This window comes from Apteryx mantelli, chromosome 7 (genome assembly GCF_036417845.1).
Source record: "Apteryx mantelli isolate bAptMan1 chromosome 7, bAptMan1.hap1, whole genome shotgun sequence".
Classification (NCBI taxonomy): domain Eukaryota; kingdom Metazoa; phylum Chordata; class Aves; order Apterygiformes; family Apterygidae; genus Apteryx; species Apteryx mantelli.
This window is the reverse complement of record NC_089984.1, coordinates 39,326,050-39,398,138: the sequence shown is the minus strand read 5'-3', so window position 1 is coordinate 39,398,138 and position 72,089 is coordinate 39,326,050. Positions and strand designations below refer to the sequence as shown.

General features: G+C 34.9%; 1 protein-coding gene across 2 annotated transcripts; it reads right to left on the bottom strand.

The window, feature by feature from the left end:
• Positions 1-15,355: 15,355 nt before the first annotated feature.
• WDR11 (WD repeat domain 11) lies at positions 15,356-70,386 on the bottom strand. 2 transcript variants are annotated; one of them, XM_067300324.1, is made up of 29 exons: positions 70,257-70,386; positions 68,851-68,962; positions 64,462-64,615; positions 59,329-59,502; positions 57,793-57,979; positions 53,808-53,973; positions 52,564-52,678; positions 51,294-51,489; positions 49,370-49,473; positions 48,018-48,197; positions 46,075-46,159; positions 39,956-40,062; positions 37,492-37,567; positions 35,952-36,060; positions 35,490-35,614; positions 34,899-35,046; positions 32,920-33,026; positions 32,255-32,369; positions 30,326-30,497; positions 26,692-26,800; positions 25,792-25,854; positions 24,490-24,555; positions 23,516-23,687; positions 23,139-23,234; positions 22,040-22,205; positions 20,978-21,075; positions 19,804-19,949; positions 18,806-18,885; positions 15,356-17,648 (listed from the first exon to the last, which is right to left on the bottom strand). In XM_067300324.1, exons 1-29 carry the CDS (start codon positions 70,340-70,342, stop codon positions 17,491-17,493), a joined length of 3,672 nt encoding a protein of 1,223 aa, XP_067156425.1. In that variant the 5' UTR covers positions 70,343-70,386; the 3' UTR covers positions 15,356-17,490. The 2 variants fall into 2 exon arrangements, with proteins under 2 accessions (XP_067156425.1, XP_067156426.1); XM_067300325.1 differs by having other exon boundaries at positions 48,018-48,194.
• Between the last annotated feature and the right edge of the window lie 1,703 nt (positions 70,387-72,089).

The window sequence follows — 72,089 nt, the reverse complement described above, 5'->3', positions numbered from 1 at the left end:
AGTCCAGAGATGTCAGAGATCAATTTAATTGCATAGCCTGTCAAGACTCCCTGGGAATTATGTGTATTTTCTTTCTCTCTCATACAAAATCCATCTTTGCTCTGAATAATTACTGCCAGAGCTGAATTAGAACCTGCCAAAAGTTGCAGAAAAGAATCTAATCCTTTCCTACAAACATTTGAAGCAAATATGAATTTGCTTTCCTGTTTTTTTTTTTTTTTTTTTTTTACATGTCCTTTCATTTCATTCTCTTTGAATAATTTAGCATGAATGAATTTAGTGAGGGAGTTGTACATAAATCTTTGGTCAGATCCTTGGTTGGTATGCAATTGGCTTCAGTAGAGCTACACTCACTTACACTCTGTAGATGTATCACAGTGAATTTGAAAAGCTCTCCTGCTGATTATGCACCTCATGTGAATGCAACTATTCCCATCAGCAATCTAATTTTAAAGATTTTATTCATTGAGTTAGAGGATGGAACAATACTATGTGACTGAGCTGAAGCAACTAACTCTTCCCTCCTTTTTATTGCTGAATCCTGAACTGGACTCCCATAGAAAACCTGTAACCTAATGTTATTCAGAGAAAACATAGAGCAAACAATTTTAAACAACAAAATTTTGGAAAAAAAAATTGAAGAAAACAGCAGCCCATGATTTGCACATACATATTTCATTTAAAAATACTGCAAATCCAAAAGGACATTAATTGAAGCAATTAATTGTGACAAAGCATCCATTCCAAGATAATTACTGTCATAACATCATCTATCCCAGAGACAGTGATGAGCAAATCATTTTCAAAAGTTACATATCTAAAAAGCATGAAACATAAGAAAAGAGTTGGCTGGGACAGAACCCTACAGATACTTCAAGAGAAGGAAAGTTTTTGGAGGGAATTAAGTTTTTCAGCATAAGTCATTCCTCTGTGAATGAAACATTTTATTATTTAGAAGACTCCACAACAGCACTAGGAAAGGAAGATTTGCTAGCAGGAAAGCCATTTCCTCTCATAAGTAAGAAGCCAGTACAACTGTATGGTTAGCGGGTACAAAAATGAGTAGCAATAGACTGTATCTTGAAAAGTAGCTGAGTAAACAATCAGCAATAAGAGTGATTCAAATTCAAATTATGTCATTTCTAAGTCATGATGCATGAAGTACTATAATCTGTAAAAGGAAAGCCTTATGCTATTGGGATTCCTCCAGTCTTTCCAGCTACAATAGTTTCTGAGATACACAACATTAAAACTGTCACTGTCCTTTGCTCCAGCAGTGCTTTCTTTGGCACTTAACCAAGGATGATAGCAAGTCTTGGAGCAATGTAATGTTCAGTCCCTGCCATAGCCATGTTTCAAAAATGTTGGTTTTGCTTTGTATTAGTGGGGAAATTACGTGCTTTTTAATACAAACAAAACTGGCCAAGATCTTAAGTCACTTGCTCACTCTATATATACTGACTAAGAAGCTTTAGAATGACAAATAAATACACTTACAAAGTTCTCTAAAGTGCTGTTTCTGAAAGTGGCAATACTGCTAGAAGCCCCTGAAGAAGAGTGTCTACCAGTACTGTATGTTATGCAAACTCAGGAAAACACCCCAGTCTGTGCACTATGGTTCTTTACTCCTATATACATATAAACAAAGATAGTAGTGATTTGGACATAAATTTTAACTGAAAATTCAATATGACAAAGAAAGGGCTATGCTCAACATGTAAAAAAATTTAAAATATAACGATGAAAATTATAAACAGTTGTATAGTTAGTCAAATGTCTCTACAAACAAACGTAATTCTTCACTGAAATTCTGAAATAAAAACAGTTTCTGCTTTTTTCATTTTTTTCTGATCAAGCCTAATTTTATGTCTTGGAAGACAGATGCATACTTAGTATACAAAGAGGTACCCCTGTAAAAAGTTACATTTGGCTACTATGAAAATATTCTTACTAGATCCCCCAAATACAGGAACAACATATAAAATGGTAGCATGTCTTTTGTTTTTTTGTCTTTTTCCATTTTGCAGATTAATATTATGCCAAGTTATATGGGTGGATCCCATATAACATGAATTTGGCACTCATTCACATGAACCTGATGCAAAGCATCACATTACTGCATTTGTACATTGCAAACAAAAAAAATATATGCACCTTACATGCACAGATCCCTTCAAAATCTCAGCCTAAAGAGAGAAAATGTCCAGCTGCCAGGGTTGCTCTGAATATCCATCCTGATCAGAGGCGGAGAACAGACAAAGGACAAAAGTTAACTTAAGCCATAGGGAAAATTCGTTCCGCTTCCTCTGCCACAGGCTCAGCAGGGCAGAGGCTTAGCAGGCAAAATCAGTAGTATAGCTAGAAGAGTATTAAGAAAGTAAAACTATTTCCTAACTTTCATGTCCTGTTATTGCTGGCACTGGGAAACTACACTGATTCCCTGCTTCTGGGCAGTCCTGCTTCTGCTAGCCATAGCTCTCCAGTAGCTTTAATTGTCTGATCTATTCTTCAGAGCAACAAGTTACAGTCCCATTCCAAGCGTGCATGTATTACATGCAGTCTGCAAGTGGTCGTGCATCAAGTAGATACAGCGTTCAAACTTGGTTTAACTATTTTTGTGGAATTCCCAATAAGATGTGAACCTTTTTTAATCACAGCCTGTTTGTCTTCATAAGTATTCTGGCCTTCCCAGCAGACAAGGTGGACTTGAAAGATTTATACTTACCTGTGAGCAAATCTATTGAAAAGCTTCTTTGGAAGTTCATATTTACAGAGCAAGAAGAGATCAGAAATACACATTTTAAAGAGCAAGTAAAAGGGACTCTTTCAGAGCGGGTGTTCCTGAATCATACAAGGATAAATGACCAGAAATAAAAAAGAAAAAAATCCAGATTTATACCTTATAAGCACAGACCAGGTGAAATGATGTAGCCCTGTCAACAATGCCCCAACTTTATTGCTGGGATCACCTCAAATGTTTAAGAAATGAACTTTAATCTCTTAATCTCTCATAACAGAAAAGCCAAGAAAACAATGTATTGTTGGTGAATCCAGAATTCCTTTTGAAAAGGAGCTCCCCTTCGTATCACTAGTAGTTACATCATGTTTATTTATCATTCTCCTGGGCTGCAATTGCTGTCAGTCTGAGCTAGCTTCAAACTAGATCTGCAAATGACAGATTCAGTAATATCCATTGCTCAGAGTTTCTTACTATCTCCTCAGACTCATGGGTTAACAAGTTCAAAATGAGCATAGCTCCAAAGAGCCGAGACAAAACAACATCCCCCATTTGGGATATGGACGCTTTCAAAACTGTGCAGCATGGGGGCACCTTTCCTTTTCTCTCCTCTTTGCACCGCAGCGTGCCAACCTCCAACTCCTGCAAACACAAGCAAAATTTAATTTTCCCTCAGACAGAAATAATGCTCTAAGACACTGCCATCCCGTGGTCATTCAGACAGAAACAAAACAGGATCCCAGAATGAATTAAAAGTTGGGATATGGCCAATAAACATTCAATAAGGACTAGAAGCACCTTTTATATAATCATTTCTTAAATCTCTACACTCAGGGTGTGAGTATTAGCAGATCTGTGCTTTAAAATAGAATTACTTGCTTCATAAAATAAACTATGTGTATTCAAAGAAAACATTACAAAATACTTACCTTCATGTTTGTCACAAACCCTTCTTGTGTGAAGACTTTACACAGTACTTCTGTTTTTTTCTGGTGCATTCTCTTGCTGGTAAATTGTGCTCTTTTTCTCAGAAATTTAGAGTTGGGTCTTGTATGACTGTTATGAAAGATAGAAATATGCCTTCCTTGGTCCCCAACCCATATAATTCATGAGCCTGCAATATTAAAAGGGCAAGGAAATGAGGGATTCTGGAGAGCTCAGAAGGTGGCACAAGCAAATTGAAGATGCTGTCATGGTAAAGGTGAAAATCCTTTCAATAACAGCTATTTAAGGACAGTTTCATCACTGTCTTTTTTTTTTCTCAGCACTTTTGCTCATGTTAGCTGAAAAACCGTATCTAGCAAATGAGAAGCTTTGCTTTAAGCACAAGAACAAACCTCCCTGTAACTGCCATTCACTTAAACCTCCATTGGAATACTCACACAGCTAAAATGAAACCCTACTTACGGCCTGGGCTGAACCAGGCCTCAAGAACCAATACCAGTGTAGACTCTAATCTCTAGCCATAAATATTAGATACTTCTGGGGAAAAAAAAAGAAAAAAAAATCTGTTTCTCTGTTGGTTTTCCAGTTGAAAATGCAGGGCACTAATGCTAAACTAAACCTGCTCTGGGTTCAGAATCATCTCATACAGGGCTTTAAGTACTGCAACATGCCTGTACATTGAAAGAGAAGTAGCTTCAGTTTGGTTTCTCTTCAAAGGGGATGCTGTGAAGCCAATGCAGAGTGTTCAGTGAGTGATGCAAGAGTTAGCAAGCCAAGTCCATTGTCCAGAACTCACTGGTGCCTCTCATCAGCTGTGCTCCCAAGTTTCCTAGTTTACTCACTGCTCACCAGAAACACCCATAACAGCAAGTACTGAGGTATGCATATTTGAAAACTGACAGAAAAAACTTTTCCTGTCATAAATTTTCTGTGCTCTTTTCTTCTTCCTACACACACAAAATAAGCTATTGTGATCTATGCTCCTACACAGGAATTGTGCCAACAACTTCCTGTGGATTACTGGCATCAGCATTCTCTGATCCTTTAGGTAAACGAAGAAACAGACTACTTTTGTAACCTGAACATAGGATATATTTGCTGTAATTTCTTTGTGCATTGGATCTGCTCTTAGTATTTTACAGGAAGCAAATCTCACTTTTATTGTAAATAATTAATAATTGAAAGAGACTTCTTCAACACAGAGATAAATTGAACTAGACTTGACTATGACCAGCCACCAAGTTTTAAAACAAACCTTACTCTGTTGGCATTAGATGCAGAGTAGTTTAAAATCACGCTCATTAATGCATTTTCAAGCATTATTGACTTGCCATTCTAAACACATTTCAGCTGAGGTGTGGCCTAGTGTTTACAAACAATCCCAGCTCCTACGTATCACCTTATAAGAAAACTGGATACTCTTGATGTTCTTCTTTCCAAACAGCCTGCAGCTAGTTATAAATTACACTAAAATCCATAATTGAGATTGCTCCTGCTTGGCTGGTATCTTGGAGCTGTCTCACTTTTTAAGGATTGAATGTGTGTGAATGTTTTCTAGGGCGAAGGAAAAAAAACCCAGTTCACATTATTTCACTGTGCAAGTGAATTTCCTTTTCAGCCTCTCCATTTCCTTATCTCTGCTGCCCTCTCCTGTATGAATTATAATGTCTCCTTTTTGATTTTAATGAAACAATACATTCTTATAACTTTTACTGGTAACTTGTTTAAATCCCCTCATGGGGCAGGAGTTCCAGGATTAGGGGAAACTGAAGATGGAAAGCAAAAGTGATCATGAGAGAGCTTACAGAAGTGAGTAAGGGGGAGAGGGAAGAAATTAGGGTAATTAAAAAAATAATGCAGAGATTGATCTGTATTAGAAGGTTCTGAAAGGGAGATGTCCAGCAAGAGAACAGAAAATTTAAAAGTGAATAAACTTATCTATTTTGTGTATATAAAAGGGGGGTAAGCTATATTTGCTCACATTAGAAGTTAGCTAGCTGTTCTCCTGCTTTGACTTTCTATTGTAGCCAAAGAGTCATGATGAAATACAGAACATTACTATTTCCTGGCCTATCAAGTGAGTCTTGTGCTTATGGAAGTATACGAAATAGGAAGCTCTATGTTTCTCCCTATCCACTCCAGCTGGCAGGCACCTCCAGCATTTCCTGGCTGGACATTGCAGTACGTGTTGTATTTCAGGGCTGGCATCAAGAATGATGTGGAATACAACAGCAACATACAATTCCAGTGTGGCTGTAACACCTGAAGCTGGCTGAGTAACAATCTCCCTTGCCTTCCAACCTCCTTAGTCAGGAGATGGTGCAACTTCCACAGCAATAAAAGAGCAGGAAACATGCTTTTACCTTAAGACACACTTTCAGTTCCAGTGGCCTGTATTCTCTAGTGACCTCCTCAGAATTAAAGTGGCACAGCATTCACTCTGCCTTCAGAAGGTAAGAGACAAGTTCTCTGACTTCTTCAGATTATAGAAAAGATACCCATCTTATTTTGCAGATTCTCCAGTTTATCACAGACATCTCATTCATCTGTTGTGGATTCTGAGCTTCTCTTTTGTCTCCCCTCTTGTATCTGTATTTCAACTGTTTTTTTCATCCTGGCCTAGGTTTTGGGATTTTTTTAAGCTGTTTTAGTGTGTCTTTAAATAAAAACTGAAGAATACTGAGAACTAGATTACCTATGGGGTGTGCCTGGGATGCTAAACTTGTAAGATAGTGATTTCAAAGTATCTCTTGGGTTTAAAAGTAGGTGTCACATAAGAGATTATTACAAAGCACTGGAATTTCACAGAAATACAAATATTTTAAAATGTATAGCAAAAATGGAAGCATGGTGGAATAGGAAAAGGAAGAATGCTCTTTGCAAACAATTTTGTGGCTGAGGAATGTGCCTGCAAAGCAATCAGAAAGATGATTTCAGTTTTATTCAAAGAAATTGTCTTGGCTTTTTTATGAGATGGCTGTGACATAAAATAATAATAAAAGCCTCCCTACATATTGGCTTAGTCCCACCAGGAGGAAAAGCTGCTACCAAAAAACATTGCATTCAGGACCAGGCGATCACTGATGAATTACCTTCCTGCTCTCTTTTCATACTAGTAAGACTACTTTTTCTTGCAGTGCAAGAATCTGCCTTTCAGTTTGTTTTTAATTAAAAGCAGGCTTAACTTTGGAGAGTGGAGAAAGAAAACAGATGCTGAGATAAACCACAAAACAGAACTGGGAGAAACAGTCATAAGGAAAAGTCTTTTCATTTTGACAAGTATTTAAGCATTATTTTTCTAAAGGGAAGGGAGAATGAATATATTTCATATTGTTCCAGTTTAGAAGAATGGCTATGTCTGCCTTTCTCTCCCAAATGTTGGAGGAATGAGCTGTTTTGTACAGTATTTTGCATGCTGCAAGTTCTGTGTAACACTGTAACATACAAAAATTAAAACCCAACCAAACCCCCCCCACACAAAAGAAAGTACTGAAAGTGAAATCAATCAGTTGTTCTATGTCCTACTAGACAGATAGGGATTGTAGGCAAACAACTGGAAGTCAAGGTATGATACTTCAATCACTGAAGATATTAGTTAAAATTTCAGATGCAAGAAACTACTGAAATGAGGACACAGCAATGTATAAAAAGATTCAGATATTTGTAACTTCACACCTTGTCATTTTTACTGTTTTGAAAAAATTATCTTCTCTCAAACATATGGAAGCAGGATCAGAGAATTCAAAAAAAAAAAACAAAAACAAAAAAACCCAGGAGCTCAGAGGTGGAATCCTGAGCGCTAGATGCAAAAGTCAGCTCTCAACACCAAGCAGGTATAAGAATGGTCAGGATCAGCCCTAAGGAGTTTTTGAAAAACAAAACCAAGTTTCTGACAAAGGTGAATGAAGAATACATAAGCATGGGTGATGAGATCAAAGCTACGATTCTGGAAAATGATACTTGCAGCTGCAATCTTGCAAGTTATCAATGAGGCAAGACAATGCTTAGGTTCAAGCCAGAGGAAAAAAAATACACACTAAATCCAGAGGAGAGAGAGAGCCTGGAGAAAATACATTATATGGAAATCATTAGCAAAACTTTCTGACATAGCTTGGATGTAAGGACTAGATACTGCTAGCTACTAAGCAAGGAGCTTAATATGGTATCTACTTACACATGTATATTTAGCAATAATTATAATCTTGAACACTGGAACTGATGAAGAGATGAAGTACTGGGCAAGACATAAACAGTGCTCTGAAAAGTGTCTTGGGATCTTTGTCTTAGAGAGACTGAGACTATACTTAAATGGGACAGCTTCTATTTCAGATTTTTCCTTTAAGGTTCACAGTAAATAAAAAAGCAAAGGGTGCTAAAGAAATGAAAATCAGAATTAACTAGCACAGAGCATGGCTAGTAGCCATATTAAATGGGTCATGTGTGGCTCTGCATACCCACATAATTTTTTACTGTATTCCTAAGAGCTGTATCAACAATTGAACAAATTCACTTACATCATAGTAATGAAAAAGCAAAACAAAACAAAAAACAAAGAGATTTTCAGAAACTGATTCAGTCTTGCCTTTCTGCATGTTGCCAATTTTGGCAATGTTAAAGATAAGAAATCCTTCTACTGGTATCACCCTCTTTTCAATCATTTGCGTGCCTGTAGAGAAAATTATCATTTGCATTTTCATAGATATCACCGGGTGGAGTTTTGTACAGAAAGTATAAACCTACCAGGCATGATTTTAGAATATGAAACATGAGATGAAGAAACAACCTTCATACATACCTAGTAACAAATTTCCTGTCATCCCTGAAAGATATGCATTTCCTTTTCTATTATAATAAAAATGGCCTTAAGGCTTCAGACTTGAAGAGAAGCTTACATTTACCACTGAATTAAATCATAAAGGATAACAATGCAGTATTTTGGGTCAGGTTCTTCTATTTCCTATCTACTATATATAGGCTGTAAATATATATGGCTCTAACTGAAGTCAAATTAAAATACTAATGATCCATATTATTTTTTACTGCTTATCATTTTAGTGAATGATACAGGCAAAGAGTGACGGGGTAGGGAGGAGAAGGATGAATCCTGAACACCTTTCTTAAAATAAACTTGTTGACAGCAATGCACGTATAAAATATAATTAGCTACTAAATTAATATGACCATGCCATTAACCTTATTCTACTTTAGCCAAGAGGTCATCACATCACATTTCCTAAAAATATACATTTTAGAGATTTTCTCCAAGATTTCCTGTTGACCCAAGTGCCAATTATTAGAATGAATGAATGCCTGGAACAATATGTGATGTGTACACCACCCCACCTTACCTGTTGAAGGGCAAGACAGAGACTTTCACCAATCCAGCTAATACTGCCTCAAGAAACAGAAACATCTGGGCTCCAAAGCCCTTCTGCAGGTCACAACAGGACTTACCTACTTTATTAAAAAACACCCTACGTAAATCAGGTATCCATGCTGGCAAAAATGAAACCCTGCGTTCTACACACTTGAACAGTGAGTAGACCATAAACAAAATAAAAAGAAGGGCATTCCAGCAGGAATATGGGACTAAAATGCAAACTGTCTATTAATAGTTAAGCAAACATTTTTCAGTGTGCATGTACAGTTTCCTCTGACCAATTAAGATCAAATTAAATCCAGGATTCTTACTGGTAAATCTATTCCTTTTGTGTACTCGTTTTAAGAAGTTAGTTAAACCACAGTAACAGTAGCATGGTCTTCTAAAAGAAGTAGTAGTAGTAGTAAATAAAAGAATAAAGTTGCTGTCAGCTTTCTATACAATCAACGTATTATTAACACTATTAAAGTTAATATTAATAATTTAAACAGTATTACATATTAAGATAAAATATTTTTAGAGGTTTTCTTCTCCTCTTATGATACGTAAGTATGAATGAACCAAGACCTATCAGAAATATTGGCTAGGCTGAGGGAGGCAAGAATTGGAGGAAACCATTATTCAAAGACAACTATTTTATGAATTCCAGGGAGAATTTCAGCACTCTCCATCAGTACCTACAAATAAGATATTATGCAACAAAATTGTGTAAGTAGGAATATATTAACCAATAAAGCCAATAAAATCACTCTGGAGAGTATTTTGAATGTCCTTGTGTTTACCATCTTCTGAGCCTGGAGTCTCTAACAGACAGCACTCACTTTATCTGTAGCATCTGCTGCCCTACTCATGTGCCATTCCAAGAATCTGATCATTATAATCCCCTCATATCCTCCACATTATTAAGTAAGGAGCAAAAAAAATGGGAAGGCAGAGAAGGGAGTTTAACCTATGAAAGAGGACCAACTATTTCAATGAATACTATGGAAATAAACCTACTATCTTGTTATCACTGGTCCCAGGTTTTAGACCCTGACATTGATCTTTAACTTCCCCTTCTCTAGGCAGGGAAAACAGGTACCACTTACCTTCTATAATTGCATTTTGAATATGTTAGTTACTTCCCTGCTCTGGATAATCATGTTTTTTCTTTCCTTCCACTATTGCCATGTCTAAGTTGGAAAGCCATGTAAGCCTTAAAAAACAAAAAAAAAAAACAAAAAACCCTGCAATACCAAGTTAAACACAAGGAAATTCTAAATATTCTAACTATGATATATTTACATGTTTTCTATCGCTATTGTCAGAGCAGGTGGAATAAGATAAATGAGGTACCAGTTGTAACCCCTCATAAGGTGTACCTATGACCTACACTAATACATCACATTTTGCCCTTTTCAATATTTTACATTTTAATTCTCTGGTCATTCCATTCCCCCAAGTCATTACAACTTAATTTACTCATATGGACTGAGGAGACAGTAAAATAATAGAGAACGCTGAAAAGGTCAGTGTTCTCTCTTACAGAATGTTGGAAGCATTCTGATATTTGATTCTTTAAAACACACTGTATCTACACATCTCCAGTGTCTCTTCATTGTTTGCTTTTGTTAAAGTTTGCTAAGAAACTAGTGTCTTCTGTTTAAATTGTCAGGATGTACTTTGTAGGATGCCTTAATATTCTATACATACTAAATACTTGTCAAAAGCAAAATTTTTTTTTAAAAAAGTAGACTGTGTCTTTTGATCACCCTTTAAAGAAACACAGACAAATTCAACTTATTCTGGTAAATTTTGCATGGTCCCTCCAACACGCAAAAGAAAAAAATCGCAATAGGGAAGGAAGATGAACTTGAAGAACAAAGTTTAACAGTATGTATTGGCAACATCTGCCCATACATTAGGGAACTTGGGTTTCAGAATTGCAAAGCTAGCTTAGGCATGAATTTCATGGAAAATAACTACATTGAAAGATATGCGTCCAAATCCTCCAATCATCTTTGAAAAATCTTAGTTTCAGATCTTATCCTTCTTGCAAGTCAAGAATTTTCCACTATAATAATTAACTAGACATTGCATTAAAAACTATATGCCTTTTTGTCCTGTGTTAAGATGGCAGAGAGTAAACAAAAGCAAAAATTCTCTCTTCATTCTTTTAAATAGTGCTATCTTCATATAAAATGGTCAAAAAGTTATTAAAAAAGTAAAAAGGATTAAAGAGAACACCACCACAACTCAATTTTCTTCTATTATGACTTTATCCAAAACAGGTTTTTAAACAAAATGTTATTGCTTAAAATGTATTTCAAGATTTCCTTAAGACAAGTTTCTTGTTAGTGAATAATAAGTCCAGTCTTTAAAATAAGTCAATATCCCCTGCTCTAGTTCTCATTCCATGCCAAGTTAAGTAATCAATGCCTCTCCTCTCTCTTTGAATCGATGGGTGCGGACAAAATATTTTGCCTGTGGGGCAACTTACTATGAGATCCTACCTACACAAAGCAACATACAACAGACCATCAACTTGTAGAAATAGATATGTGTTGGTAAGCAATCTGAATCACGTTTGTAGCTTCTTTTTGGAAAATGAACACAGAGTTTTGATATTTAAGTGCAATTTTTAGTACTACAACCTTCAAAGAGTGGAGAACACTGTTCCATTGAATCTCCTCATGAATAAACTTCTAATAAAACTGTTACTTTTTAAATAGAAAGTGAAGTTGGTGCCTTGAGTATCTGCAAATATATCTTCAGCATCCTTTTTTTTTTTTTGCCATTCTCTTATTCCTATGCTTTAACACAAAGCTTTTAAAAAACTTGTCTTTTTTCCCCCAGACACTCAGAAAGAGGACTTTTCAAGACCTCTCCTCTCCAGTTCAATTTAAGAAGTGTTAAATTCTCCTCCTTTCCTGATTTCCTTTAGTATTTCTCACTCTTCTTGGAAATTTATGCTGGGCTTTGATATCTGTCCGCACCACCTTTACTGAACAAGAAGGCAGAAGCTATTCTTTCCCCAGCATTGTCTCTGCTCAGTTATTTGTCTCTGAGATATTCACTCACTAAATCACCCTTGCCACCTTTTATAGCCTTATAGAATCTAACTTTCTTTTCTTACAAGAGTCGCTTTTGCAATAAAGTACATTGGCACTATTTTTCTTTTTAACCACTGCACAGTTAACTAAACACATTATTCAATTGCTATTATTAACTCAAGTTATTAATTCACTTATATAATAAACTGAACAGCAAATGAATACAGCTATATGTGCAAAAACTTTTGCAGGATAAGGCCTGAGTGTAACCAATGTAGGCCTACTTGTTTTCTCAACTCTTTCTGATCCATCTGTATCAGCTTTTAAAAATATTACACTTTGCAATACTTAGACTACATTAACTTACCTGATTAGTAAGTCACTAAAATCATTAGTCAATAAAATCAACGTAGCATACTCAATGAAAATAAAAATATAATAACCTGGATAAAAGTTTGATGACCAGTAGGATGCTAAATGGTTTCCCATATGAAGTTAAATACATCATTTAGACATTGTGGGGCATATTCTTTTTTTCTGTTCTGCTTGTATTAAATATAAAAACTTTAGCTTAGCTTTCATTAAAAAAAGGAATTTTACAGGTAAAATTCGACAGGAATTTTAGGTACCAATTTTCACTAACCCTCATAGAGTGAAATCATGGAACCTAATTATAAAACATGCTGCGTTAAGAAAACTATGTTACATGCCAACTCTTTTTAATCTTAGCTCTTTCCTTTTTAATTCTGCTTGAAATTTCTGCTCTCCAGCAATACCAGCTGAGCTACTTAGAAAATAGCACAGCTATGGCTTGTATCTTCAGTGTTTAAGTATAAACTGTGAACAACTTACTCTCAAGCAGTCACAATTCAAGATACTAATGAGTCAGTATGACTAAAGAATTTTATGCCAATCTTTAGATCGATACAGAATTTTTACCCTGAACTCATTAATGAATGCTCTCACAGTGCTCATGTTAATATCAAGTTGTGTTGAATTCTACTGCCAAATTTTTACTATTACCCGTCATCAACTAAAATTTTAGTTGAGCTTTTAGAACACAATTTTGCTGCAGATAGCAATTGCCAAACCAAATCCACTTTCTGTTCAAGAATCTATGATTGTTCTTGTTTTTCTGTCTCCAGGGTCAACTCCTGCAAAACAACATCTCTTAGACTGTTTACTCAGATATTGATCACAATATTCTGGACTAGGTTTCCTTGATATATAATATATGCCTCTATCTAGTTGCAAAGTCTTTACATTGGCAGACTGTCAAAAATGTTTTGAATTTTAATGAAAGTGAATTATAAATATTTTATTTGCAATATAGTACTAATCATTTTTACACTGCAATAAAATAGTACAGTTCTTCCTTTTCCATAGATTACTCCCCATGAATCAAATATATATAATGATATATATTTTAATTTTTTGAAAAGGTACTTCAGAAGTTCATCCAAGTTAGGCAGTTTTAGACACTGTTAATTGATAGACTAATTTACATAGATTGCGCCTGTATCGTGTCACATACCATGTTCCAAATAAACTCTAATCAGGTCTTGCTATACTGAAATGCTGCTACTAAACTATTTTCTAGACTTTTTGTTTGCTATTAGAAAAAAAAATCAATTATCATAAAAGGAGGAATCAAAGAAAGTAAGTCCAAATTATTTAAGAATTACATCAAGAATAAAAAAACCAAAAATTAAATTAAGTAATATCCTCAAAATCCCATGATAATATTTACACAGACCTCTCAGATTGTAAAGGGCACTAGTTGAATGTGAGCAGAGATCTAGAAAGAAAAAGAAAATGCCTGCAGGACTGAATGAGCTTCACAGAAAAGACGTGCAAATTTCAAAACACTTCACTGAGATGAAGTCAGCTTATACATCCCTGCAGAATCATATGCACATTACTTATTTATGAAGCAATCTTGGTCATACAAGTCTAAAATGATTCATGTAATATAATAAAAGGGGTAACCACAATTAGTTATGCCATAAAATCTATTTTACAAGTTCTCCATCCAGACAACAACATTCAGTCAAAAACAAACAAAACCCCCTTATTTACAAACAAAGGTCCTGGCCTTTTATAAATAAATCTTAAAATAGCTACCAAATAATCTGCTCAGATCATCAGACAACAAGCTTATTTAACATGAGACCCATGTTCAAAAAGAGATGAATGAAGACTCTCTACACATTGGATTGCAAACCCTCTACTGTTTCTTCATTACCAAGAATGGACAAACACAGATTCCATAGTTGTAGCTGCATTACAGACTTCAGTTTTGACAGAAGCTTCAAAACACAAAAGCTGGAAAATACAGATCATAAACTTTAACTGCCACTTGTATTATTCATAGTGGTTAGGGAAAGGAATTCTTACAGGGGTTTAAAGAGGTTAAAATCGTATTTACTGGAAGCTTTTTTCTATTATTGCTTTAGTTCACTTTCTTTACACATACCAAACTCTCAGGCTTGTCCTTTAAACATATTATATGAGAAGCTTCTCATATTCCATTCTGTAAAACTCCAATTATACATCAGACATTCATCTGTAGTTTTTCTTTTTTTTCTCTCTTTTCTCTCTCTCTTTTTTCTCTCTCTCTCTTTTTTTTTTTAACAACTTTTAAGCCAATGTGACAGAAGTACCATAAGAACCAAGAGGAAAGTTACCTGAACTAGGAAAGAGAAAAAAAGAGTTCACTGACATGGATCTCAGCACTGTTGTCAAATGCATTTCATATTTTGAAAAGTTGATTATCTACACTGATTTAAGTGATGTGGAAGTACTTGCTATCTCAACAAAAATCAAGAAGGGCAAAGCTTGCTTATATCAGCTGAAAAGGGTGAAAAAGTCTTGTATTAGCAGTCTGTAGGGTAGCATGAAAATAAAAAGGAAGTATTTTTTTTTTTCATCGCTTATATCCATGCTTTTAAAGATTGGAAAGGGCGGACAATGCCCTGCTCTAATTTAACTGCCATTAATTTTAGGTTTGTTAATTAAGGTTGGTAATTACAACTTAACGAACATTAGACCTTAGACCTTAACCAACATTACAACCAATATTTCATTAGTAATAATATGGAAAATGTAACCAACATTAACAAAGGATAACCACTTCGTCTACTAAAACTAGCCATGAGCATAGTTCTAGTCTGGAAGGCAAAACAAGAACAACAATAACACAATCACCATTTGGACCAAGTAAAACTGATGGCATTTTTGTATTAAATCAAGACATGCAGGAAATTTTCAAAGTCTGGTTTATTATTGTAGTGTAACTGCACTATTATCTAAATGAATTTTTCAAACACTTTTACACTATATTTTCTTCATATAGGTTTCAACATGGAGTATCACATAGTCTTCACACTTAAAAGTATATAGAAACATTCAGTATTAAAAGACCTTTGCAATGTTTTTCTTTTAAAAACATAATATCAGATTTATAATTCCAACTGTATATTAAAGCAGATTTTTTCCCAGAGACCTAATGACAAACAGCTCTAGGTGGTTTGTTGAGGACAAAATTCAAGTGTGCTTATATTAACCGTGTAGTAACTGTGTCTATGAGCATTGCTTCTGAGAACCAGAGTGGGAATTGAGGAGTGTTGTAGTAGTAGTCAATGTGAGCCAGAATTTACCCCATTGTTAATGACAGGCAGTTTTGCATAACTTTGTTGTTCTCCAGTTAATGCTTAAGGCAAATTTCATTGTATACTTATTTTCCCAAGCTAGAGTAACTATATAAGCTTTGTTTGCAATACATTGAACAGAATGTACTTTATGGTGTATGTAATATGTGGCAGGAAGAAACAGACACACTATACTTAAAACATTTAGTTTTCTGTTTAGAGAAACAAAACTCACATTTTCAATTTGTATAAAAATCATCATTACTGAAAATAATGATATCGAAAAAACCTTTCCAGTTTTATCAGAAATGCTATTTTAGATCTGAAAGAAAAGGTTTGTAGAGTTAAAAGATGTCCTGAAGCTGGTGCTCCTCAAGGAAGGAGTGTAGAATATGCATCTACAAATACTCAGGCATAAGGAGAATCCAATGCCCTTTAAGTAAACAATGCATGAATTACATTCAAAGCAACGAGAGACATTTTACATGATATTCTTTCCACTACTGCATAATAAACTTCAGTAGCTCCAACAACTTTATTTAAAGAGGAATAAAGTCTTTTTAGCTAAGAATAGTTTTCACATGCTTCAGTCTTCAATTTGTAAGTATGATTTAACGTTAACATCTACTCTTCTGTTGTAAAATCTCTCAATGAATTCAGTAATAAATAAAAAAGATACGTCCGACATGAGAAACAGTAATGAAAACAAACATTTAAACATTATGATACTGTGGAAAGCTATCTTGCTTCTGATGCAATACTGGCATGAAAATGAAAAGAGGTCATCAGTGACATCCTTAAGTATCCGGACCATAACAAGTGTTATCATTAAAAAGTACCTCATTAAAATGCCAACATTTTGGCTTTGCGCAATGCTCTTTCTGCCTACTGTTAATGACACAATCAAATAGGAAATAAATCAGTAACAGTGGAGACAGCAATAGCAGCTCAAGAGTATTATGCAGAACCATAATGCTTGTTGCTTTTGAGGTAGAATCGCTTCCGGTCCTTTGATCCCAGTAACCAGTCAACACAAGGCAGAATTTAGTCCCTAAGGTGTGAAGGGAATGCACATGTAACAATAACATGGAATATAAGAATATCTTGACTGAACAAAGGATATTTGATGGATTTTCAGAAACTGCATGATTTCTATAACTAAACCCAGTAAAGGTTCCATTTCAGACAGTTATGAAAATGTCGATACAGTGAACATTTAAAATACAATAATTTTAAACAGAAAAATGGGATTCGAGAAAACATGGCTTTCCGGGAAAGAAGAACTGTGTGCCTTGTGATCTCTATTTATTCTTTAAATATACTTACATTTTTATAGTACAGATTGAGTCATTTACACATACAAATACAATAGTAGTGAGTATCTACAAAGATTTGATTTTTAGAAGTAAATGTAGACTTCTACATATGTTTAGAACTCTTTCAGCAAATTTTTAAATTTTCACATCTCTGCTTTAGTTGAAAAAGTTGGAAATATTCTTGTACAACTTTATCATATGTTTCCATTTCTTCTCTTGAAGATGAAGACAATTTAAACATAAAAATGAGATAAAGTGTATTAATAATCAGTTCTTAACCTTGCCTCCACACATACTTAACAATTTTTGCTCAAATCAAATATATCAGCTATTATAGCGATTCAGGAGAAAATTCATTTTCACGCAGCGGACTCTCATCCTGACTGATCTCATCCTGTTGGACAGGAAATCTCCTTTTAATGATAAACTGTTACTCTTGTGTCACTTCCTCTTCAGGCTGTTTGAGCTCAATTAATAAATCTTTACCAGTTTCTCCCGCTTTTGAGGCAAAGAGAATAGCTCCCTGCTTAAAGCCCAGGACCTTCAAGCTCCTGGCATAATCTGCAAATACGGCATGGATCAGTTTATGTAAATGAAGGATTAAGGAAAACACAAGTGGAAGGCAAAATTAAAAGCTCAGAACCCATTTTTTCTCACTCCTTACAGAGGTAAGGTCTAAACTGAAAATGCCAAATATTACTACTTGTGCTGGAACAATTATTAAATATGGAATTATTGGAATATTGGAATATTAAATTCCATCTAAAATATTTCTCAGCACAAGTAAAGACAAAAAAAGTTGCTTTAAATGCTGCTATTGACTGCATATTAGCATTTACCAGGTGACATGTGAAGTATTATTAACTAAAATAATATATAAATAGAAATAAAATATAAATAGATAAAACGCAAATGAACATAAGCAGCTCACCATTCTACCACGCCCTAACTTGCAAAGAAATTAAGAAATTATACGAACATACTACAAGACGTGGTCATTGATCAGATGCACATGGAGTTATCTACATGACTTACTAGTGGCTTTTTTATTTATGAGATGACATTGGTGATGACTCCATAGAACACAATCAAATATTATTTACATATGCATTCTAACTTTTCTATTTAGGTATACGTAGTAAGTAATAATGACTGTTCAGAGTTTCCGTAACACCAGGTTATAAGTGTAGATGGTACTGGGGAATACTTTAGATACCATTTGAATTATTTATTACACTTTCAGCTCATCCTGAATTCTGATTTTTAACCTTCCTTATGCTCCTTATATCAAAACTGACCCCTTCATAAAGAACTTCAGTCAGCAGAACCTTATGCTGGTGTGCAGAAGGACTCAATGTATTGAAATTTCTTTTTTTCTGAGATACCATGTTTAAAAGACAACTGAACCACTGATCTCACTATATGCTTTGAAGTAACAATTACCAAGTTCTGCAAAGAACATGTTATCATTTGTTCTTTATTCTTTTTACTCTTTTTTCTTTCACTTTTAGTTTGTTTTCCAGTAGTGCTGGAAAACAGTGGCAGAATATTAGAAGGAGGTCATGTTATGGATTTATGCAAAGGACTCCTTTTCACATATTTCCTAATTATCCCTTCAAACTACACACCCTGGAAAACAAAAATAGGAATTTCTATTCCTGTGCACTCTAGCGCATGTAAAATTGGGTCATACAAAACTGTATATGAGTACAGGAATGAAAAACATGATTTCAGAAAAAGGATATTTGTATCATCATTAACTTCAAATGCCCCATACTTCAGACAAGCTTCAACAAATAAAGCTGCTCTATCGAAGTACCTCATACTGTTGAATGTCAAGAGAAGAGAAGAGAAGAGAAGAGAAGAGAAGAGAAGAGAAGAGAAGAGAAGAGAAGAGAAGAGAAGAGAAGAGAAGAGAAGAAAAAAATTTGTTAGGACATGAAAACAAAAATGTTCCAGGACACTGTATCAAGTCATTTGTGTACAGGCTTTCTAAAACTTTCCACATAGCTCTGGAGTGGCAAATCTCTTCCTCACCAAGGGCTGAACCGGGCTTCTGAACATCATTACGGTTAAACAATGCCACCATTTAGCTGCCACCATGCACATATTCACAGTACCACATCACATATTATGCCCTCATTTTCCCCTATTGCTCCAGCTTGCTCTCGGCACCTTCATGCTTCACAGGGTGTTGACAGTTCGCTACCTGATGACACTGCTCAGTGCTTCCCACACAGTGATGTGCTGCTACCCTGCGGTATTGGGGCAGTATGTAGGAACACGTCACACTGTCCCCTCATGCACACCCCTCCTACCCATCAGTGTGGCACTGCTCTCTCACCAAGCTTCGTACACCACCCTGCATCCCACTCCTCCTTGAACCCAAGGAACTGACATTTGATACAAAATTTTTGAAAGATCAAGGCTTAACTTATTTAGAACTAATCGCAGCTACTATAAATTGTTACTGCTTGGTCAAAATGTGCTAGCAATCTTAAAGGCTGCAGTAAATTAGAATGCCAGTATTTTTCCTGCAAATGCAACAAAAAGATCAGTACAAGCACACAGAAATGATGCACTGCTGAGGTGAATGTCAATTAAATAAAAAAAATCCAACTACTCTAAATGAAAACAAATGTCAGAAATTAAATTGTGGAAATCCCTTTTGCTTCTGAGTGACATATGTTCAAATGACAATTTTAGACAAGAAAAAATATAGATCATGCTTTCTCAGCTTTACCTGTGCAACATCTCTGCAACTTTTGTAAAGCATCCAAGTGACAAGAGGACAAGAATGGCTTTGGATTTCTGGTTGACTTGTGGAGAGCAAAGGTGATCTACCCAACGCTTTAACACATCAGCACATTCTTCCGAGTTTAAACGAACCTTTAACAGATGGAAAATCCAGTTATGAATTCTCAGATGCTAACTTAAGAAAGCATTCTTTTTCCTTTTCCTTCCATTTTTCAGTCCTTCAGGCAGAAATAACATCATCTCAAATTACCAATTTTATTATAAAAAAAATACACTAATTCCTTGAATGAATGCAATAAGGAAAAGAAAGAAAAATATGTATAGAAAAAAAGCCCAATCAAGTCACTTGACATTTCCATGCGATTATTTAATATTATTTTTATGGCAAGGCTTTCCTGAAACCTCGAATATCAAGAACTTAGAATTCTTTATCTTTTGCTGAAGACTGAAACACAAAATGTCCCCCTTTTTCTTAAGAGTGGAACTCATCAATTTAGAAAACTCAAACTTTTTTTTCCATCCTTTCTGCAGGAGAAACATCACAGAAACTTTAGAGACACTGAAAGATCATCCTGATTAACTCTTGTCCATTATGTAGTTTAATATGGAAAATTAAAGGTATGTCAAGGTACTGTTACCATAGCTATGTCTACGTACTAGAAGTTGGTGCAAATTTGTTTGGTTAGTGCTAACTTTAAAAAGAGCAAACATACTACATGAAGCTTAGTACAAGTTCACTGCCTAAGCATTTATCCACTTCTAAGAGTGAGTTTTTGCAGTTTATGACAAGCTCTGTGCTGCTGCAGTTATATGCCAGTAGAGCTTATATATGTGTTATCTGAACAACTTGACAAATCACTGCTCAAAAAGTAGCAATTTGAGCATTCCAGCCATTTTCAGGCCCCAATGCTGTTATTTGGTTGAAAAGGGCATATCTCTTCAGTCAAGAGGCTGAATGGCAGTTTTCTTACACAAGAATCTGTCAATATTGACTGAATGGATTGGCTTGATATAAATTAATGCACGGAAAGAACCGATCATATTATTTTGAATTGATGCTTCAGTTTTTTGAGAATTTTAACACTGACAGCAGCCTTCATACCTACATTTACTAAGCAGGTAGTTTATGTTAATAAACTAAAAATTGAGAAATTACAAACTTTTGCAAGCCATGCTGCACGATTCCATTCGCCATAAGTTTGCAAGTAGCGACAGGCATCAGCAGCCTTATCTATCAGACACAGCAATTGGACACCCTCTAGAAAATAAAAGCAAATTATATAATAAGCCAAAGAAAAAAAGAATTACTATATAAGTGTGAGGAGAACATTCATCCCCAGAAAAAGGATCCCTGTTATATTCCTTCCCTGCATATGAAGATGTTGAAAAACCCTAGTTTCTACTACTTGATTCTCCATACAACCTGGGTGCTGAGGCTCTTCCCTAGGCTGAAGAGCTTCAAAGTACCTCACAAAGCTCCCATTGATCTCTACCATAAATTGAAATGATAAGAAGTTCACTGAACTTCTCATCATAAAAAGACTATGATCTCTATAAATCAGAAAAACTGATTTTGGAAAAAAAATCCTTTATGTTTAATGTTGTCCATACTGTAATTGTTAACAGCGAAGTGTTAACATTGTCCATAGAGTGGAAAGTATCTTTTTTAGTCAAGTACTAAAAAAGTACTTGAAAAAGTACTTGAAAAGTACTTTAAAAAGGGCATATGTACTTTCTTTGTCTTTGAATGTTTCACCCAATCCCATATTATGAACAACTCATACATGAAATTAATCTGTACATATAAAAATACATGTAAAAAACTTTTTGAAGCAAGTTCTGAAATGGAAATGAAACTAAGCCTGTATTTTAACTTCAAAAATAAGACATGAATTTTTATTTACTTTTTTAATTAGGAAAACAGAAAATATGTAGCTTTATATGCTCAACCTCTTTTGGTGCATGCAAACAAGTGCTAAGAGAATCACTCCAGAAATATGATTTCAAGCAAAAAGAAAAAAAAGAGTCAAAATGAGTTGAACTTTTAACTGAGTTGCTGCTCATTTCTGGGTTAACCACTGTATATAGCACATACTATAAAATATACAACATACAAGATCTATAATAACAGGACATTTCCTCTCCCAGCTGCATTAGCAGCCTTCACAATAATAATCAGAATTACTAGTTCAAGCAAACAGAAAATCCAAATTGCATTTTACCTGCAAGCTTTCCATTGGCTATCATGTTGGTTGCTACCAGTTTAATGGTGCTTTGAGATGGACCTGATGAGGTGACAGTTGTGACCAAGCAAGCTTTAAGTGAATCACAGTAGTAATGTGCGTTCTCCGAGTTTGTTTCTAACAGTAGTTGTACTGCTCTGTCAGTCTGGAAAGGAGGGGGGGAAAAAACAAACAAACAAACAAACAAAAACCTTTGACCATGACATATTCACTTTAAAAAAGTCTTTAAATTGTATTTAAAACTTTTTAAGACCTGAAAGAAATAACACTGAAAGTTATTCTAAAACAGACTAGAGAAATATCTACCAGTGTACTAATGACTAGGACTGTATTTCAGAAAAGCATCCCTAGTGAGGATAGCATTTAAAGACTCATCATGAATATAAGATGTTTAATCAGCCTAAGAGTCCTGGAAGGGGCCAAGGAAAACTTTACTTCAGAACATTTACTTCCTTATTTACATCATCTTTCACAGAGTTATAACAGGATAAGAAGTATTTAAAATAAGCAGAGAAGAAATAAAAAATAAAGATAGAGAAATTGGCCAGGATCTCAAGAACTGATTTTAATGTCTGTTATTTTAAAATAAAGGTGAACATGCATTTAAATGTTAGTCACTTAAGAAGAACATCTATTGTAGAGTAGCTGCCTCTCCATGAACTGTTGAAGATGCTACAGAGGAATACCTAACCAGGAAGACTCATTACACTGACTGTAGATACCTATCTCTGAATGGGATGAATCACTCTCCAGACATGCCATCTCAGCCTGTTCATTATAATGAGGTACCTAACTTTTAGATAAGTCAATTAGTTGAGGTCAATCAAGTTGATGGCTTAAATAATTACAGAAATAAGATACAAGGAAAGATTTTTATATGTGACCACTATCATCTGCCATGTCATTACAGTCAGTCTACAATGTAATAACATACTAAGACAGCAAAAACTATGCACTGGGGGAATACAGCTATGAAGCGACACATATGAGTTGAAACAGACATAACCTTAATTGAATAGGATAAGCATATGAAAAGGACAGGGAAAAAGAACAAAAAATCCAAATACTGCCCGCAAACCTGGCCTAAGAGAAGAAGTTGGTCAGCACATTTCTTGGTGTGATCATATGTGGATCTCTTTACCTCCTGGAGATTTACCCTTTCGAGTTGGAATTTCTGTACAAAGAATAATAATAATAATAATAATAAAAAAATCAGAAGCATAAGAGTAATAGAACAGATGAAAATAAGCATTTCGAAAATACGTAAACATGTTGGGAGTTTCAAAAATCCCCTATTTTTAAATAATATTGAGTGATTTAATCCAAAGCTGTATGTTATTAATAAGTGAAAAATGTATAGAGAAAAGCTCAAAGTTACCAAAAAAGTTATAAAGATGACCTTTTATTGTTCTGATCACATTCTTATTAAAAATATTTTTTAACTCCTTGAAATACCTGGAAGTAATAATTTTCACACAGTATGTCATAGCATATATCCAATGGATTGACCAATTTTTCTTGAAGTACAGCTGTATCCACTGGTTTTGCAAGTTTTTCCTGGGATAAGCTGTGCAAATAGTGGGCAGCAATAGTCCAGAAATGCAGTTCAGATTCATCCCCATACAGTCTGAGAAGATAAAAATCAGGATGAGAAACACAATGATATTTTTCATATGCCACGTGTTATAAATTTAAAACATATTTATACAAAGAAGATGCATTCTTGTGGGCACCAGAAGTACTTTGCATTAACAATGTGGCAAATTACAAAAAAAGATTACAGAATGTCATTCAGCAAACTAGGTAAGTAAGATAGTATTACAAGAGAAAACAAATTCAGTGATCTGTTCATAAAGCTACAAGGGAATGTCCAGCATATAAATACATGTGTAACTGCTTTTTTAATTATGATTTTACACTTAATCATTAATATCCTCTTTCAACAACAAGAAAGTTACTAGGAATAATTTGAAAAAACTCTGTGACTGTAGACAACTAAAATTAACTACAGTTTAAGCAGAAAAATAACACAGAACAGGTAAGTTTGGAGGAAAAAAAAAAGAAAGAAAGAACAGGCCCTCCCGGTGTTTGCAGATAATATACTGTATGATGTGAAGGTCTGAGCTACACTTTTGGGCACTGTACAAATAAGTTTAATGCAGTTAGTAGAACTGCATTTACAAAAGTACCACCAAGACTGAAGAAAGTTCTCTATACCCAGCAAATGAAACCAAGTGTCTCAGTAAGGTTACATTTCCATTCCCAATCTTGAAAACACTAAAACGCATGCATAATTTCAAGTACTTCAGCAAGTGCCCTGAGTTAGAGGAGAATTAGTTGATTACTAAAATTTAAGCACATTCATAAGCATTAATAGGATGAAGATTTTATTAAGAAACACTTTATACAGTTATATGAATCTCTGCTACCTTGCAACTAGAAGACATCTTTGCAATAGAGTAAACTCTGGATCAAGCAAAAGTTTCTTTATGTCACTGCAAAAGGAGAAAATTGTAAGTAATCTGTAAAAATGCTTTGCACTTTTTTTTTTCCAAACACAAATAGCATTTATTACCTAATAAATGAAAAATCAAAAAATAAAATGCGTAGCTTCTTTCAGAACTGAAAAAAGTATCTATCAAATAAAAGTTGCAACAGGAAGTATACATAATTTGAAATACAATTAAATCTCAAGGAGCAAGCCACTCAACCAATTTAAATAGCAACAGTCAGTCTGTCAAAAACACTTTATTTTTGTAATAAAGGGAACAACCACATGGGTGTATAAGAAGCTGTAATTTAGTTTGCAGTGATTCTACAGGCTACAAGATTAAAATAATTACAAATAACTATATAATTATGCAGTGCCATAGTTTAAGAGGTTCACACGCATGCATACAGGCTTTCTAAATATTTTTCAGATTGGCAAAAAAAGAAAAACTATTCTATTAAGTGAAAATAGGAAAGGAAAATTGAAAACCTTTGTTTCCTGGTTTCAAATAATAATTTTCATAATTTAAATGGAATGCCAAAATCTGATTTCTATGTAAGCAGAGCAATTTAAGTAAGAATCATCCAGAGCATGAACATTACTCCAGAGGTATATCTTCAACAGAATATTTTCAAAAGTGTCTTTTCTGCCTCAGAGCTTAAATGTCTTAACAAACCTTGGAATATTTAAGTAGCAGTGTCCTTCAAGTCCAACACAGTCTGGACCAACATCAAATGACCGTGTACCACGGAGAAGCACTGCTTAATAAATTGCAAATGCTCACTAGTAAATTAGAAATTATATGCTGATTCCAATCAGTATCTTTAAATCTTCTGTTGGCAGCCACTGCTATAAGTCCATGTTAAAAATACTGACTTCCAACCCACTTTACATAGCCAGAACAGTACATTTTGATTTTTGAGTCATTATTTAACAAACTACTTCAAGATAGTTTGCTTATTAAAAAAAATATATTTTAAGCATGTATTATGGTTTATTTTTATATGAGAGAAAATAAAAATAAAAATTATTTTTTTCTAAAAAATGAATAAAGGGTCATCTTTAGGAATTACATAAAAGTTATTAAATATGCTTAAACTAAAAGCTGCCATTACTCAAAGCTTATCTTTAATGAGGCAAAAAGCATTATTTTTTCATTAAGTTGTCAATCATCATAAATTTTGGTTTTGTGCCTTCTCTGAGTGCAATACCTTAGTAATTTTAATAAGAAGATTCTTACTTGGACAATGAATTCAGTTGCTCTTGAATCAGGTTCTTAATATTTTCATTTTCTGGATAATCACTGCATTAAAAAAAAAATTACCAAATTGACAATATTATCTGAAATGAAAGAGAATTATTGGTAGTAGAAAACACAAGAGCATACGTGGAAACCATTTATTGTATTCTGACAGAAGCAACTCATATAAGATTTTTTTCTCTAGTTACTAGTTACAAAACACAATTAAAGACCATCTTTGTTTTCTCTCAACCTCACTGAATCAGTGCCACTAATGTTTCTTTTCCCCCTTTTCTCTTTATTCTTTCACCTTGAAGTTAATGAAGTACCCTGAAAATATCAACACCTTGTTCACTATTAAATCACCTTTCTCTCTTACACTCCTTCCAATTCTGAGACCACTCCTTCCAATTCTGAGACCTTAGCAGTTACATTCTTGTCTTATAATCCTTTTTCTTACACCTTATACCTCTTCTTCCTGTTTTTTTCTTCCTTGTTTACAGTTGTATCATCAACCCTATCCCTTTGCCTTATCCGTTTCACAAAATATATAAATGGCACTAAAGCATCTGCAACTGGTTAGTCCTTCTAGCACTGATCTCTTCCTCACCGCCACAAATCTGCAGACATTATGAATTCCTACACCCACCACAATTCACAATCTCTTCGCCTCTTCTCTTTCCTGTCCGTGCTCACAGATTCCCATGTATCCCTTTACAAGAGATTATCCCTTTACAAGGTTTTGTAAGAATTTGACTTTCTCCTTCCTTGCTCATTTCTTTTGTTTCTATGTCCTGTACACACCTGTGACCTGTCATCCCCTCATTGTCAACCACTTTTTTGATATATATGCTTCATAAATATACATATATATGTATATATATGTGTGTATCTCCTTACACGTGTAAAATATCTAGACAGTATTTCTCATTCCATGGCTGATGCAGTAGGAATGCTTTTAAAGCTAATGAAGCCCTTGGAACAAGGAGATAGGGACACCATGCAGGTTCTGAAAGAAAAGGAAAAGATTCATTGTTGAGTGGCTTATGTGCAACAACACTCTATTCACTAACCATAAAATGTACCACCTTGTTTGCAAGCACCAGAAGAAAGTCATAAATCACATCTTTTCATATATACACCATGGGTTACTAGACATAAAAACTTATTGTTACATTCAAGCAAGAATATTTCATAGAAGGCACAGGGTTTTCCACCATGCTGGAATGAGAACTTCAGAAATACTGAATTTACAAGGGATCATATTTCAAGAAATTAAACACTCAGAAGCTCAAATATCAATTTGCAGAAAACTATTCTGATCATAAAAGGCACTAATTATTTGGGGACCCATACCCAACTGGCAGGTAGTAATTTTAGTTTACTTTGCAATCATATCTTCTTCAGTACAAAATGGGGGTTAAATACATGTTTATATCTGCAAATAAAATAAGAAATAGGATGAAAATTATAGTACCATCTATTTGTCATACAAATTAAGAAGTCAGTAATATTCAGTATGAGGTTTGGATGATATGCAGTAAATACTACCCAGTGACTCTAAGATGAAAACAAATACCAGGCAGCTACGTTATTACATAATTTTTTACTGTCATTCATAGGGTCTGAATGATGTAGCTGTCTTATAAACATGATTTTGGAATTTTAAAATTGCCATAGTATACAGGTAGAAGGGGAGTTAAATCACAGGCAACCTTAACCCTGGCATATCCTGATTTCAGGCTGCTTGGTTTTACAACATCAATTTTTATAGTTTAATATTACAGAGCATTTATTTGATAATAAAAATAGCTCTGAGAAATGATTTTTTTCCTCTGACACTACAAGCACAGCTCCCTGCATCAGAAATTTGGGGGTTTTTTTGTTACGTATTGCCATGGTCAGAGTCTACATGTGTTAAGAAGATTTTAAGAGTCAAGACAGGACAAGGACCAAAAAGACCACAACAAAAGCAGTTATCTGGAACACCAGAAAAGAAGAGACAAAGAACTACACATTCCTCAGGAGCACAACAATGAGACAATTGATCTATTCTCTGACAATACTTGATCTGACAAGCTCTGGGGGATCTGCATAGCTAACCTGGCCTAGAAGTAAAGCAGCAAAAACAAAGAAGGTGCTTAACTAAAGCACTCAAGAAATCTTGCATCTTTTCTTTCTCCTAAGAAAGGTATCCTCATAAGAGGTCTAGGCTACTGCTCTATGAAACAAAAAACACAGAATTATGCTCTGAAATCAAGCTGATAGACCATATTTATCCTCCCCTCCTTTTCTACAGACTACTTCACTGAGAGCATCAGAACAAAAGAATCTGTCTGGGTAGCTGCCACAGAAAGGGTAGGAAAAATTCTCAGGAAACAATATGAAAAAGATTTCTTTATTCATGAGGATAGTTTTATCTTCACCAGCTTGAAATTGGTGATATTTTTTGGTAAAACTGTCTGTCATAAGGCAAACTCTGTTCGCTTTGAGGACAAACCTATGCAAATATTCTTTTGTGACTCCCTACATAGTAGACTGGCCTATGACAGGAGTTCTCAGGGGCGGAGTGCAGAGTTCACTCTCTTCTGATAATTAACACGAAAGAAATGAAACAACTCATAAGTCAGAAACACCTTCCTTTCATCAGAGTAGCAAAAAAGTTAGTCATAAATCTAAGCCATTGTATTTAGCGGCTTGCAGTTATCACCACTAAGAGAGTGAACTTGCAACTGTTAAAATGCATCTCAATTTCAGCTAACAAATGGAGAACAGATATTTCAATCCATTGGCCTAACAATATAGGATGCTGCGTTTTATTATGGTCAAATAAAAGGGGTGGGGGGGGGGGGAAGGAAAAAAACAAACAAACACAATTACTACCAGAGTCACAATTACTCAAATTGATAATGGAGAACTTAAAAGTATGAACAGACCACATACACACTGATATTCTATCAGAATGGTAAGGAATGCTATTGTTTATATTGGTAGATAACCTGCTCTGATAAATCATATTTCAAAATCTGAAAGAAGCATTGTTTTTTTTAAGATTTTTTTTTTTAGGTATATGAAACTGAAAAACTTCTATCTCCATTAAGTAGACCCCAGCAGACTCTTTTAAATCTTGCATTATATTTTAACTTTTCATGATTTTGTTTTTCTTGTAGTAAAATATTGATGACTGCCTAAAAGCTGTAGCTAGATTACAGAGAAGTGACTTTTGACATTCAAGAAACAGAGTATTTTTCTTCTTTTATAGTAACATGCCATTAGATCAAACTGCTTCTTTGACAGGTGAAATAAAAAGATCTTATTTCAATCAAAGTATCCAAGAGTGGCTGTTAGTTTACAAAACAGCACAGAAACTTGTTTTGAAGCCCCTAGCTTAAAAAAATTAAGGAGAAGTAGAAGAAACCACCATATCTCTAGAATATTATTTTCTTGAGAATTCTGTTCAAAAATATTCAAGCATGAATGCAAGTTTGTGTCATTACTGCCAGTGTGGTCTGTCATGAGTAAAACAAAAGATACAAATTTACATCGAATTTTCAGTCTAGCCAGGTTCCTAAGTTGCTGGGTTTCTAGCAACTTACCAGAAAGAAACCATAATTTATTAAACCATGATTAGTTCTTAGTTTTAATTTTCCTTTAAACTTTCCTAAATCAATTACATAATTATACATGAATGAATATTTTCTTTAAATTTAGGTATCTTAACAGACAACTGTGTTGCTAAGTTGATCTTTGATTTTTAAATTTATTTTTTCTTTAGACAAAAGTTGACAAACTACAGTGACCAAAAATACTTATCATATATGACAGCAAATTACATAAAACATTTCTCATTTTGAATAGTAACTCATTGCACATTTATTTCAACTGGCTCATAATTTAAAAACAGCATTCCATAACTCAGAATTTCCTGTGTTTACCTTTTATCTGCATAGTCTTTTTGTCCCCTGAGACTATAAATGTAAAAGTAATAAATAGCAAAATGTAGTTTAACTATTTAAATTCCCTATTTAAGTGTATGGTAAAAAAGTCAAACAGCATTAAGTACTAACAGTTCAGAGTTTTGTGGGAAAATCTACTTTGGAAAGCAAAGAATTAGTCTACAAGCAGGCTTCAATATCTGGAAATTTCACAGAAAAAAACACACTTCTGTATATTAACAGATGTTGCAAAATCATGCAATGAATTTCAGTGATTTATGTAGTGAGACACGGGTGATGTACTGATTTTTTACATTAATTTTCTAGACATCTGTAAAAAAAAAGCTCATATTTTGTTAGTTTATATTTCAAATAAAATATTAAAAAGTAGAGCTAATTTGGGAGATTAAACTTTTACTATAAAAACACCCATATTTCCTAAGCCTACAAAATTTGTCTGTATCTATGAAAAATATATAAGGATACCTAATCTTCTACATACGACCATTTTCCGGTCTACTAGAAGTACTGAACATTTTTATAGTCCACTTTCAAAATGAAATATGCAGCAATCAATAGCAAAAGCAAAATCAACATACCTATTAAGTCTTGTTCATCCATTCTAAAACATGATGGTTTCATGGACATCTCCAGGACTCTAATGCACCCATCATCTGATGCCAAGATGACTTTGTCTGAAGTACACCAATCTACATCCAGGATCCGGAAATTGACATTTCTTCCACTTCTTAAACTGCTTACCATTTGTACCTTGAAAAGTTGAGATATTTTTCAATTTTAGTAGGCTCTCTATCATACAGTGTAATACTGTGTCACACTCCCATGAGGCATACCACAAAATTTGCAATAAAAGCTGAAGTTAGTCATAATTCATCTTAATAATGGTCTCCTCCGGAAAGCAGAAAATTTAGAAACCTTGGAGTAGGGCATGTGATTGCCCTAAGACAATACTTCTTCCCCAACCAAGACCTGGGAGAGGATCCTTTTGAGTACAGCCATATAACTGCCTTTGTGGTATCTTTTCTGAAATAAAGTTTCTAGGGCAAAACTGGTGAGAATTTACATACCCTCTAACTCCAATCCCTTAATCTAGCATAGGCACATCAGGGCAGAAGCGAGATTCTCATCAGTTACTCTTTCTCTTCATAAACATATGTTTTCTTGTTAAATACTGAACTTGTCTTGAAATATATTTAGGCCTAATTTTAATAGAGCATTATGGAAATAGGATGATTTATTATCCACAAAACAAACAAACAAACAAAAGAACCCCCTGAGATAAGCAAAACCTTTTAAACTGAACTTTTAACCATATGTCAGTTGTTACAGATTTTGTTACCCTTCTGTAACATCACAAACATTAAAAATGTTAATATAAGGAAATGCTATGAAAGCCTCCACTATAATCAATGTTCTGCTGTTTCCTTTCACTTGTTCTAGAGCAAAGTATGGAGTTAGAGAGATGTAATATACAAGAGCTTGTTCAGTCTTAGCACTGAAGACATTACTGGATGTATTGGTTAACTGGTTGTAGGCAAAGGTGAAGTTCTAGGGAGAGAATTATAAGGATTATAGGAGTGAGACTATAAAATGTTTCTATAGATTTTCAGCTGAAGTTCTGAATGCATTTTAAGACTTTCACGTGGAAATCACTTTCTCTTGTCCCAAAAGAAGAGAGAACAGCTACAGGAGGAACATCCTGTGACATCAAAGCTCTTCAAATGTTCTTGAAGGAGAGACTCATGGGTTTCTACTCTGCCTACATAATTCACAGTTGTTGGTCACATCTGCTCCAACTCTAATCATCAAAGGAAGTTTTCATACTACCCAAATTAAATGTCCATGTTAGGAACTGGTGCTCACTAGAAAGTCAACAGAAAAAAAATTAAAATACCAATTTTATACTCTGAACTTACTCCAGGGGGCTAAGTTAAAATGGTATAATTATCCTTCCTTTCCCATAGTAACTATAATCCCCTGAAAGATGTATGAAGTAAACCCCAGAAGATTTATGAACATTTCTCTTTACTACAGAATTTTCAAGTAAGATGAGAAGCTAGACAATGTTAATTATCAAGTGTCTAGCTTCCTGGTATTCCCTAATAAATTAAATCCATGCATGGAAAAATACCTACTCTTTAATATGCATACAAGTTAGGAAATCTTTCATAAAAGTACTCTCCTGTTCAAAGATTCAAATTTCAAGATTGAGGCTCTCCCCCTTAAATCTTCCATGTGCGCCTCAAAAACTTTACTAGAAAATGACAAAGGGTATATCGGAGACATATCAGCTTTATGAGTGAAAGGTACTTTTAATGTGATGACAGTTTGAAAATGCTTTATAGGAACTAGAAGTTCTCTGAGAAAAGCCAGACAGCTTTATTATATAGCTGCCAGCAAGGAATCATGGCTAAGTAAAACTTAAATCCTGAGTACTCTTCCTGATTTTGAGAAGTGGTATGTGTATTTTGCAAAGAAATGCATATTGAAACACAACAGATATGTACCTCTTTTGCATCCCAAACTTCTGCTCCATCATTGTACGCTGCAATAAGCTTTTGATTTCCTTTCCCTGGGGCAAAACGTATTTTTTTCACCCAGCTTCGGTGTGTAGGGATCCCCCTAAGAAAAGAAAAGCGTAAGGTTAACACTTATCACTCTATAACTAATACTGAGGGTGGGTAAGTCCTCTCCATAAACATTACAGATCCTGATATTGTATATGTATATATATCCAGAGAGAGAGATTGTGTGTGTGTATATATATAAACACACATGTATATATAAGTACATATGCATATACGTATGTACACACACACACAAATGGTTATGCAAACTATCGTGAAAAAGCGATTAGATACCTGAAACATACTACAACATTTAACATTTTATCAGAAGCCATTACAGTTTTACCATAATGAGAAAGCTCTTTAGATGATATTAAAACTTTGATAAAATATGTTATTTCATGTCAGCTGAAAACACAAACTGGGAAATATAAAGAACTGTCAGGCAGAAGGTATTTTTGAAATTTTATTTTGAAATACTTATATTGCTTCATCAAACACGACAAACAGAAGACCACCTACAGCGAAGAACAGAAATGAGGAAAAAAAACACACACTCTAACACTCATTATCTCATATTTGTCAAACTTAATTTGCATTCATACCTGGATACTCTAGCTTTCAAGTCCCAGAAGTTTAAGTTTCCATCAACATCTCCAAGAACCAAGGTATCCCCTTTCCAGGCAATACATGTAATGCTACCCATACTTCCCTGGAAATATTTAGGAAGCAGAATAAAATCTTGTCATTAATAGGGCCAAACATAGGAATAAACATTTCAACATCAGTATTTAATTTTTTCAAGTATTATATGAAATGAATAGATCAAATTCCGCTCCATTAAAACAGAAACAATTTGATTGAATATAAACATCTATCAGTCAGTCAAATTTGTTTCAGTGTGTTTCAAAAGATTTTTTCCTCTTAAGACATTTTGGGTGTAAAGGAATGGAAAACGCTTTTTTGTCTCTTGCTGCAAAAAAAGTCAAAGGTGACAGATTTCAATTATTAAAAACAATACTAGTGTATGCTAGAATAGGACACAAAAATAAAAAGGTTCCAGTTTGACAGATCAACTTATCAATGCCTCCGAGACTGATTAGAAAAAAAAATAGTAAAAAAAAAAAAATTATTTAAACTCACAAGAAGGTTCTGGCCCACTCAAGTCTTCCTTATGACATAAGATAAAATCCATTAACAATGCCTAATCATATTTCAATACCATGCTTTGGAGATCCACATAAACAGATAGAGAGACAGCTTGGGTTTTTCACAATTTTACAGAAATAACCACCACCAATTATCATGACTACAAAAAAGCAGCAATATCTAAATTACTACAACCTAAAAAGTGTTTGCAAATACTATACTGTCTGACAGGTTCTAATGCCCTATTTACCTGTAAAGCTATCTCTGAAAATAGCTGCCTACAAAAGCTACACCCTTGCCTAACTCAATTGTTTGGCACTGTGAGGACTCTGATTTAAGATTGTTTCAATCTTTCAAGAAAGCAGGCATAAGCAGGAGACAGTAGCTATGTGTAATATATTACACACGCTTAATCTTTGCAGGACTGAGAGAGTCAAAGAACCTAACTAAAAGCAGAAGTTCTCTTGAAGATGAGAATTTTTCCTTCTTCAGCAGGTTAAAATGATGCATATGAACAGCTAAGTTTCATCTGCAAATGATGTAAACATTTGATTTCTCAGCAAAGATAAAGCTGTCCTAAAAACTCTAAGGACATTATTTGCAACAAATTAAAACAAATGAAGTTTCTCCAACTAATAATTTGATATTATTATGTACCATTACTATTATTACTATTATGTACTATCACTACGTAAAATGAAGCTGAGCGCTACTAACTCTGAAAACATGTTCTTAACTTTTTCATAATTTTGGGACCATATCTTAACAACATTTCCTATAGAAAGAAATTATTCAGGACATCTCCATTTCACTGGCAATCAAACAACATTGCTTAAAACTTATGTGGAAAACTACAATTACAAAATATTTAAAGCATCTATAGATTCTTTAAAAAGTTCAAAAAACAAAGATAATCCAGAAAGACAGAAACAAAAATGCAAGACTAGAAATTCTTTAAATAACTGGCAATGAATAAAATGTATTTGAAAACCTTAATCAAAAAACACTGATGTCCAAAATCATGTTTTTGAAATTGTCACATTTCAAATCATAACCATAACCAAACTTCATGGCTTCTGTTTACCTCATAGATAGGCCAAATAATAACTCTTTTGTTACTCAAACTTTTTGTATGTGTTTTACTAAAACTAAGGAAAATATATATTGTGTCATTTATCCAGAAATTAAGTCAGGGACTATAAAAATTCTAGCTTATATAAAAACCATTTATTCCAACATTTTTTAAATAGAAAACATAAAGAACATGAAAAACACAGAGAATTGTTACAGACTTCAAAGTTAGAACTTTTATTTCATATTTCAAGCAACTGAATTTAGTCACCACTTGCCATTAAAAAGTGTTTTCCTAATGTTTTTTTCTTTCTGGCACCTGAAAAAAATTAAAGCACCAATTATATAGAAAGTTGGAACTCACATCAGGAGGAATTCTTGCACTATCTTTTACCGAGTTTCCTTCTACTGTGAGATGATAAACCTGCCCATCAGTATCTGTAAACACAAAGTGCTCTCTGGCAGAAATGTTCTGGCTCAGCTCAGATTTACTTTCAGCTTCCTGTAACAAACTTTAAAGAGAACACAGTGAGACATAGGTGCTTCCTGAAATCAGAACTGCAAGTCAAGATCTCCCTAACTAATGACAGAAGTAGTGTAAAAACGCCTATTACCTTCAAAGCAATTTACAAGAAAAAACAGTTAACTCATTTATATACTTGTGGCAATTTCAAGGGGCAAATAAGAATTTTACTTCAAGAACCAGATAACTAACGGACTAACAGACAGGAGTCCTGCTTGCTATAATGTTACTCTCATTCAGCAGTAAATCGAAGTTCCACATTTAAAAGCTTTCCTGTGTTGTTTAGGTATTAAAAGGAGCCCAGAAAGTTGTTTTACCTGATATGTATCCAGGAATCAGGTCCAAAATATTCCATTTTATAAAACAACAGTATACAGTACAAAACAACAAGTGCTGCATCATAGCATTAAACGAAATAGAAATCAGAAATACCTGATAACAGAAGATTCTACACTGCTAACTTCAGTATCTGAGGCAACCGTCTGTCGGGCCATGGCCTCACGGGCTGCTAGCTGCTTCTTTCTCAAGCTTTTTAAGTTATGAGAAGGTGACCATTCCTGTGAAAAATCATTCAGGCAAAATGGAAAATATGATTTTTTACTCCTTAAATTTATTGAGGAATTTTTTGCTAATTATAATGATTTCATTGAAAATTGCCTTCTTTGATTCCTCATCTCCCACCTCCCAAGAAGCGGACCAATTTTTCACCAAGTACTTCCTTTTTTCTTGCCTCTATTTGATAACAGAGGAAGAAAAGAAAAAGGAAGGGTGAAAGCACGTATCTGTATGCTATGGATAAAAAAATCTTTGAAAAATTTTGTGGCAAAATGTTATTATGCTATCTGACCATATTAGATTTAATAAACAGCGAGCAACAGAGATCTTATTCCTTACCAAAGCAGTCACTGCAGGGAAGTTTTTTGACATTTCTCTGAGCAGGGTGCATGTTCTGACATCCCAGATTTCCAGGGGTTTGTCTTTAAATACTACAGCTAGATACTGCCTAAAATAAACAAGACTTTACTACATCAACGGTAATCATTCCATTTTAATTTTAGCATTTTACTGCATACATGAAGTTCATAACAGCACTTTGGAAACCCTCAAAAACTAGGAGGAAGCGGAGTAAATTAATTTGGCTCAAATCCCACACACAAGCTTCTGATTTCCTTGAGTTACTCGGGTGCAAAAGAGTCTGCCTGAAGAGAGTCCTCCTTCAAGGCAAAAAAAATTTTTTTTTCAGAAATTTCTGTCAGGTTGGTGGTGCTGCTCAATTACTGTAAAGGAGACAAGGGAAGGAATTCAGAGAAAGCAGCAGCACCTCCCATTCGGCCACATTCAGCCTGAGTTGATGACCACACATGGTATCAGAACGACAAGCCAAGACTGTAATTTGGATAGATTAATTTCTCTACTCCAGATGCATGCCACTTCCCTTATCCAGTGATAAACAAGTACAAGATCCTCTTATACTAAACCACTTGTCAATCATGTCTTCAGACTTTTCATCTGTGCAGCTAAAACACTTTCAGTCCAGCACTTTTTACATGTAACATGAAAATACAGAGAGGCTCTCTAGTTTTATTTACTCTCCTCAACTGCATTAAATTTTATTCAAATAAACTAACCTTTCTTGTTCTCACTTAATACCATTGCTGTTCTTAATTTTTAACATATTACCAAGACCATTATATGGTTGAACTCATCTAAATTCCCTGGAACACATACATAATTCCCAAGATGTTTCCTATTCAAGCTAAAGAACATTATTTCTCTACTATAAAGAAAAACCTTTGAAAATTTAAAGATAATATTCTATTAAATTCAGCACTATTTTAACCACATTTACAACAATAAAGTAAACTTACAGAATACTACTGTTATTATTTTTGTTATAATAAAGACTAGGGATTCCCATCACAGACCAGATCTCAAAATCAGCAGGGTTTGATGGAAAGCAATTTAGTCACTCATCAGCTGGCTTCTCAAATATCTTTACTTCACATCTGGTTTTCCAGTAGACAATTATTTACAAAGGTGTGAAATATATATTTAAGGAATTTAATAAACTCATGAAAAAATACCCCATCCCTAATCCCAATCTTCTAGTTTTAAGTAGGGTTAAATCATATAAAAGGAGATTTATAGCAAAAATCAAACTATTGAAATTTAATTGGATTCCTAAGTTTTTGACAAGGTCAACCAGAGAAACATTAGAATATTAGATCAGAGTACAGAAGGTGAAAATGTTTAAGTATAAGTTTCAGAGTACAGAAGTTGTCAATGTGAAAGTGTATTTTCTCTTGATGCAGTTTGCATATTTTTCTCTGCGTTCTGAAGTGATTGTTCTTGGTAGGGATTATTTCTAATAAGCAATGAAGATCTTCATGAAATACAGTACAATTTATAAACTTCACAAGGCTAATCTACTTACTTCAAATGAGACACCTTTATCATTTCAATAGCTGGCTCATCATTACCTCGCTCCCCACGAAATGCAATGCTCCTACCTGGAACATAAAAGAGACATGGGAGAAAACAGAAATAGTTAACCAAATTAAACTAGAACATCTCTAACCGGCCTGCCATATCTTATGTTACTCTTGTCACTGCTAAGGTTTTACTGTATTTCTAGGTATTAAACCATAATGTGAACTCCACTGTCTAATGCTTCATAAACGACTCACTTCCAGAGCACAGCTACTGAGATTAATGTATAACTAGCATTATGTAAATGTACAGAAAGAATTCAAGGAGTTATTAGTTTCTGCTCAAAGACAATAAAATATGAAATATATTCTTGATTCCTCAAGTCAGAAATCCCTGAGCAGATTTCAAATTTTGTAAGAGAAGTAAATTCTGCCATAATCTAATATTCAATTGAGAACAACTTTGAAAGTATTTCTACGGTGAAGTATTAACTCATTCTGTTCTTAGTGGAACCATTATTTTCTTTCCAGGTAAAACAACAAACACTGACAAAAAAACATACAAACTCATGATCTTATCTCCAACAAAATTTTGACCCACCTGTACAAAGCGTTGCAGAATTAAAGGTGTTATACATACCACGGAAATAAAGAATGACCTACAAACATTAAATATATCACAGCAACTTTTATGCAAGTTTCTTCTCTTTCCTTAACAGATTTTCAAAAATACTTCTCTCGTGGCTACTCACAGCTAAATTACTTATCTTACACCAGCTATGTGAATAAAGCTAGCTATCGACAATACTAGTTAGCAGCGCTCATGTCGAGGCCAGCCAACAGGAAACCTTAAAGCTCTATTTTCTTCATTACTGATCAAACACCTCAGGATTATTTTTCCTTATTGTTAGTTATGTTTCTGAGCTATAAACAAGAATTTTGTCAAAGCATTTATGAAGTGAATGCAAATAAGCACTTTTTTCCTAGCCCTAAAAAAGAAAAGTTGGGCGAATACTGATGACAGAACCAATGCTCATTCAGTTAAGTACTTATGCCTTTCTTGTAGGCTTTAAAAGGGGAAATGTAATTTTTTTTTAAATAATCCATATGCTAAAGTATCAGGTATCCATATTTATTTGAAACTTGTTTGCCTGTGAAAATACTGAGCCTTTCATCGCTTGTGATTATAAATGTATCCGTACTGATTTAAAAGCTAAGTGGAAAATCCAAATCACGTTTTACATGAAATGCATTTTACAAAGTTCATCTCTTTGCTCCCCATTTTGTTTTAAACAAATGGGCAAGAGATTATGAGGAAAAAAACCCTGCAATATTGTCATGTTAAATGAATAGTCACTTTGTGCAGCACCCTGAAAATACAAAAACTGAGTTTTTTCCATAAGTGTAAAAAAATGCTACATAAAATAATTCAGAATTATTCATGTGTAACAAGACTCAGGCTCTTCAATTAGAAATTAAATGGTTCTAGGTTTTCACATTGAAAAACAATTTAAAATTATTGAAGTGCTTCCTATTCTGGGCTCTCTAATCTCCCAAATTACACTCCCTGGTATTGTGCAAATATTGAACTAACAATCACACATGCACTTGTCATGTGCCATAAGGTCTGAGTGACTGAAAAAGACATGGACTCAGACTGTCAGGTTTACTATCAATAGTATATATTTTTTAAATTACTTATTTTTACCTTTTCCAATTATATAATTTACATTATAATAATATAATTTAATTTCTATAAAAATTATAAAAATATATAATTTTTAACTATTCCCATAATAAAAGTATGGAATTTTATTATTAAAATATTCATTTTACATTCAAACACACATGTAGAAATACTATGATACACAAGTGTATTAAACTATGACTTTAAAAAAGAGTGAATATTAAATTCAGAAGAAGAATTTTAAAAACAGCATCAACTTAAAATGCATCATTGTATCTTTTCTTGAAATACTAGATTTTGAGACACAAATTCTGGTCAGAAGCCTGATCTAGCTTGAAAAATTATCCATCGCTGATAGGCACCACAATAAATGCTTCAACACTATGTCAGTTGCCCATGAAACAACAGGTGTAGCCTGTATTTATGTATTCATATATGTCCCAAAACATATTTGGAAATACATGAATTCTGTCAATAAAATATGCCTCTAATATCCACACTCTGTGAATGCAGCTAAACCTCCTGCTGACACATGGTCATTCTTTTATTGAGTCCAAGCCACAGACATCTGTACAAACTTACTGTTTGAAATCAGTCTGTAGAGCACCAGTTGGAACACATTATGTGGTTTCACAAGGAAGGAAGAGCAGAATCAGTTAAATTCCTCTTCATTATTCTTTTTTTGCCATGACAGCCAGAAAAAAAAAGTAGTAAGAACTTGTATTTGTCACTCACCAACAAACCTGTCAGCCTCTTGAACAGATTTCTCAGGAAATACTAACCTGTTGGTAAGTCCACCAGCTGCAGCTCATTCCTTACTAACCCCAAATTGTTAGGTGTTGATGTGGCAAAGGAAAGAAAACCAGTCAAGCTTATCCACTCAATTCCCCTGTCATCAGAAGAGAGTACATGGAGCGTATTAGCAGAAATATTTGAATGGCTGGAAAATATCCTAGATTGAAATACAGTAATGATTTTATACAGTTGGTAAACAGCATAGACCTAGTCTTCTACAATTTATGGAAACACTGTATTTTAACGTAAAAAGAAGACATGCATTTACAAGTGTGATGTAGGTACAATAATAAAGTTACCAAATTAAAATAAGAGCTGTCTTTCCAGACTACACTGGCATATTAGGTTCTTGTTGACCAAAACAAAAATTTTAGTTAGGCACACTGACAACTTTTGTAAAAATCCCTCACAGATGCTCAGCACTAATGTGGACTAAAAGCAGAGCTTTGATGAAATCAGTGATTTACCAGGTGTGAAGAACTATGAAATAATTCAGATCTGCCAAGATATAAAAAAGTTCAGATGAACAGCAGGGAAGGGAGACCTGTACCTTTCACTCCAAAGCTAGGAGAGACAAAGAATGTAAAAGATAGTCACTGAACAGATTCAAAGACAACTATCACAAAACAACTGGCAGACAACCCGACACAGATTTTTCTCTTTTAGACCATGCCAAGGCATCAAAATAAAAATACCTTGTGTTATAAGGATGTAAAGTTATGATCTAATATAACACAATGTCAGGCTATATGGGTTCGAAGCAAATTCTTTTGAGTAGGATACCCCAGACCACAAAACTATGTAAGAGTTTCAAAATGTAATAGGGCACATTTTCAGAATGAGATAGTCTTGTCCTTCCCCATTTCCCATACATATACTTTGTGCCAGCATAAATATTTTACTGGTTTATCTGTGAAATAAATCGAGGAACTAATCTGAAAGAAAATTAAGACTGTTCTAACACATATATACACAAACATATGCACAAGTTCATTTTAATATGGATAAAAAGACTTGGTTTTTTCTCAAATCCTTCAGACACAGATTACTTAAGAATTATCTCCAAGATCACTATCCTGTTGCATCAACTGTAAAATCATGGTCTGTTTCACAACAGAATATGTAAAATACAAACAAATAAAGGTTTGATTAATTGTCACTAAATTCAGCTTACACTGTATTAAGTCCAGAAGTTGTAAAGCTTCCTAAATGCAATTTAGACAGTGAAAGCAAAAAGCATTCCTGTAATATTTTACACATACAAATTATATCCTTATTTATCTTGATTTCTTAGTTCAAGCTATTAAAAGTGGGAAGCTTTACTCCTAAGTCCTCAAGAAAAGTTAAAAATTTAGGACCTGATCCTTTTCACAACAGGACCTGTAAAAGTTCTGCCGATACCTTCAATGAAAACAAAAAGTATTCAATTATTAATTGTAATATTACAAGAACAACTAAAAAGAAATTTATGACTGCATGCAATGTGTGATGTTTCAGGTCTGTAAATGATCATAAATACAGACAGCATTTTGAAATGGATGAAATATGAATTCTGACAGCTTTCTAATTCTTATCTATTATTCTATTATGGTTTTTTAGAAATAATACAGAATAACTGTAACGTATTGCTATTCCTAGTAGTTACTTTGCATTCTCTTTCAAAAAGCTGAAGCATTTTCTATATTTCATTCATCAGCTCAGATTTAACACATGAGAAGTCCTGTTTCTTTGCTGCCAGCTGGCCATTTGTTAATACTAATAAAGATCTGTTGAATCCTAAGACACTCATAATCAAAAAGAAATCTTAGCTAATCTGCTTGCACCTGAAACAGTGTATCTTTTTTATTGTCATACACATAAACTAAGGATTCTGAAGAAAGTATTTATTCACTGAATTAATGAAGAGAGTGGTTCAAGGTTTAATGAAGGAAACAAGTAATAACTTCCCTATTGCAATATTTCCATTATGCAAAGTTTCCTCCTAAGAGGCATCTTTATCTGCTATAATTAAGGGTTTCATTCAGCTAGCTTTACAGACTAGATCTATTCTTTTAAAATAAAAAAAATCAGAGATTTTATACATACAGCTTGACTCAATTACTTTAGTAAGAATGGAAATGAAACAGTATTTTAAAGAAAATTCAAACCTCAATTATTTCATCAGAAAATATTTTCAGCCTCAAATATAATTACTTCAAAAGTATTTTGCTTGTATTCCAAAAGAATTCGCATGCTTTGCATGTCCAAATGTGAATGCCAGCAGTATAACAACTTTTTTTCCTTTTGAAGAAGGCAAAGGTTAAGAAAGAAACCACAATAAGTGCTGAATATAGTAAGTCTTAGATAACATTAAAAAAACCCTCCATTTCAATTGCAAAACTTAAAAGTCATTATCAACAATGGCTTACTCTTCTCAACAAGTTTGGCCTCTTTCATAAGAATTTGAAGACAGACTGATTCTAATTTTTATGAAAAGCTACTCTTCATAATACAGTGTATTTTTGATGAATTCTGAAACATATCACTGCAGCTTATTAATTTTAGTTATACGCATATTTCAATTACAGGTAACATTCAATGTTTATAAGTCTTTATTTGGGATGACAGTATATTATTGACATAATTATAAAAATTAGAAAATTACAAATTAGAAAATTTATCTTTAAAAGAGATTGACCTGATTTTGCAAATTTCCCCATTCAAATGCAATATCTTTACAATGATACTTGATAGTCAATGTATAACATGCTAATTCTGCACATTCAGAGCCCTCCTATCAAAAAGCCCGAACAGAAATCAAGCTTTGACTTGTAACTCTCCAACATTGCCTACAAACAGCTCAAACAGACACCTTTAGAAATCTGAAGATTTTCTTATTAGTGTCAAGCACCTGAATAAAACACCAGAGTTATACTTCATAGCATCAGACACCATGTAAGTATATTTAAGAGTTTAAGAACTGCCACACAGGATCAGATTTAAAGTAAATCCGGCCCATGTGATATCTGACTTGGCGGCCATTAGCAAATGCTTAAGGGAAGAGACTCATTATCAGGGCAAACAGTGTTCCTTCCTTTGGTCTACCCATCTAGCTTCTGATAAGCATCAATCTAGAGACCTCCTGAGTCCCAGAGATGTTTAAAAGCTACTGAGACACCCCACCAATCATTCACACCTCCAGTCTCCTCTTGAACCCATTTATACTTCTGCTTCCACAATTTCCTGTATCAATGACTTGAGAATTCAAATCTGAATACACAAGATTTCACTGCAAGGCTGCTTGCACTTGTTGGGCAATGCATAATTTACAAATACACAAAAATAAGAAAAGTTCACTAACATTCTCTAAGTGAGAAAAGGTTTTTGTTTTTATTTTTTTAAGGAGGTGATGAATGTTTGCAAAATAGTTTTCCAAAGGGGAGTCAGCCTAAATTTGACTGCTAAAACATGGATGTTGTGTAGTAATTCTCAAGCAAGACGCCAAGTTCTGCCTCCGGGCCATATACATTCTAGTTACAATCAGTGAGATTTTAAGTTTAAAATTAAAACTGTTGCTACCTTGAACTTGCTAGGCATCAGCAAAAAACTAAGAAGCACTGCTCTAGTCATAGTTACCTATATGGGAATGAGCCAAAGTAGCAGTAAAGGCATTCAGAATGAACCACTTTGAATGAGCAAGAAGCTTAATCACAGACGTTTTAATTATATGCCTTGAACGTGTTCTCTTCCACACTGAAGATGTATTATCATCACCTATCTTACCGCACTGGCTTATGAAAAATTCAGATTGCTCCAGTTAGAAAACAGAAAAGGTAACAGAATTAGCTATTTCATAGTTGTTCTAATTCCTCTTAGTAATAAAAAAATCAATTACATTTTTAGTAATAAAAATTAACTGCATTTCTCTGTATCCTAAAGGAACAAAAAAAGACTGATCTTCCACTCATAGCTTCTTTCAGCCAGTACACATTCTAAAATCTCCTTCTAGTTTTACCCCCTCACTTATGCTCCTAGCAGTAGCCTAACTTTTTCTTCAGTGTGCTCTGAAGCACTTCTGCTGTTTTTTTCTGTCTCTCTCAATCAAAAACCAAACTAAACTCAAAGAAAAAGAATTTACCTGCATAGTTCTTACTCATGAGTAACCATAAGTTTTCATTTTGTCACTGATTGCTATTTAGCTGTTTCATTATTTCTTTAATGCTATCGTAAATGCAGGACAGAGAATCACTTCTTTCCTCCTAATCACAGCACAGCTCTGCAAAGGTTTTTTGTTTTTTTTTTTAAAGTCACAATTACTAGCACCTAAACAACTCAGTGCTAGTTATGTTAGCACAAGTAATATGTAAAGGACAGCTGCCTGAGTGGTAAGGTTCAAAGACCTGAGTTTTATTATTTTCTGTTCTTAAACTACAGGCACTGAAAACTCTGCTGGCATTTACCTACAGTCCCAGGGTATTATCAATTACATATTAAAATAATGCTGTTTTCTGCAGGTATACTATAAATTAAAACTGATTCCAACATTTTGGAGGTAAAGTAATAATTCCCACTGGAAGGAAAACTGTTGCACTCCATAAATATTAATTAAAAAATTATCATGCATTATTCCACATTGCTTAAAGCATTCCCTTGAACTTGTCAGAATTATGTAGAAAGTCACTCAGACCATTAAAAGCTGGATTGAGAAACTAAATAAATCTTTAGAAGATTTGCTCAGATGACTGCTTTTGACTATGAGCATTAAACAAAATTCATAACCATCTTAATTCTGCTCTGAAAATACCATCTATGCAAGGACAGTTCCTGGAAAGCCAGCGTACTGTTAAAGTAGTTCAAATGTTGCAAAACCTTTGCAAAGTGAAAAGCCCACACTAACTATACTTCCAATAATACATACAATCTAAATCAAACAAAAGATAAAGAAATATTTTCAAAGTGTATTTCAGATGCATCCCAATCTTAAGAAAACATTTTCAACCCTATCTGCAAAATGTTAGTAGTGATTTTAAAAAATATTTTTAATCATATCTGTACAGTGTTAGCAGTGGCGTTAATTTTGAATGCTATAGTCACATGAATGAAAAATAAAGCAGGATTCAGTATCCCCTTGGGCTGCATAAGAGAACACAAAAAGAGAAAACATCTTGTAAGTAGTTAATTGTATGAAACAAGGGTATGAAACAAGGGTAAAACTCAAATGCATTTCAACAGAAAGGGAAATTCTGTTCTTACAATACCTATCAATCAACCCACAAATGCAACTGCACTTACATGATTTAGGTGGTAGATTCAAAGTATATTTAGATAATGAACTCTCTTAAAGCTATCTATGCTGAGACATCCATATTTTTCTTCTGTTTTTGAGAATAAAAGTAAAATGAGGATCTAAACCTGAACAAGGCTTCATGACACAACTCTAATATGAATCTGTTCTACTACTACTACTAAAAATATTTTATTTCCTATGCTCAAATCAGTCCAGAAATATGTATCCAGCAAGCATCATCTTTGGTATCTTTGCCATATAGTTAATGCCATTGTGTACACACTTAAAAACACACAGTATAAGAGCTTTAAAACTTACTGTGCTCCATATTTAGGACGGTTAAATGTTGAGTCATGTTTTGGGTCTATAAAATCTTTTAAAGAGAAAATTATGTTGAATTCAGCTAGGGCTAGAAGTGTCTCAAGTTTCAGCCTCACATGAGGACAGGAAACACACTGGTGTACAAAACAGAATTATGCAAAAGGGTAAAATGTGCAAGTAATGATTCTTATATAAATAAGACACTGTAATAAAGTTTATTGTATTAAAAAGACTTCTTTGTACTATAATATTCTAAAGAAACTAAAAACAGCCACAGATGATACACATCTTAGATCAGCTGCACAAACACAATTCAAATGTAATTTTCACTCTAGTTTTGATAGTGAGTTACTGCTTACATACAGTCAATATATTACTCGTTACGGCATACTACTCAACAGGCAATTTTCTTGAGTGTCATTACCAATGAAACAAGACACCCACGTTGCTTGTTGCTTGTACATTAAATGTTTTAATTTTCATTTCCCAAAAGGATTATAGTATGAATTAAAATCTTACTTGACTTCACAGGAATGGATGCTTATCTCTTTGTGTAAGAGTCCACTTGTAAGATGAAACACCAAGACAGAGCCATTACTTGTACCTACAAAAAGCGATTTAAAAAAATATACAGACCAGCTTTATTCTTCCCTTTCATACTTGAGTGAAAATGCAAGATTTACAGCTATTTCTCTTTTTTCATCTTTAACTACTATATATTATGCAATTTTAGAAAAGATATTTTGATTTCTACAGTTTAATTACAAATTAAACGCTCCGAGGTTCTCTGCAGCTGGCCAAATTAGTTTGGGTCAAGACATTTTCCTGAACCTATTTGCGGGGCCCACAGAAAATCTGTTGATTCTTCTTGCATTTTCACCACATACCCAATCACAGGAGAAAGGACTGTTTTTATTTTGATTACTCAAGGAAGACTATTAACCATTTTCATCAGTAATCCCAGGGGAGAATCATGAGTAAATTTTACCAGATCATTAAAGCAATTCTATTTTCTCATCCCTGAGATAATGACCTCTTTCAAATTACAAATCAATAAACTAGTAGCTGCTAGCTACAATTAGATCAAAAACTTTGGGGAATACTGAATTATAATTTTCTAATAGACACTGGGAAGACTTATGGTCTTTCTTTACACCCATATCAACTTTATTAAATATGACAATGGAACCCCAAAGAGCCATTCAGGTACCTCAAGCGCAGAATGCTGCAGACTTTGCTGTAAATGTTCTCTGTACCTGCTATTAGCTTCTTAATCTTATATTTTACTTGTTATAACAGCAACAGCTGAAACTTCTATAGCATTGAAAGTTATGTTTTAGTAGCATCATATCAAGTAATGGCAGCTTGCCTACATTTTAGAGCACAACTACTGATGGTACACTGGGCTGAGTGATAACAGAAGTATTATGAGAACTGCACATGTACATACATGCATTAGTATGACATACTCATTACTGGAGTGACATGCTCATGAGGAGCTTATGAGCTCCTGTGTAACATTTACTTTTATCTCCCTCCCTCCAAAAACCTACGCCACATCCAGAAGATTCTATAGCACAGGGAACCTTAAGACTAACAAACAACCTGCAAGTTCTGACAGGCACAGTTTCTGGAGACATGGTTAGAAGCGAAGTATTGGGAATAAAACTGCAGCATGCAGTGTTGTAACCTAGAAGACAGCCCAGGATCAACTGATATTTTAGATATGCTTGATCATGTTTGAACAACCAGCATCAGGAGATGTGATTCTACAATCTATTACAAATCTTAATTTACAGAGTCTGTGTGTCTACTGTTCCAGTCTTCTAACTGACTGCACAGATAGACACCAATCAGTATGGATAGGTAATGAAATCCCTGATGTGGTTTCAAAGAGCTTGCCAGAATGATAATATTATCTAAAAATGTAAATAGGGACAGCTCAGCCTTTAAAAAATCAGGTGTTCAATGACAACTACTGCAGTATCTAGATGAGTTTTACTACATTTGTGATGAGACAAAATAGCTTCATTTAGGAAAAAATCACACACTTAAAGTATATTTTTAGGTACTTAGATCAAATATATAGTCTCTATTTCATTTACTTATTCTAGGAAAGAAAAGCTGCAGAATTGCATATTTATTGATGTCTAGAATGAAGAGAGAGCAGCATGGCAAATGAGAAGCATATCAACAGATCAAAATTATAGCAAATGATGGGATAAACACAAAGTAGCTAGTATAATGCAATTTTTCAGGCCACATTTCAGGCCATGAGCTCAAGGCAGGAAAAAAAAGAATCCAAAGAATATCTGAGATGCAAACTAACACAAGGGTCACTATTTGGGATTAGTTATACAAGATCAAAAAATAAAAATTTATTTTGTTTTAGTAACTGTGGTTGTATTTAACCTGGAATATATAACTTCCAGAGCAATCAATAAACTATTCAAGATACTTACCAACAGCAAGGAGTGGCTCATATTGTTTAATGTTTTTTGTTGTAAGAGGTGGGCACATACGGATAGCAAACGGAGGCAAAGGAAGTCCTGAAAGAAGTCCAGTCAGCAGAAATTTGAGGTGCACTTCTTGTAGAAAAGAATTTTTTGACTGTTCTTCTCCAGCAGCTGTGCCTTGCCCTGCTTTAAAAATTAAAGCTCCTGTTAGTATTACATTTTAATCTCAGAGTTCATAGAAAGTTATCAGACACAAGAAGTTAAAAAATAAGAATTACGAATAACCTAACATATAAAGTAGCAATGTTCAATTAAAGAGGCATTCCTTCCTGTTGTACTATATATGATGAAACTCTTTGGAACACTGCACTTCAGCTAGTGATTTCTCCAGTATTAACTTCCATTTCTAAAGCTAAAAAGGCAAAAAAACATGTGCAAAACAATAAACTACAATTGTTTCAGTATTATTCCAGCATCCAAGGGTAGTTTCTATTTGTTTCCTCTCCTCCTTTTTTTTCTCTAAGTTACAAACATTTTAAAATTATTAGAACAATTCAAAGACTTATGCAGATATAACTCCAAGCAGTAAAATTGAGCAGTCCACTGCTAGAAATTAAGAGTGAAATTTGCTCAGCTGACACACTAAAGATGTGCAAAAATAAAGATATAATCTCACTACTGTATGCCTTCTGCAGTCAGTTGTACCAGTTCAAGTGATATATGGCACAAATTAACAATATCTATGATGTAAATGACTACAGAAACTGCAGATAAGAGAAAAATCATTTTATCTTTAAACAGTGGAGATTAAGTGTGAGATAACATCCCATGTTGGTAAGAGATGTCTGCAATACAGACAACTTTTACCAACAGCAAATCCAAATCTGTACCTTGGCACCTCTGAGGAGCACTAGACACTTTTCCAATAAAAATCAATTTCAGTACATAAAGATAATTATCTGTATGGAACTTCTTTATGGAACATTTCTCAGTACTGATGTGTTAGTTGCTATCTAGCTTTCACAAATGCCTGGGATATATCAGTTAAATTATCTTCATCCATTTAAGATTATTTTGAAAAAATGAAGGAATGGGATTTTTGGCCAAATTGCAATTTAAATTACATTTTTCTCTTAGAGTACATGAACTCTGAACAATAGTCCTCAATAAAAAAAGCCTTAAAGTTTAATCAGTAATTTCTTTAGCAAGCAGGAATAGTTTTCTTTTATTTTGTAATTGTTACTAAAATTACACAAAAAATAAATCTAACATATGTAGTTCTCAAGTAAGTTAAGAGGTGCAATGATTCAGAAATCCTATAAATTAGTATCCATAATATTAGTGTAAGAAATTCTTACCTATCATGTTGTCTAAAGAAAGGTCTGGAAGTTTATTTTGGAATGCTCCTATAGGAATCCCACAGAATGAAACTGGGGAATACAAAGGTGACGCACTTGAACTGCTGTAAAAGAAAGAAAATGAGTTCCTAATGCAAATTGCCTCAGGTCCTCAATTTTGGGATTTCCCCATGTTGTTCTTTCAGCATTCCCACCACTTATTACTTGCAAAATCATTTTGAAATGATTACTTCCTACATCAGCTTCCGTGAACAACTCTACCATGAGAAAACATACACAATTCAGAACTATTTTCATATTACTTGCATGGATTTTTGCCAGTAACTTTTATTATACATGGAAAAACAGATATATGTGTCTCTTGTTCGGAAGTGCACCCAAGCATTGAAAGGAGCCTTTTAAATACATTGTTTATTAATATCTACAGCTACATTAATGAATACACCTAATGAGCAATCAGAAATGTTTAGACATTTAAGAACACAGATTCCAGAAGTTCTGCTCAGAGAGTACTTCCTATACAGGATCCAGATAATGAAGCCCAACACTGAAGCCATGTCTTTCACATAAGCAGATGAAACACGATTGCCTTTGTGTATACAAAGGTACAACAGAAACTTACCGTACTACCTGTGTTTATACTCTTGTCAGGTATCTATGCATCAGTTTTGGGGGTATTTTTTCCTAGGAACTGCAACTGGGGTTCCAATGTAATCTCCAGCTGAAAGGGATTCAAACAGCCCCTGCAGTCTTGACAATAATCTTACTGGACTGAGGACAGTCCTATGTGATCACCAAAGACCATGGATTGCACCCAGGTGTATGCAAAAATTCAGTTTAAGGCACACAGAAAGCCCTTCTCCTTAAATTCCCACTTTAAGAGTCTCTGTGTTCAAATTTTAAGCAAGATCGGATCAAATCCAGCAAAAGCAAGAGCCAAAGGAAGACTCCTAAAAATCCCTTAAAAATTCTGTGCCAGCTAGAAATACTCTTTTCTTTTCAGTACAACTCAACCATATTTGGGAACCTTCTAGGCCCAGTAGTTCTTATATTATTCCATTATTCCTAGTTATATAATCATGACAAAAATCACTGTTTTAGAAATGTACTTAAAGAATCCAAGGAATAAAACCCAGAAACATATGGATCATAAAGAGCACTCTTGGATACGCATCACAAAGAATCCAGCTAATAGTACTTTTGGGAACACCAACAATAAAAATGTTAAATCACTGATGAGCAACAAAAGGAGCTACGCTGAAAATCTGGTATTTCTGGCATTTAAAAGTGTATCAAGAATTTTCTCTCTCTTTTATGCCGGTAAGCAATTTATTTTATTCCATAGTCAAAGGCTTATTGCAGTCAAATGACACTGAATGTTCAAAGAACTATACTATTTCACATAGCATTTTTAGAAACTGCTCAAAATCTAAACCACTAAATGCTCTGGATATAAGATATGTTAATTGTTTACACCACCATATTCCAACCACCTGCTGTGCAGCCTCATCTTGCTCTGTATTGACCTCATGGGAAGCTAGCAGAGTATCTTTTCCCTACTAAAAATCTAGTAATTTCCAGACTAATTTTGTAGGCTGCTTTTTGTGTGATTGAAACTGATGGAAAATTATATAGCCCAAAGAACGCCAAATAAGAAGAAAATGTTCCCTCTGAATATTCCTCTATCTTTTGTTTCCTTATGCCATCCACTTAGGAAGAAATTATTTTTAAAGGGGGAAGAATAAATACTAATCTTTTTGGATGATATATTTCATCTTCCTTTCATACATATGTATAGCACATGCCACACTATCATACACACAAACACAACAAACATTGTTACTTTTAGAATATAATTCAACAATAAGTGCCTCTGCTAAATGTAGCTGATGAAAGCTTTGATGAGAAAAAGAAATCCCATTACCTGTTCCGCAAATTTCTGCCAGAAATATTGGATTTTAACTCCCAGATCATTACCCTGCCATCACTGACGATGAGAGCTGCAGAATTCTCATTCACTGGGCAACACACCATACTGAATGGACGAACTGTTTTTGTTACTCTAATTGCATCACACTGACTTCTTAAATCATAAATCAGCTCCTGAACTGGGTCGGGATCTGCAACATCAATGTGCCACATGAGACAAGCAATTAGAACAGAAAACATACAAGGAGATGGATCCTCAGAGGTAAATGGTTACAGTGACTGAGTTCTTTGGTTGAAATCCACATTTCCTGTGAACTATTTGGGGGAGGGAAAAAAAAAAGAAAAAAAAAATCAGAGACTAGATACTGCTGATTTTGCTGTATTCAGTGCATGGCTCTGAAGAGTTCTCCAAAGTGCAACTCTGTCTTTAAAGTGGCTCATTCCACTTGGATCATGCAAAATCAAAAAAGGTACTGTTTTACATCTGGACAGAAACTGCATCTTCTCTCCACAATCCAAAATTCATTTGACTTGCTGGTAAAAACTGGAAGCAAGTAATGCTGTAGCTCATTAAAAATTGCCAAATTACCAACCTCATTAAAAAAATGTAATTAAAAAAAAATCATTTAATCTCGCAATGGATTTGACATTTACAAAATTATTTTTAGTCATATTTTATTGACCCCTTCACTATACATTTACAGAACTATTTTTTTAGATGTCTTTTACTATCCCCTTAACTATATATATTTAGAAGTCACTCTTAGTAATATTCTGTAAAAAAGATAAAAGCCTTAATAGTTTAGAACTTAATGTAGATTTAAGTCAATGGAAAGTAGTTCCAAAATCAATTCTTCAGACCAAATGACTTCCAAAAACCTTTGTGGTTGTCAGTAAAATACATTTTTCCCTAAAGATGAAAGAACAAATTAATCACCTTTTATCTAACATTTTCTTGTATATCTGATTGTTAAGCCATTTCACAATTAAAATAGTATCTTCAGTAATGGAAAGATTTTCAGGTTATTCATGTCTTACTTTGTATTACATATCAGGGAACCCAAAAACAATTTTGGGAAAATGCAGTATACATTCAATGAATTTACTTAAGTGAAAAAAAACACTTGAAAAGCTGTAATTCACCATACTGAACAAGGCATGATGGTTGATGCCTTCAAACCTGAAGCAACAGGTCTGAATACTGGTGCTAAATAACTGAAATGCCTCAAAGTTCATTTCTGGCCATTTGTTGACACCAAACTTACCTGGTTCTTCATTTGGAGTTCCCGTTATACAGCAGTTAGATCTGCGAACTCTTAAAGTTATACAGCCATTTTCATGTAGGCAAAATAACCCATCACGCTGAAAGCAAGGAATTACCTACATAAACAGATATATTTGGTTAACAAAATTATATCCTTTGCAAAGTACACCTGTAAATGAACATGATGCATACGCAACAATCATTAAGAACTTTACCAGTAAGGCACTATTCTGATGAATTAGCTTAGCCGCATTACTGGTGACTAAGGCAAACTTAACAAAAATTGATGTAAAAAAAATCAGTGCCAGAAAAAGTAAAAAAAAAAAAAAAAACCAACCAAACAACAAAAAAGCCAGGCAACAGCTCCATATCACCTATTCTTAATAATGAGAAATTCAGTTAGATTTTTTAATCTCATGTTTTTAAAGGAAATTTTCTTAATCTTATTCCTAAAACTAATCAAGTAGTAAAATGCACAATGGTATATTGTGGAAAAAAGCACAGCTCTTTGTAACTTTGGAGACTACACTTTATTGCTCCAAATACACCCATTCGTGAAAAATCCAAGAATTTAGTGAATTTGGCACAACAGTTTTTTAAATGAACCTGAAGACTTCTATAATCAGCTCATAAAGTCACTAGCACATATGGGAATTATGAACCTCATTATGTAAACAAGATTTGAGAATCTTTTCTTCAAAAGATAACCAGTATATTTGAAATCTATATGAAGAATCAACAGATGATGCTAATGATACTAGCACAGATAGATGGCTTTGAGGAATTCAGGATTTTTTTTTTTTTAACATCCACTTTCTCATAAATATACTTCAGTTATAATTTTTTAAACTTTCCTTTTTGATGTGAGAATTCATGATTCCAAGACAATAAAGATGCTTCAGTAACACATCAGACTAGACTTAGCTACTTGATCAAGCAAAGGTACAGGCTCAGAGAACTAGTATCAACTGTATACAAAAATCTTAACTGCCAGAAAGTGAAATGTCCTCCACAGCACTGTTTCCACACTGGTAACTTTTTTAACACCACAAAATGAGATGGATTTGCTGCAGACATCAGAAAACTAAATGAAACAGTGGCTCAGAGGCCATTTTCCCCGCCTAGCGAGTTTACTACTTTTCTTACTCATCTCACCAATCAAAACACAACTATCAGTGAGTCATGAACTTACAGCTGATCTTGACAGTCTATTACAATGATAGAAACTAGTCAAATTTTTATTACCTGTAGGAAAGGCACACCCGTTCTTTCAATTGCAATCACACCCACCGTCTGATTCACTTCCAAATCAAGAATCAAAATTTCTCTGGGATAGAGTAACAACATGTAATTTCTTTTGGAAGGCAAGTATGACAATTGAAGACAATCGTTGAGTGTAACAGATTCAGCACTGTAATATATCAGAGATAAATTTTAAGTAGCCCCAAAATGAAGAACACCTTTAAACAGTTTCTGTATTAACAAATACTTTGAGTTCAAAATAAAATTAACAGGATTAATTTTGCTGCAATATTGCTTATTTTGATTGCTAGTTAACTGCAGAAATCCATTTAATTGCTACAGTACTGCAAAGCAACACTGATCTTCAAAATACACTGTTAACTTTTGTTTAAAAGAGATTATAGAGTAATTTTTAAAATAATATGTGATTCAAATGAAACAAGTATAATTCTTACACATCTCAAATACTGAGCAATTCAGTTATGAACAGTACTAGCTACCATGGCATTTACTGTTATTCATGGGAAATTGCCCTTACACATACTGCTTATTTCAATTTTTATATTATTATACATATTACTTTATTTTGAAATGAACTGAACTAGCCTATAATACCAGTCTTCCAAATCAGAGAAAGTAATAAAGAACAGGAATGTTATACAGGAATGGTGACTGTAACACTATTAAGTCAGACACAATGTAATTTTAACAGGCAAGAGGCTGCAAAGTAAAGACGTTCGTTAGGCACATGTAATCCAGTGAACTGTAAGTCACACTGAAGCAAATCATCCTGACACTGTGCTCAGTTTTGAAGCATCCCTTTTGAAGCGTTTTGTTTGTTTTTAATCTCCTCATTCCACCACACACTAAATCCCCCCCTTATAAGCTTCTAATATCTTGCTTCTGTTTCACAAGTACAAGTCAACTTATGTTTGCAGTCACTTTCCTAACAATCTCCTGTTCCTCCTTCTTCAAAATAACGTAAAGTCAGACAAATCACTGCTGCTACAATTTTTCCTCCCTTTTTCCCATTCTAGTTTTTGTGTTGTTCTGGAGGGAAAAGGAGGGAGAAAGAGAGATTACTATCACACCCTTAGCAACATTCATATACAATTTAAAATGCAATCAGAAGAATGCAGAAAAATGCATTGTTGACTTGCTTGCACTTGTTGGTTTGCTGTTATTCCTGAATATACAGAATGTTGCAGCAGCATATGTACTATCTCAATGTTTGGAAATCAGGTGTTCTGTCTGATGTTAGTACAAGTCAGGCATAATAAAACACAAAAAGATAAGATCATGCCCTTTAACTTAATATAAAAATCACAATTTCTTAAATGACTACAGAGTGACACATCATCAAGTCTTCTGCTGTTTGCAATTTAAACAACTTATTAAAATGGAGCATAAATTTCAAATACACATTAAAGTTTGTTGTTAAGTGCTGACTGACAATACAGTCTGATTATTTTGTTCTCACAGTCACTGATTTGAGAAATACTTTTAGTACATAAATGGAAAGTGCAAAAGGAAAAAAAGAATTATACCAGAAAAAAAAAGGTCTAGCTAATTTCTAAAAAGCTTTCAAACTTGTAACAAATTTATTTTTGAAAAGTCATAAAATACACAAACACAGTACGTATGTTTAAATTCTAATTTTATTTATATTATATTAAATTTTAAAAGCCTATTATTGCAATATCACACACAACATCAGGGTGACAGAACTTTTCTCAGGTACCACTACTAATTTTCAGTTCTCTGACTATATCCCTTCTCATTTCACAATTGAAACAAATTCTTTTAGCCCCTTTTCATTCCCACTCCCCTGGTCAAAAAAGGTGTTTCTGAACTTACATCTGCACAAAACTGTTAGCTAAGGGAGAACATTATGCCACCCACTTATACAAAACATGCTGGGATGATACAGCCGTTTTTACAAACAGAACTGGAAGAACAACTGTCAATATTATACCCTTATATAATGCCCTTGCTCGTCCTAAAGCTTAACATTTGAACTTGAAACCAAACAGGGAGAAAGAACATCTTCTCCATCTCTTTCTTCTTTTTCTCGTATCATTGTGGCTCCACTAACTTGGACTAGGCTGCAACAATGATCAGAAGGCAAAATAAACACTATTCAGCATGGTTAGAATCTAAGAGAGGAACAGGCAGTCTTTCATTCCTCAAGATGAAAAACATATTTTATGAACAGTACCTTTCTTCTAAATATATTACTTCACTTTAAATGAGTCGTAGTCCAATTACTATCAGAAACAAGGATGATGCGCAATTTGGTAAGTTTTCTCATCCAAACCAGACAAAAGCTTCAGTTTTAAAGGTATGCTCCATTTCAAAGGTTTCTGATAACAAAACAAAACTAAAAGATATTCAAAATAGGGAAAGTAATCATATACAACAGGTACCTTCTGACCAAGTTTTGTAAGAAACGCTGCAAAAAAAGCAGGCATCTGTGGTTCTTGGGTTGAGCTGATATTTGACATAATACAAATTATGCACTTGTAAATTCTCAATTATATTCACTTAGCTCAGATGTTGAAACAAAATATAGTCAATAAAGAAAAAAGATATTTCAAAAACGGCAATTTGGATCTGTGTGAAGTACTGATTTCTAGACAGTACTGTTCATTTGCCTATTTTAAAAATTTAAACACAGGACTAAATATCAAATAACCTGAAATATGAAAGACAAACTGGTTTATTCACAGCATTCAATGTCAAACAAATGGAGATTTTGTTAGTTGTGTTGTACCTTTCCTTTTCAGTTTCATTGCCTTGAGAATTCAACTTCTTACTGCACTTGCATAGTGCCCCTAAGTCTGAAAGGTGTCCATAGTTGTAGCCTACAAGATTTCCTACTTTTTAGTGTTTATAGGTGGAGTTCTGACTACAAGCATGGGTTCCCTCTATTCTCCCCCATAAATGCCCTGTATCACCATTTTCCATTTCCCTTAATCTTAGACCCACAACCTCCCAAACCCTGTCTTTGTAAGAATCTCTAGGCTTTCCATTTCCTTCTCACTCATGGAAGATCATCTTATGCTTTACCAGGGTTCCCATCCATGAGCATATATCCAGCTTCTTCCTATGCTAAGCTTTCAGTACCCCTACACACACTTGTTTTCATTTCAATTGTCCATATCGTAACTGCCTCTCTTAATTAAGTCAACAGCCACTTAACTTTAAGATCTGCTATTTATAAACCATTGGTATTTGCTTTTGACCATTTTTTCCTCTCTTGATTTTCACTAAAAGTCAACAGAAGTCTGCCCATGGATGCCAAGAGCATTCCCGGAAACTCTGGAATTAACTGGATGCAGTTTTTGAAAATTATCAAGATTAAAGACAAATAGCCAAATAACAGCAGCACCATTAGCAATCTGCAGTTTCAGCCAATGAGAGTAAAAACTGGCTTTTCAATCAGAAGGTGTGCAGTAATTCAGTGATGTCAAAGAAGAACAAAATCCAATTCCTTCATTAAAGGCTGTATTGGCTTTACAGGGTAATGAGAGATTTTGCAAACAAAAGTATATTTGTCTATATTATAAATAGATACGATTAAAAAAATCACAGGGTAGATCTGTTGAATGCACAAAGAGCACTTTAAAATTCAAGGTGCATTTAAAAACAGATTCTCTCTTGCTTGGCAACTAAAATGAGGAACCATTTTTTGAAATGGAAATCAACTGAACCTTAATTAAGAAACCAAAGTTAAAGAAAGATAATGTATCAGGAACTTATTAAAAAACAAAAACTGACTTTCTTCACATGTCCTCAAGATGGTCTTTAGTTTCAATGCCATAAAGATGAAGAATAGGATCAAATATATATAATAACAACTTCTTTATTCTCTGTCTCCTACCCCAATGTGATCTTTTACAAATTATCTCATAATATTTAATCTAATAATATCTACAGAATACATAGGTATAAAAAAAAAAACTGAGAAGAAATATTTGTAACCTACCTTGGTTTTTCATTACTAATCAAAATTTTTACTTTATCAAGGGCTTTTTTGGCCCCTGTAGCAGCAGCCAGCTTGTTGTGAGAAGGACTGGAATGGGGACTGGAGATGTAGACCTTCTTCCCTGAGCTGGCAGGAGCTTTGGAAGGAGAGAAGTCGGAGATGAACACTATTCCCTCACTGGTGAGCACTGTACCAAGAAAAACAGTTTTTATTATAGCAAAATGTAATCTGCAATCTTATCATGGTGTTTTATTTTAATGCAATTTCAGTGGGGAGAAATGATAACGGCTTTAATAATAGTCTACTAGACAGAAAACTCGTAATTCTAGCTAACAGGCACCTTCTACTGAAAGCGTAGCAGATGGTCTATTACAATTCATTAAAATCCACAAAACTCCATTTTTCAAAATTAAGTCTATACTAAAAAAATACTGTGAAATTACTGGCAGAAACCTTTTGTTTGTCCTTTCATATTTGTTCCGTACAGTGAATCTCTGTCATCAGTTATTCTTCATTAAGCTTCACAGTGCAAAAAGAAAGCAGGGTTACTGACACTGGCTATATCACCATTTCTGTTCTCACACAGAGCACTGCCCAGAGAATCATTAAAATCATTAACTCACATTACTTATGTGACAGCATAAAGATTCAGTTAAGCTGTAAAGAGATAGCTAAGATTTTTCTACATGTTTATGAACAAAAAGTCTTTTCCAGTTTGAATGGCATAGCATATAAAAAGACAAATATAAAGCCTCGATTCTGCACCTTATCTCATTACAGATCAGGAGTGATTAAGCTAAATTAAAGAATAAAATGGTCATTCTCATTATTTCTCCTTGTTTCCGCTAAAATGTGAATAAATATGCACTGCATCTCCCTCGGCATCTGAATTGCTTCTGAAACTGATGGTAACACTGCATTCCTTAAAAAAAAAAAAAAAAACCTTTACGTTGAAGATGCTACTCATTCTTGGTCTACTTTTATCTAACTGGATTTTTTTTCTCAGCATCCAAGCCTTCTCTAGCTGGTTATGGCAGTTTAACAGGGCTTTCTGCACTTGGCTTCCTCCAGCTTGCTCTTCACATGCTTTCCACCTTTACAAAAATCTCAAACATTTCTTCTCAGACCTCTGACTTGTCTTCCCTACCAATGTTCACTTTTCCCCTCACACAACAGCATCTTTCAATTCAATGTGAATGAAAGACTCCCCTGTCTTTGCCATGAGAATTCTTCCTGGCATTAATGACATTATTATCTCTAATCCATCACTTTAATCTCAATAACTCTCATGTAACTAACACATTTTTCCTGGTCACACATATTCAGGTCACACCAAGCTCTTGCAAACTCTCTGGCTATATTTCTTAGAGTGGGTCTATTTTTTCTCCCCTTAAAGTTCAACTCCAGCTTGAACTAATGGTACTGACGTAAGTATCCACAATTCTTGATAACATCAAACACATTTTTTTTATTTCTGCCAGTGCAAATTAGCCTACTGTACTAAAATTGTCCTTTCTTACTATTTTATAAACTTACAAGCTAAGTGTGATGGATCAAAGGGGTCAAATGAAAAAGACAGAATATTTTCTGCATAACTTTTCTTCCAAAGTTTGGTGCCTGTATCTGCATTCCACAATACAATATAGTTAGGTGGATGAACTGCAAGTAGTAGATCTCTAGAAGCATCTTGATTCCACAACCACTGCATGTCTGTCAAGACAAAGAATGAAAAACAGTCAACTTTGAAATTAATTTTCAAAAAAAATTTGATCTATTTTAAAATTATTATTCTTCTGTAACACCGTGTCTTTAAAAAAAGAAACACTGACTTATGAACATCATGTTTCCATTTCTTGATTCCATAAAATAAATTCCTTTTGCTCCCTGAATTTACATTTGTAACAAGTAACAATGCAGTGGATTATTGATGTCCACACACATGCACACAACCCACATCTCAGCTGAAGGATTCAATTCTTTTCAGCCACGAAATTTCTATATGAAACAACACACTAGTATGCAGAACCATCACAGAATCACAATGAACAGAAGCATACCACCTCCCAAATTAATATTTAAAAACTAAAATGGTGCCAGCATTAGACATGGAAGAAAATGTATTTTCTATTTCAAATAATTTTAACAAAGAGTCCTGAATTCAAAAGTAAAATGAAAGTGACTGTACTACACTCAAGAATACAAGTACAACGCTTAAGTGATATGGTTAGTCTGAAGAGGCAAGCTTGCCGACCATCACTTCTTGAAATCACTTAACAAATACTTCAGATAAACAGCTATATAAGGCTGTTTTCTACCTTAGCTACATCAGCCAGAAAAAACAGAGGTAGCTACACTGGTAAAACTGTATTGAAACATGTAAATCCTTTTTCATTTGGAGATCATCAAGTATGCTACCCCATACTAAGAAGTATTGCTTCACCTTAGCACATCTATACCTATATTAGACACATTCTGGTTTTAGACTATATGTATAACGTTTTAGTATTTCGAAATACTTATGTATATAGCCTGACAGTATACATGGTTAACCAAAAGAAAGGTGTAATCAGAGAGGGGTACTCAGATGCCCTCTGAAAATTTCTGTTTTTCTCTCTTCCCATACCCTTTTTGTAATTTCCATTTAGATTTACTTGCCAGATGAGAATAAATCTCTATTGCTTGAACGCCCTGGACAATGTGTTCTAACCAGGACAAGTAAAAATAAAACAGGGAGAGGAGAGGGAAGAAAGGAAGGAATGGCTTTCAAACTAAAATAAAAGCTGCAAACAAATCTAAAATTTTGCAGAATATATAAAACTGCACAAATAGAGAACAAATTTAGTAAGATTAAAAAAAAGACTGGAAATGATGATTGTACTAAAATGTCTTTGATCTGAAACACAGGATGTAAGTAACAAAACTTTCAATTTTCTTTCCATTAAATTTAAATTTTATAGCTCATGATACCAGATGGTACCATTTTTTCACATGCCATGTATAATAAAGTTAACATCAGGATGTTATAAAAATGCATATAAATCATTTGTATGAAATAGAAACATCTCAAAAGTAATTGATAAGCTGATAAGAAGAAGAAACAATTATTCAATTCTTCATAGGCAATGGTTTTCAATATGCAATTTTTCTCTTTAAAAAACAAACATGAAAGACACTCAGTGGACTGTATAATATATTTTCAGTGTATCCTGTTGAGGAACAGTGTTTGATTTGCTACTCAATAAAGAACATATGAAAAAAAGAAAAAAAAAGTGATGATATATGTTAAATCATTTTATCTGCACTGTACGTTTTATCATTAGCATTATGTTCATATTCTAATGTAGTAAAAATTTGCACTGGTTTAACTGAATTCAGAGGGCCTTAGATAAAAGCAAACTCTGAAAGGAGTTGTATTACAACTACCAAAAACTGTGTAGCAACGCACACTACACGGGACAACATACTAGACACTGGAAGGAGTCAGGCAGGCAATGGACAAAGCCTCGCCCCCAGTCCAGTTCCCACCACTGCACGGCCTCACCAATTCACAGCTTCTTTACAGCATATTCCCTTATACTAAAATGTGGAAAAAACTTTTCTCCTCAGACATTTTTCTGTTTATCAGTTCAGGGTTTTTTTTCAGAGCTGTTAAGTGTTTCTCATTGGGTTTCAGAAAGAGAGAAAAAAAAACCCTTCAGCCTTTTGTGTCCTACTCAGTTATACTATATGTACCCAGACTGTTAACTCCTTCTCAGCCAAATGAAGAGTTTGGATCAAATGAAGTATGCATTACAATGAAGCACCACTTTTCTTGTCACTGAAACAGTGAAGCTCCAGCTTTTATCCTACGAAGTCCTTGCAGATAACGCACAGAGAGCTGGCAGATCACTCCAGTGCCATATCTCTGCGTTTCCACTGTTTTCTACAGGCTTGCAGAAAACAGCCAGAGGTTCAGAAACAGATGGAAAGGAAAAGTAGCTGACCAGCTGCTTTTGTTATAGGCTATTCGTAAATAAAACCAGGGACTGAGGAAACAACAGAATTTTAATTCTAGTGCTTACTGACTTTTTCCTCCCACCCAATAGAACAGCAGACTGAAAGGCTTCCACTAGGTCTGCAAACATGGGAAAAAAACAAAAAACAAAAAACAAAAACACACCTTCATATGGCATGGGTAAAACCACATTAAACATTCGGTGACTCAGTGTCGGGGATAAAAAACAACTTATAACACAAGAAAATGCTAATAAAATTAACTGCACTCAAAAGAAGAATAAATATTCAGTGTCCTACCATATGACTTACAGGCACTGCTACTATATTGCACCTACTTTCACAGGGTTTATAAAAACAGAAGCATAATGTAAAAAAACTAATTTTGTAAGTGGGTTTTCAGATGACAGAATTCAAAATAAAAAACAGGAAAAATGCAAAAGTCATGGTAAGTTTTTTAAAGCAGTCCAAATAAACTATAAATTATTCTTAGAAACTCACTATGGTAGAGTTTTTTTGCAAAAGAAAGGTATTCTAAATTTTACTTCAGAAATAATTTGTAGACATGTAGCTAATTCAGACAGCAGTAGCAATAAACAGAAAATTCACAATGTGCCGCAGAGCGTGTAAATGCTGCTGCACTTGTAGAGTTATCCTTCCCAGTTGACTTCAAAAGAGCTAATCCAATGCAGGAAGCAGCCTAGTCCCAGCAGCAGTTCAGGTACTGGAAACAGTCCAGCCACAGTAGCACGTCCTTCACAAAGCTAACCAGTACTCAAGCCAGCTCTTGGATGGATCTGGCGTGAATGTTTTCAATACACAGAAGAGTGTTTATCACAAGTCCGCCCCCCCCAAATCAAGTGTTGCAACAGTAGGACAGTAGTACTATCAACTACAAACTGCACCAATTAAAGCGATAATAAAGATGACAATGGATATGTGATGTTACTAGGAAGAAAGTCTAGATCTTTTGACTCCTTGTTCTAACCACTACTGTAACTTCTTCACTGATGAAGTACAAGATGCTAACTAACGAAAGGGAGCATTCACCTTGTGATAGGTGCTGATTTGTTACATCAACTCGGGAAGTGATTATACGATGAAACTAGGTGCTAATTACGGGCTAAAACCACAACATCCTGTAATGAGGGCATGTACCCCGCCTAAGATAATTGAGTGGAGCCAGCGAGGCGGCGATGTTAGTTTAGATAGCCTAATATGGCGATGGCGAGGTCACACAGTTGTAAAATATATGCGTGACCTGAGGGTCGCCACTCACAATGCAGAGGAAGACTCCAGCCTTCATCCCCACGACCACCAGAGGGCTGAAGAAGACCCCCTAGCAACAGCCGGCGGGGGGGGGGGGGGGGGGGGGAATCGCGCGCGCCGTTGGTGGAGCAGGAGACTCCCCGGCTGCCCAGCGCTGTTTTGCTTACTTGTGACTTGCTCAATTATTCTATTAAATTGGAATTTATGCAACCCGGCCCGAGTGGTTGTCAGTTTGTCGCGTTTACCTATAACACACCTCACTAACAGAAGAACACAAACAGAAGCAAGGAGAAATATTATTCCTTTCCCATCTTCTCTTAGTTGTGTTATATCAGGTCAGTGGCTACCTTTTCTGCTCTTTTCCCTTAAAGCCCCATTAAGATAGCACTAACCTCTACGCCAGGCAAAACTTCTAGAGATTTCTACCCCTAGCACAAGCAAATATAAATTTTCAATAGCTTCCAACATCAAAAATGATTAGTTTCTTTTTCTATTTCTTTCCTACTTCCCCCCAAAATTTGTGAAATGTGTACATTTTAAAAAACTAGAGATATGCTGAGAATCACTGAATTAGTCTTTTTTATGCAAACAAGATAAAGAATCTTCAAACATCTGGCTGCCCAGAACTGTTCAGGCAGAATTTACTGGGTATTTTCCAGACCCTCCCAGTTGCACTGGACTACCATATATAAAGCAGAATCATAAGAAGCAAATGCCACTACTAAGCTATCTTCTCAAATGAAAGCAAAAAACATTTGTATCCACCCAAAATTTCCTCTTTCTCTTGACTGTTCAATTGTTAATCCTTCACATTTATCTCTGTTATTGCTATCTATGCACAGAAAAGCATTACCGCTCCTATGAACAGCCAATGCCAATTGCACAGATGCTCAGAAAAAAACTCTTTTTATGGTTACATTGCAAATTTATGTTATCAAGCTAGTATGTCTGGCCAGCAGTAGCTATCCAATGAATCATCTAAATAATTATTAAATTAAATGTGCACAATCAAAATTACAGCAATGTAATGCTGTAAAAATACTACCCCTCTACAAATGGCATTAATATTCAGATGGAGTGCAGGCTGCACTAGATCCTTAATTCAAAACCAGGAAGATGTACTTGACACTTAATATTACGATTTCAGTCAATAACATTAATAAAAACAGTTTGCAACTTTTTGTCAAAAGAACTTGGAAAATACTACCATAATGAAATAACACAGCATCACTCCGGGAGACGGTAAGTCTTACATAGAAGATGAGTAAATAAACATACAGAAGGTAAATAACCCCAACAGTAAATTTCAATGGCAGAACTGGGCATAGTTTATAAATCCTAGCTGATGGACTTGTACATAAGGCTCCCTAAAATAACTCCCATACAAACTTCACAGATTATCATTACCTTGAATTGGTTTTGTATGTTCTTGTATTTCACAACGAGCTGTTCCTGTTGCCACATCCCAAACAATTATTTTTCCAGTAGCATCAGCAGAAGCTAAACGTAAAGAATATGGAGAGCCAATATTGTGATGGTAGTTTTCTTTAGCCCATTTAACCTGAAGATACAAATGAAAACTGGTCAAAGGCTAATTAACTGGTCATTTAATGATATCTGTGTAAGCATATATTTAAGAATTATCATTAGGCAGCACTACATTGAAAAATGAATTGGATTTACAGCTGGATTCAGGAAACTAGCTGCCGTTTTGCTACCCATCTACCCCTGGTATGACCAGGATGCACCTCAAAAAGCATAGATGAATAAATTAAACAAAACATTGCATATGCACAGTAAGCAATCTTAAAAGAGTTCTAACTATAAAGCTAAAGCATTTTTCTATCAGAATAGCTAAAATAATTCCTGTGAGAGTCTCCCCTATCTGCGAATTTTAGTTTTGTAATTTCTGCTCCCTGCTGTTCAAAAAAATAATAATAATAATAACCTGTGAGGGCACCTGCATGTGAATTGTGAATATGTAATATTAAAAAAAGTAATAGTAGAAATCTACAAAGCTATTTCTTCCTCAGTTAAATAGATATTACTTCCAAACAAATATCAAGCCGGCAAAACATCAGTTCCCAAGGGCGGAGCTGTCAGCAGTTATGAACAGTAAAAAGCAAGCATTCTTAAACAGAGCACATGCAGCTCTAACACTCCAAGCCTTCCTTCCTCACTGCAGTCACACGGTGCTCCTCCATGAGAGTCCCCACACATGACCTGATCCTCTCCTAGAAGGAATTATTTTCTTACTATGTTGATCATTGCCTCTCCATCCTGACTCAAAAATATAGCAGCATTGGTCAGAAACAGGTGCAAGAATTGTTTATTTTTCGCAATCTGTGCCCTGCATCTCACCAAATTCACAAAGCAAGATTATCCCTGTTCGGTAATATATCAGAACAGACACAAATGTACATTTAATTCTTCTCATTTTTGGGGATGAATCAAAAAATTGTTCCTATAATTACATTTTTTGTAAAAGTACTCTTCCTAAAAAGAAAAGAAAAATACTTTATTATAAGCATACTTTTTATCCACACAGCAACATAAAATCAGGTATAACCCACTCCGTACAAAGTTACTGATCTCCCACAAACACAGAACTATCATACAGAAAACTAACATGACGGAATTTTCAGTGCGACCATTACCTATTCCGGACAAAGTTATGAAGCCAAAGGACAGGAAGTATTTAAAGAAAACTCATTAAATGGATTGAAGAAGGATTATGAAACAATTGTTTATTTCTTTGCTTTTTAATTACAGACAGTGATGGGCTATGAAATTTTGCACAACAGAAGCACTGGCTTTTGGGGAGAAGATTCCCTATAGACCAAGTTTGTTGGTATGAACCTATACTACAAAAATTTAACATAGTCAAACATACACAGTGGACTTCTTAAAGATCCCCTCCAGCTTATGGTCTTAGCATAAATTCTTAATAAAATAATGAGGGATTGAAGAAAATCACTTATGAATGTGTCTAAACGTATGTGAAATGATCATGGCCTCATAATAATTTCTCATATAATATCTACTAATTAAAGCAGAAAATATTTTTTTATTCGTGCTCCTCATAAATTAGTCATTTTCCTAGAGTCTATTTCTGTTAATAAACCACCAGATGGTGGTTTTGAAAAATTATCTTATAAATTATATAAAGACTATTTGGACTTCAACATTTGGTTTCCTACTGAAATGAAGTTACTTCTCAAAGCTTGAAAATGTAACTGAAGCACATTAAAATGTTGGAACAAAAAATGATTTTGCTACAACTTATTATTTAACCTAAGTGGAAATTTTAGAACAAAGTCGTCACTATAGCTCCTGCCTCCTTACTGCATATATTTTGTATTTTTTGTACAATTCTAGACACTGGAATTTATTTTTTGTTCACTGTAATAGCTAGCCTGAGGATAACTAAGGCCAAAGATATGCTTACCCAAACAAGGTGCCAAAGGCAAGCAAAGGCATTGATTCACAGAGTGCCATTTACTTTGTGACAGCAGCCATATACACACCTTTGCTCTGCAATAACTGCAAACAACCTCCTCTTAATGAGAATCATATATGTTACCTCTGATTTTTCACTGAACAGACTATACATACTGGCAGCACGAGCTCGAAGTTCACAGAAGTGTTTGGGCAATCACTACAATCTTTTCAAAACTCACTATAAAAGATTTGGGTAAATATACAAATGTGCTGGAAGAAATTAACTTTCGGCACTGCACAAATGTATTTCAGCATTATTTTTAAATATGTTACAGTACACAAGTCTAAAAATTTATATTAAGGATCTATTTTGAAATTTAATTCTCAATCTTCATTTCTGCCATAATCAATTACAAGATTCTGCCTAAACAAGCAAAAGTGACACCTAAACTGTACGATCATTTTTAGAAGCTACAACGTGATTATCTGAATGGTTATTGGCCAAGTTCTTATATGGATCTACATCAATATTGCCCTATCCGCAAGACAAGCAGTAAGATATACATCTAGAATTTGAACAATATACTATGCAAAATGAAAAAAAAGCATTTAGACTCTGTAGCACAGAAACACATTATGTTATATGAAGATACAGAAAGACCACCACCTGTGTAACTATTGAATATACTGACATTTTAAAAACACTTTAAAAGGTTAAGATTTTTATTGTTCAGGAAGGCATCATCAGAAAATGATGACTCAGAAGTCAGTAAATTGATATTATCAAATCCAAAGGCAAAATAATTGTGTTTAATTTTAAAATACCAAGAGCAGTCATGTCTCAAACACTTTCAGTGTGTCTATCTGAGGATTGTTTATTTAAAGAAAATTACACACAGGAAAAAATAGCATGCAATTTACAAAAGACATATTTACACTTTTTCTTTTAAACCCCCCCCCCCCCCAAAAAAAAAAAACCAACCTACAGTAAAGTTTTACTTCATAAACTTCTGACAGTCTTCTAATATGGCATTATATCAAATCTGGCAACTAAACAGAAATCTGAACACATGAAATGGAACAACTGTGAAAATGGGCTTTAAATACCTAATACTAGTGCTGCCTCTGTAACAACATAAACAGGTCATATTTCACAATACAGAATACGTAAGCAAGTATTTAAACATACAGGTCAACACTGCAACATAAAAAGGGAGAAATTTTTAAAGGAACAAACACATTCTTATTCTGTTAATTATTTTGAAGCCTACTCTATTTTGGCATATAAAATATAAAATATTACCTAGTGGAAGTAGAAGACCGAAACCATCCATTTTAATTTAAGTTTATATTTATCCAAAAACAGAAATTCTACACAGTGAGGTGACTCACATCTTTCCTCTGATACATGGGCAAGAAGTGGTTCCTACAGAAACGATGGAACAACCCTCCCATGTAAAGATTGCAGAGGAGATGTAGCCTCTATTCTAGTCCGCTGGCTGGTCATAGACCATGGAGAAGCAGCATCTGCAGCCCAAGAACCTGTGTAGAGCCTGATGGAGAGCATGGAAGGACAGCAAAAGACCTGTATTTCCCTCAAAAATTGTTACAACGTGTCCTACAGAATTTCTAATTATTAATGGTTTTCCAAAGAGGTATGTGAACATCACCTACATAACTGATTACATTTCTATTCCTGTGGCATCTGGGCTAAGGGCTATTTAACATTAAATCTGTCAGTCAAACATTCCCCTAAACCCTGACTGAACCAGTCATACTCCACAGTCAAACAAATGATTTATCAAAGAAATGCATCCTGTTCCGCACTTGATCCAAAGTTAAACACTCTCACTGATGCCATTTCAAGTTGAGGACCTGCAAATGAAAGTATGTTTCCCCTACACTTAACATTAAATTTTAGCCATTTTTTATGGCTAAAATAGAGGTCAGAGTTTTGGCTGCCATTTTCTATAGGTAAAACAAGAAAAAATTAAAGTAACTTCCTGACTGAATGCTGGGTTGGTTCCCCCACAACAGGAATGATCAGCAGGGGCAGCAAAAAAAGATTCATTTACTGTTTTGCAATGTTAAGAGTCTCCTTAGAAACATTTTTGTCTGTGTCCTACAACACAATCAAGTATGTTTCTATCTATCTAAAGGTACACCACCAATATCAGCTAAAATTTTAATATATATGGTTTGATTTAGCCATAAAAGAGATCATTCAAAATATGGGCATTTTATAACAGGCTTAATGTAAAAGTCAAGTTCCACATAATATCAAGTATTTACAGTGATTAATAATAATATATACACCATAATCAAATAATATACCTTAAAACATGTATATCTCACCTTGACAACATTAGCTTTGTGTCTTTCCAAAACTTGTAAAGTCTGAGCAGTATTGGCATCAACTATCAGCACAAGAGAATGACATCCATATGCAATCAAACCTTGCCATCCCCTAGAATAGCATACATCATCATCAAACAGTCAAAAAAGAACAAAAACCACTTCACACCCATAACAATGCTTTTTTTTGGTAAGATGAATTCATAGCTAGAGACACAAGTATCACACAGTAAAAGCTACTTAGTAAAACCCCAAAGCACTATGAAATGCAATTCCAGCACCATCTGCTGAACCTTTTGCTGATGTAACCCTAAGAAGCCACAAAGCATCTCCTTGTGTCCATCTATAAATATCCCCTTCTGTAAATTGTAAAAGCATTCCCGGATTTTATAAATGAACATGCTGATAAGTAAAATATTCTTTTTTTTTTTTTTTTAAATGCATGAATGGTTATAGAAATCATGAAAATCTGCTGAGGCCTGTTTGACCTCACAGGATGGATTAATGCAGCCACTGATGACAATCATAAAGGTATGGTGAAGACTGAGCAAGGGAGAACAGTCAAGGAAGAAAACCAAAGTGTCAAAATAGAACAGAGAACTTCAGGCAATGTTCACTGCTTTGAGAACTGACAAACTTAAAGGCTATACTTTTCAAAAGTTTTAACTTCTCTGCCTCGGATTCAACAGCATTAGGTTAATGTTTCCCAGAACAGCTGGGTGAACTTGTTGATAAATACAAAAACCAATGTATATCTGTTTTGTACATTACTCAAAATATAACAGAAAAAAGGCCCGTATTAGAAACCAGAAGAAGCCACCCAAGTGTCAATGGTTTGTTACATCAATAAATCCTTTGCCTAAAGAAACAAATGTTATTATCAAAATAGAAATAGAATAAACTCTTCTAAAGACATGGCTTTTTACTTGCTTGGGAACTAGGCAGCTCAAACTTCATTGCTCTCTGTCTATGCTTTGCTGGCCTCTGCTGTCATAAGTTTGCCCAGTGACTAGCAGAATGGGACCCTGCCTTGTGTACAACAACGCACCATATAAAAGTGCCTATATGCAAATCTCAGCTTAAAATTTAAAACCACGGGGTCTTCTAGCTAGCAGAAAGCTTGAAGAGACCCAAGTAATGCAGAAGAGAGCGAGGATCCATCAACTTAAGGCGGAAGAAGGCCGGATGCCCGAGGCGGGCGTCAGTACGGCACGAAGAAGCCCCAAGACGGCCTTGTGGTGTGCCGCGGGGCGAGGCGGCCCTCGGCCTCAGGGCCCTCCCGTTCCGCTGCCGGGGAAAAGGATAAGCCCTGTGGCCGCGGGGCCCCGCGGGGCCCGGCACAAGCCGTCCCCCTGCCCCGGGCCCCGGCCGACCGCCCCGCCCGCAGCCCCTCCCCGGCCCCTCACCAGTCCGCCGCCCCCCTGTTGGGCGCGCTGAGGGCGCCCGTCAGGGTCCGCGCCGACAGCTTGATGTTCACCGTGAAGGGCTGCATGCCGACAGGCGGGCGGGGAGTGGCGGTGACCCGGCGCGCTCCGGCCTTGCCCGACTCCGCCGCCGCCGAGCAGGAAGCGCCGCCGCGGCGGTGCGCCGCCGGTCCGTGCCGCCGGGCTCCGGGTGGGCCCCGCGGCTCCGGAACGCGAGTTCCGCGCGGCCGCCGCGCTGCCCCGGTGAGGGCCGCGCTGGGCGGGACGCAGGGCCCCCTGCGCTGCCCGTGCCGCTTTCTGCCGAGGCTGTAGCCGGGAAACCCAGAGCGACCGCCTGGCGCCGCTGGGCCTGGGGCACGGGTTTAGCCTCCCGAAGCTCTGATCGTACAGCCTGGAAAGAAAATGCTCCGCAGGGATCTCCAAACCCTAGCCTGCCTCTGCTGAAGACCTCTGGGAAACCATGTGTCTCCTCCCAGTCCACAACCGGGACGCCAAAAGTTTTGTAATACAAAAATGTCCAACTGTGCCTTCAAAGGTACCCATCTGAAAAGTATCTGACAAAGTATCTGTCACATCCAAACCCTTGTGTGCCGGATCTCTGGGTGCCTTGCTGCTGCAGAACCAATTACTGGATCCAGCTAATTTTTTCATCATACTCATTTCTTCTCCAAAGTTACCTGTTAAATAGAGAAAGACAACAGCAACAGCTCTGCTGCAGTAATCACAGTGTTGCTGCTCCGTCCCTCAAAAGTGACAAAAACCTTTAACCACGAGGTACTGAGTCCCACCTTGTGTTATCCATGCTCCAATCTGCCCATTCTCCAAACTGTCATTCCTACTTGGCAAAGACATCTGGACGGACACATCCTAGCGCAAGAACAACACAAAAGCACACACTGTGCATTTGCGCAGGAACGCACCAGGTTGCAAAGCACTGAAGCATCTGGAGTTTTTCAGTCAAACTGGAGCAGCAAAATTTGCCATTTCTTTGAAATTCTATTTCGTGATCCCTGCCAAAACCCAGGAGCAGTCAGCAGACACCATGTGCTCAGTTTGTTTTATACTGTTATATTGAATGGAAAAAAGTTTGGAATTCCAATATTTTTAATGAACTGGAGGAAGCTACATCTATTCTCTGTGCCACAGCATTAGTAAGATGGCCAGATTCAGATAGCTCCAGGCAAGTTTTTTGAGTTGTAGTTGACATATGTTGTACTGTTTGTGGGTTTTGCTTCTCTTCAAAATAGGAATGGCTATTAATTGTTTGATTGTTATTTTTTTTAGTGAAAAAGATGCCACTAGAGGGCCAAAGCTGGCAAGATCCTAATGTCAGCTATATGTTTCTGAAATGTTGTGGTGTCAGTTTGTTACAAAAGGTGCAAAAGGTCCTGTTCTTCTTCTTTTTTCTTATTAATCACAATTGAATTTGTAAAAGGGGGAACTCAAGAAACTACCTGCAGCTGATGTCTTTTCCTACTCTCTTCTAAAGAAATCTGCCCTGGAAACACAGTACATGACTCAATACAATTTTTAGGTAACCATTTAATACTGGAACTCCTTTCTCAAAGTCTGATCCCAAAATATATCTCACTGTTCGGAGAAATAGAGGATTGTTTTTGTTCCTTTTTCTTTGACACCATTTGAGGACAACACCTCAAGAGATCAATTCTTCAAGATCCTGAGCAAACACTAACCTCATTAATTTTAGTTATTTTTTGCTTATCCTTTATTTTTACTCGGTGTCCTTGGGCATCCTGTTGCTACTCATGTTTTAGGGGTCTTTTTTGATAGTTTGCTTGGTTTGTTGGCTTGGGT

Coding starts and splice junctions, on each gene's coding strand:
- WDR11 (XM_067300324.1), bottom strand. CDS start 70,342: ATGCAGCCCTTCACGGTGAACATCAAGCTGTCGGCGCGGACCCTGACG. Junction 57,980..59,328: donor TGATCCATCACACTTAGCTT/GTAAGTTTATAA, acceptor TTCTTGGTACAG/TGCTCACCAGTGAGGGAATA. Junction 35,615..35,951: donor TCCCTGCAGTGACTGCTTTG/GTAAGGAATAAG, acceptor GATTTTTCACAG/GAATGGTCACCTTCTCATAA.